General features: G+C 44.2%; 1 protein-coding gene across 1 annotated transcript; it reads right to left on the bottom strand.

Annotated features, from left to right (window-relative positions):
- Positions 1-15,953: 15,953 nt before the first annotated feature.
- LOC121572281 (E3 ubiquitin-protein ligase MYLIP-A) lies at positions 15,954-49,448 on the bottom strand. The gene is made up of 7 exons (XM_041884302.2): positions 49,176-49,448; positions 47,809-47,999; positions 31,075-31,260; positions 23,519-23,716; positions 22,970-23,134; positions 19,283-19,697; positions 15,954-17,962 (listed from the first exon to the last, which is right to left on the bottom strand). Exons 1-7 carry the CDS (start codon positions 49,260-49,262, stop codon positions 17,741-17,743), a joined length of 1,464 nt encoding a protein of 487 aa, XP_041740236.1. The 5' UTR covers positions 49,263-49,448; the 3' UTR covers positions 15,954-17,740.
- Positions 49,449-72,089: the final 22,641 nt, after the last annotated feature.

Below are 72,089 nucleotides of genomic sequence, written 5' to 3'. Positions count from 1 at the left end.
TCCAGGTTTGAACTTCATCTCAAACTCCTATCTCCTCTACATAAAACTGTGATAACCTCACAGCGATAGCTGCGATAACTGTGATAACCTCACAGCGATAGCTGCGATAACTGTGATAATCTCACAGCGATAACTGTCATAACCTAAAGCATATACAGTGCCGTGAAAAAGTATTTTCGCCCTTTCTGATTTTTTCTATTTTTGCATATTTTTGATACTGAATGTTATCAGATCTTCAACCAAAACCTAATGTTAGATAAAGGGAACCTGAGTTTACAAATAACGCAACAAAAAATGGAACCTAAAAAAATTAATAAATAAAAACTACACTACCGGTCAAAGTTTTAGAACACCTACTCATTCAAGGGTTTTTCATTATTTTTACTATTTTCTACATTGTAGAATAATAGTGAAGACATCAAAACTATGAAATAACACATGGAATTTGTGGAATTTCTTTCCTTCTTAATGCGTTTGAGCCAATCAGTTGAGTTGTGACAAGGTGTGGTATACAGAAGATAGCCGTATTTGGTAAAATACTAAATCCATATTATGGCAAGAACAGCTCAAATAAGCAAAGAGAAACGACAGGCCATCATTACTTTAAGACATGAAGGTCAGTCAATACGGAACATTTCAAGAACTTTGAAAGTTTCTTCAAGCGCAGTCGCAAAAAACATCAAGCGCTATGATGAAACTGGCTCTCATGAGGACCGTCACAGGAATGGAAGACCCAGAGTTACCTCTGCTGCAGAGGATAAGTTCATTAGAGTTACCAGCCTCAGAAATTGCAGCCCAAATAAATACTTCACAGAGTTCAAGTAAGACACATCTCAACATCAACTGTTCAGAGGAGACTGTGTGAATCAGGCCTTCATGGTCGAATTGCTGCAAAGAAACCACTACTAAGGGACACCAATAATAAGAAGAGACTTGCTTGGGCCAATAAACATGAGCAATAGACATTAGACTGGTGGAAATGTGTCCTTTGGTCTGGAGTCCAAATTGGAGATTTTTGGTTCCAACCGCTGTGTCTTTGTGAGATGCGGTGTGGGTGAACGGATGATCTCTGCATGTGTATTTCCCACTGTAAAGCATGGAGGAGGAGGTGTTATGGTGTGGGGGTGCTTTGCTGGTGACACTGTCTGTGATTTATTTAGAATTCAAGGCACACTTAACCAGCATGGCTACCACAGCATTCTGCAGCGATACGCCATCCCATCTGGTTTGGGCTTAGTGGGACTATCATTTGTTTTTCAACAGGACAATGACCCAACACACCTCCAGGCTGTGTAAGGGCTATTTTACCAAGAAGGAGAGTGATGGAGTGCTGCATCAGATGACCTGGCCTCCACAATCTCCTGACCTCAACCAAATTGAGATGGTTTGGGATGAGTCGGACCACAGAGTGAAGGAAAAGCAGCCAAAAAGTGTTCAGCATATGTGGGAACTCCATCAAGACTGTTGGAAAAGCATTCCAGGTGAAGCTGGTTGAGAGAATGCCAAGAGTGTGCAAAGCTGTCATCAAGGCAAAGGGTGGCTATTTGAAGAATCTCAAATCTCAAATATATTTTGATTTGTTTAACACTTTTTGGGTTACTACATTATTCAATATGTGTTATTTCATAGTTTTGATGTCTTCATTATTATTCTACAATGTCAAAATAGTAAAAATAAAGAAAAACCCTTGAATGAGTAGGTGTTCTAAAACTTTTGACCGGTAGTGTATTTTATTTATTGAATTAAGAAAGTTAAGCAACACCCACATATACATGGAAATGGCTAAAAAAAAGAAGTTTTGGAATGGCCTAGTCAAAGTCCAGACCTAATCCCATTTGAGATGTTGTAGCAGTTCAAAACCCACAAATGTCTCTGAGTTAAAGCAGTTCTGCATGGAAGAGTGGGCCAAAATTCCTCTACAGCGACGTGAGAGACTGATCAACAACTACAGGAAGCATTTGGTTGGAGTCATTGCAGCTAAAGGTGGCACAACCAGTTATTGAGTGTAAAGGGGGCAATTACTTTTTCACACAGGGGCATTGGGTGCTGCATAACTTTGTTTATGAAATAAATGAAATAACTATGTCATTGTTGTGTTATTTGTTTACTCAGGTTCCCTTTATCTAATATTAGGTTTTGGTTGAAGATCTGATAACATTCAGTATCACAAATATGCAAAAGTAGAGAAAATGAGAAAGGGGGAAAATACTTTTTCACAGCACTGTATATGCTCTAGGTTATCACAGTTATCACAGTTACAGTGGGGGAAAAAAAGTATTTAGTCAGCCACCAATTGTGCAGGTTCTCCCACTTAAAAAGATGAGAGAGGCCTGTAATTTTCATCATAGGTACACGTCAACTATGACAGTCAAAATGAGGCAAAAAATTCCAGAAAATCACATTGTAGGATTTTTTATGAATTTATTTGCAAATTATGGTGGAAAATAAGTATTTGGTCAATAACAAAAGTTTCTCAATACTTTGTTATATACCCTTTGTTGGCAATGACACAGGTCAAATGTTTCTGTAAGTCTTCACAAGGTTTTCACACACTGTTGCTGGTATTTTGGCCCATTCCTCCATGCAGATCTCCTCTAGAGCAGTGATGTTTTGGGGCTGTCGCTGGGCAACACGGACTTTCAACTCCCTCCAAAGATTTTCTATGGGGTTGAGATCTGGAGACTGGCTAGGCCACTCCAGGACCTTGAAATGCTTCTTACGAAGCCACTCCTTCGTTGCCCGGGCGGTGTGCTTGGGATCATTGTCATGCTGAAAGACCCAGCCACGTTTCATCTTCAATGCCCTTGCTGATGGAAGGAGGTTTTCACTCAAAATCTCACGATACATGGCCCCATTCATTCTTTCCTTTACACGGATCAGTCGTCCTGGTCCCTTTGCAGAAAAACAGCCCCAAAGCATGATGTTTCCACCCCCATGCTTCACAGTAGGTATGGTGTTCTTTGGATGCAACTCAGCATTCTTTGTCCTCCAAACACGACGAGTTTAGTTTTTACCAAAAAGTTATATTTTGGTTTCATCTGACCATATGACATTCTCCCAATCCTCTTCTGGATCATCCAAATGCACTCTAGCAAACTTCAGACGGGCCTGGACATGTACTGGCTTAAGCAGGGGGACACGTCTGGCACTGCAGGATTTGAGTCCCTGGCGGTGTAGTGTGTTACCGATGGTAGGCTTTGTTACTTTGGTCCCAGCTCTCTGCAGGTCATTCACTAGGTCCCCCCGTGTGGTTCTGGGATTTTTGCTCACCGTTCTTGTGATCATTTTGACCCCACGGGGTGAGATCTTGCGTGGAGCCCCAGATCGAGGGAGATTATCAGTGGTCTTGTATGTCTTCCATTTCCTAATAATTGCTCCCACAGTTGATTTCTTCAAACCAAGCTGCTTACCTATTGCAGATTCAGTCTTCCCAGCCTGGTGCAGGTCTACAATTTTGTTTCTGGTGTCCTTTGACAGCTCTTTGGTCTTGGCCATAGTGGAGTTTGGAGTGTGACTGTTTGAGGTTGTGGACAGGTGTCTTTTATACTGATAACAAGTTCAAACAGGTGCCATTAATACAGGTAACGAGTGGAGGACAGAGGAGCCTCTTAAAGAAGAGCCAGAAATCTTGCTTGTTTGTAGGTGACCAAATACTTATTTTCCACCATAATTTGCAAATAAATTCATTAAAAATCCTACAATGTGATTTTCTGGAATTTTTTTTCTCAATTTGTCTGTCATAGTTGAGGTGTACCTATGATGAAAATTACAGGCCTCTCTCATCTTTTTAAGTGGGAGAACTTGCACAATTGGTGGCTGACTAAATACTTTTTTTCCCCACTGTATAACAGTTATCACAGTTATTGATGTGAAGTTATCACAGTTGTCGCTTTGAGGTTATCACAGTTATCACAGTTATCTCTGTGGGGTTATCACAGTTATCGCAGTTATCACAGTTATCGCTGTGAGGTTATCACAGTTATCACAGTTATCACTGTGGTGTTATCACAGTTATCGCAGTTATCGCAGTTATCGATGTGAGGTTATCACAGTTATCACCACTATCGCAGTGAGGCTATCACAGTTATCACTGTTATAATGGTTATCGCTGTTATCAATGTGAGGTTATCACAGTTATCACAGTTATCGCTGTGAGGTTATCACTGTTATCACAGTTATCAATGTAAGGTTATGATAGTTATGTCAGTTATAGCTGTGAGGTTATCACTGTTATCACAGTTGCCGCTGTGAGGTTATCACAGTTATTAACATTTACATTTTAGTCATTTAGCAGACGCTCTTATCCAGAGCGACTTAGAGTTAGTGAACGCATACATGTTTTTTATATATATATATATATATTTTTTTTTCATACTGGCCCCCCGTGGGAAACGAACCCACATCCCTGCCGGCCAAACCCTCCCCTACCTTGGATGACGCTGGACCAATTGTGCGCCGCCCATGGGTCTCCCGGTCGTGGCCGGCTGCAACGGTTATTGCTGTGAGATTATGACTGTTATCACAGTTATCGCTGTGAGGTTATCACATTTATCACATGTATCGCTGTGAGGTTATCACAGTTATCACTGTGAGGTTATTACAGTTATCACATTTATCACTGTGATGTTATCGCAGTTATCACTGTGAGGTTATCACAGTTGTCACAGTTGTCACAGTTATCGCTGTGACGTTATCACAGTTGTCACAGTTATCACTGTGAGGCTATCACAGTTATCGCTGTGAGGTTATCACAGTTATCACAGTTATCGCTGTGGGGTTATCACAGTTATCACAGTTATCGCTGTGAGGTTATCGCCGTTATCACAGTTATCACTGTGGGGTTATGACAGGTATCACCATTATCGCTGTGAGGTTATCGCAGTTATCGATGTGAGGTTATCACAGTTATCACAGTATTGCTGTGAGTTTATCACAGTTATCACAATTATCGATGTGAGGTTATCACAGTTATCACAGTTATCGCTGTGAGGTTATCACAGTTATCACTGTGAGGTTATCACAGTTATCACAGTTATCTCTGTGAGGTTTCACAGTTTTTCACAGCACTGTATTCATGATGATAATAACCATCTCATCTTTCACCCCTTTTAAAGTATAACCCTGTTACTGTACCTTGTCAGGAGACACAGAGACACAGCAACACACTGCCCTGCAATATAGTCAGCAATATAAGCCATTCAGCCCATGTCTTATGCAAGACTAAATGAGAAGTGGGGCAGTCTTGTTACAGAATGTACACCATAAGAACCTGTGTCAGCATGTTGGAGTTGAAGACGAGGCTTGAGGTCTGTCTCTGTGTGTACTGTGTAATACAGGTTAGATTTTATGACACTGGAGAGATAGATAGATGCTGTATGTAGGTGAAAGTGCATGTGGTGGTTACCATCACTTCATGTATGGAGGGAGGGTGAACTCAATAAATCTCAACGTTACCCACTTTTTTATTTTATGATAGGGCTTACCCACCTATTACATTCGAGAAGTGTTTTTGCAATAGGGTTTACCCATCTAGTTACCTGTTTTTGTATTAGGGTTTACCCAAGGTTTCTTTACCACATCATTCCTGTGTATCACTCCAAGAAATATAAAATACATAGTCTGGTCTACTTTACAGAATGTACACAGTAAAAACCTGTCAGCATTTACGTCATTTAGCAGACGCTCTTATCCAGAGCGACTTACATTATTTATTTTTTCATACCTCCTGTGGGAATCGAACCCACAACCCTGGCGTTGCAAACACCATGCTCTATCAACTGAGCTACATCCCTGCCAGCCATTCCCTCCCCTACCCTGGACCAATTGCGTGCCGCCCCATGGGTCTCCCGGTCACGGCCGGCTACGACAGAGCCTGTATTCGAACCAGGATCTCTAGTGGCACAGCTAGCACTGCGATGCAGTGCCTTAGACCACTGCGCCACTCAGGAGACAATGCATGCTGGAGAAGATGACACTGGAAAGATTGATAGATATAATGTACGTGAAAGTGCACTCGGCCAGTGCAGGTTGTGTGTGTGTGTGTGTGTGTGTGACTACTGGGGAGTGGGTCAGTGACAGCACTGTATATGCTTTACAGGCCTCTAACCAATTGTACTATTATGTGTGTTTTTCCGCGTTATTTGTAATATATTTTGTACATAATATTTCTGCCATCGTCTCTTATAACCAAAAAGAGCTTCTGGATATCAGGACAGCGATCACTCACCTCGTATTGGACGAATAATTTTTCTTCAACGAGGTGGCCGCGAAGGATATCTTACAGACACCCGACAAGGCCCAAATCCCCGTCATTCGCATGAGGAAGAGACGGAGATATCGTGGACGTAGGTCGGGGTGCCTTGTAAGGTTCAGACGGCGAGCGAGTAAACTGGCGCTCCCATCAATCCTATTAGCCAATCATCAATCATTGGAAAATAAATTGGATGACCTGAGATTACGGTTATCCTACCAACGGGACATTAAAAACGGTAATATCTTATGTTTCACCGAGTCGTGGCTGAACGACGACATGGATAACATACAGCTAGCGGGCTATACGCTACATCGGCAGGATAGAACGGCTGACTCCGGTAAGACAATATTTGTAAACAACAGCTGGTGCACAAAATCAAATACTAAGGAAGTCTCGAGGTTTTGCTCGCCTGAGGTAGAGTATCTTATGATAAGCTGTAGACCACACTATTTACCAAGAGAGTTTTCATCTATATTTTTCATAGCTGTCTATTTACCCCCACAAACCAATGCTGGCATTAAGATTGCACTGAATGAGCTGTATAAGGCCATAAGTCAACAGGAAAACGCTCATCCAGAGGCAGCGCTCCTAGTGGCCGGGGACTTTAATGCAGGGAAATTTAAATCCGTTCTACCTAATTTCTACCAGCATGTTAAATGTGCAACCAGAGGAAAAAAACTCTAGACCACCTTTACGCCACACATAGAGACGCATACAAAGCTCTCCCTCGCCCTCCATTTGGCAAATCTGACCATAACTCTATCCTCCTGATTCCTGCTTATAAGCAAAAACTAAAGCAGGAAGCACCAGTGACTCGGTTAATAAAAAAGTGGTCAGATGACGCAGATGCTAAGCTACAGGACTGTTTTGCTAGCACAGACTGGAACATGTTCCGGGATTCTTCAGATCGCATTGAGGAGTACACCACATCAGTCACTGGCTTCATCAATAAGTGCATCGATGATGTCGTCCCCACAGTGACCGTATCGTACATACCCCCAACCAGAAGCCATGGATTACAGGAAACATCCGTACTGAGCTAAAGGGTAGAGCTGCCGTTTCAAGGAGCGGGACTCTAACCCGGACGCTTATAAGAAATCCCGCTATGCCCTCCGACGAACCATCAAACAGGCAAAGAGTCAATACAGGACTAAGATTGAATCGTACTACACCGGCTCTGACGCTCGTCGGATGTGGCAGGGCTTGAAAACTATTACAGACTACAAAGGGAAGCACAGCCGCGAGCTTCCCAGTGACACAAGCCTACCAGATGAGCTTAACCACTTCTATGCTCGCTTCGAGGCAAGCAACACTGAAGCATGCATGAGTGCACCAGCTGTTCCGGATGACTATGTGATCACGCTCTCCGTAGCCGATGTGAGTAAGACTTTTAAGCAGGTCAACATTCACAAGGCCGCAGGGCCAGACGGATTACCAGGACGTGTACTCCGAGCATGTGCTGACCAACTGGCAAGTGTCTTCACTGACATTTTCAACATGTCCTTGACTGAGGAACACCTACGTGAGAATGCTATTCATTGACTACAGCTCAGCATTCAACACCATAGTGCCCTCAAAGCTCATCACTAAGCTAAGGATCCTGGGACTAAACACCTCCCTCTGCAACTGGATCCTGGACTTCCTGACGGGCCGCCCCCCAGGTGGTAAGGGTAGGTAACAACACATCTGCCACATTGATCCTCAACACGGGGCCCCTCAGGGGTGCGTGCTCAGTCCCCTCCTGTACTCCCTGTACTCCCTGTTCACCCATGACTGCATGGCCAGGCACGACTCCAACACCATCATTAAGTTTGCCGACGTCACAACAGTGGTAGGCCTGATCACCGACAACGATGAGACAGCCTATAGGGAGGAGGTCAGAGACCTGGCCGTGTGGTGCCAGGATAACAACCTCTCCCTCAACGTGACCAAGACAAAGGAGATGATTGTGGACTACAGGAAAAAAAAGAGGACTGAGGACGCCCCCATTCTCATCGACGGGGCTGTAGTGGAACAGGTTGAGAGCTTCAAGTTCCTTGGTGTCCACATCACCAACGAACTATCATGGTCCAAACACACCAAGACAGTCGTGAAGAGGGCACGACAAAGCCTATTCCCCCTCAGGAGACTGAAAAGATTCGGCATGGGTCCTCAAAAAATTATACAGCTGCACCATCGAGAGCATCCTGACTGGTTGCATCACCGCCTGGTATGGCAACTGCTTGGCCTCCGACCGCAAGGCACTACAGAGGGTAGTGCGTACAGCCCAGTACATCACTGGGGCCAAGCTTCCTGCCATCCAGGACCTCTATACCAGGCGGTGTCAGAGGAAGGCCCTCAAAATTGTCAAAGACTCCAGCCACCCTAGTCATAGACTGTTCTCTTTGCTACCGCACGGCAAGCGGTACCGGAGTGCCAAGTCTAGGTCCAAAATACTTCTCAACAGCTTCTACCCCCAAGCCATAAGACTCCTGAACAGCTAATCATGGCTACCCGGACTATTTGCACTGCCCCCCACCCCATCTTTTTACGCTGCTGCTACTCTGTTAATTATTTATGCATAGTCACTTTAACTCTACCCACATGTACATATTACTTCAACTACCTCAACTAGCCGGTGCCCCCGCACATTGACTCTGCACCGGTACCCCACTGTATATATAGCCTCCCTACTGTTATTTTATTTTACTTCTGCTCTTTTTTTCTCAACACTTTTTTTGTTGTTGTTTTATTTTACTTTTTTATACAAAATAAATGCACTGTTGGTTAAGGGCTGTAAGTAAGCATTTCACTGTAATGTCTGCACCTGTTGTATTTGGCGCATGTGGCCAATTAAATTTGATTTGATTTGATTTGATTTAGGTTATCACAGTTATCACAGGTATAACAGTTATGACAGTTATCGCTGTGAGGCTATCACAGTTATCACAGTTATCGCTGTGAGGTTATCACAGTTATCACAGTTATTGCTGTGAGGTTATCACAGTTATCGCAGTTATCGCTGTGAGGTTATCACAGTTATTACAGTTTTCACTGTGAGGTTATCATAGTTATCACATGTATCGCTGTGGGGTTATCAAGTTATCACAGTTATCGCTGTGAGAATATCACAGTTATCGCTGTGAGGTTGTCACAGTTATCACTGTGAGGTAGCTTAGGTAGCTTAGTGGTTAAGAGCGTTGTGCCAGTAACCGAAAGGTCGCTGGTTCTAATCCCAGAGCCAACTAGGTGAAAAATCTGTCGATGTGCCCTTGAGCAAGGCACTTAACCCTAATTGCTCCTGTAAGTCGCTCTGGATAAGAGCGTCTGCTAAATAATGTAAATGTAAATGTAGCGCTGTGAGGTTATCGCAGTTATCACAGTTATCACTGTGAGGTTATCACAGTTGTCGCTGTGAGGTTATCACAGTTATCGCTGTGAGGTTATCATAGTTGTCACAGTTATCACAGTTATCGCTGTGAGGTTATCACAGCTATCACAGTTGTCACTGTGAGGTTATCACAGTTATCTCAGTTATCACTTATGACAGTTATCACCATTATTGCTGTGGGGTTATCACAGTTATCGCTGTGAGGTTATCACAGTTATCACAGTTATCGCTGTGAGGTTCTCACAGTTATCTCTGTGAGGTTTCACAGTTTTTCACAGCACTGTATTCATGATGATAATAACCATCTCATCTTTCACCCCTTTTAAAGTATAACCCTGTTACTGTACCTTGTCAGGAGACACAGAGACACAGCAACACACTGCCCTGCAATATAGTCAGCAATATAAGCCATTCAGCCCATGTCTTATGCAAGACTAAATGAGAAGTGGGGCAGTCTTGTTACAGAATGTACACCATAAGAACCTGTGTCAGCATGTTGGAGTTGAAGACGAGGCTTGAGGTCTGTCTCTGTGTGTACTGTGTAATACAGGTTAGATTTTATGACACTGGAGAGATAGATAGATGCTGTATGTAGGTGAAAGTGCATGTGGTGGTCACCATCACTTCATGTATGGAGGGAGGGTGAACTCAATAAATCTCAACGTTACCCACTTTTTTATTTTATGATAGGGCTTACACACCTATTACATTCGAGAAGTGTTTTTGCAATAGGGTTTACCCATCTAGTTACCTGTTTTTGTATTAGGGTTTACCCAAGGTTTCTTTACCACATCATTCCTGTGTATCACTCCAAGAAATAGAAAATACATAGTCTGGTCTACTTTACAGAATGGACACCGTAAAAACCTGTCAGCATGCTGGAGAAGATGACACTGGAAAGATTGATAGATATAATGTACGTGAAAGTGCACTCGGCCAGTGCAGGTTGTGTGTGTTTGTGTGTGTTTGTGTGTGTGTGTGACTACTGGGGAGTGGGTCAGTGACAGACATCTTTACTAAAGACAAGAGGTTGAGAACAGAGCAGAACGGAGCAGAGCAGAGTAGAACAGAGCAGAACAGAGCACAACAGAATAGAAGAGAACATGACAGAGCAGAATAAAACAGAACAGAGCAGAATAGAACAGAACAGAACAGAACAGAATTGAATAGAACAGAACAGAGTAAAACAGAACAGAGCAGAATAGAACAGAGCAGAACAGAATAGAATAGAACAGAGCAGAATAGAATAGAACAGAGCAGAACAGAACAGAATAGAATAGAACAGAGCAGAATAGAACAGAGCAGAATAGAATAGAACAGGGCAGAATAGAACTGAACAGAACAGCGCAGAACAGAACAGAGCACAACAGAATAGAACAGAACAGAGCAGAACAGAACAGAATAGAATAGAACAGAGCAGAATAGAATAGAACAGGGCAGAATAGAACTGAACAGAACAGCGCAGAACAGAACAGAACAGAGCACAACAGAATAGAACAGAACAGAGCAGAAGAAAAGAGAAGAGAACAGAACAGATGCTTGCTGAGTTCAGAACATTTTATACCTTTAGGTCTTTTATGTCTTTCCCTCCAAACTCCATTTCCCTGTTAGAGAACGACACAGAGGAAAGATGTTACTGTGTCAGTGACATGCAGTCATAGAGAGGGGGTCTATTTGAAATGGCTATCTGCAAACTAGGATTGAAAACAACATTAAAAGGGGAGGGAGGTAATCATTTATAAATGTATAGAATCTCTAAATACTGTGCAGAACGCTCCCGGCTCTATGCATTACTGCAACCGCAGAGACCAGGGTTCAATCCCTGTGTTCACCATTATATCCCTTTTACAGTTTCTTTTATCGCTTTGGTACTATTTTCACAAGTATGTGGTAGAATTTCACATCTCTTAGTACAAAACTCAAAACCGATCATCAAAAAGGCAGTTTTTCAAAACTTTAAGCACATTTACAATTGACTAAGTACAACACACAGTAAGTTTTTCACCAAACCTAATCAGTGTTTCATCTAGAAATACCTTTCATGTAAAGTGGTTGCCTTTCACAATGCAATACTCACAATACTTTTCATATGATTTGCTTCTCATTTGTTTAAATACATTTGACCATCACTTAATCCAACTGCGCTTAACCGTTTGGTAAACCTATAGATTTTACACTGGTTTGTCTACTATATATGGATTTTGAGAACTACAGAAATAGCATGTGTGTTTGTAAAGTATAAACATCTAAATCATATGTATGATACATGATAACCATACATAATGACTACTAGTTATTGCTAATTGATTTCACATAGTGGTAACCACAATTGGTCACCATATAAAAGGGGGTGTGTGAACACTTGCAATTTATTTCAACATGGAGCAGGATAGACAGCAAGGGAGAGGAAGAAATCAAAGAGCTTGTGGACAAGGGCCCCGTCAGAGAGGAGGGCATGAGCCCCGTCAGAGAGGAGGGCATGGGCCCCGTCAGAGAGGTGGGCATGGGCCCCGTCAGAGAGGTGGGCATGGGCCCCGTCAGAGAGGTGGGCATGGGCCCCGTCAGAGAGGAGGGCATGAGCCCCGTCAGAGAGGTGGGCATGGGCCCCGTCAGAGAGGAGGGCATGGGCCCCATCAAAGAGGTGGGCATGGGCCCCGTCAGAGAGGTGGGCATGGGCCCCGTCAGAGAGGTGGGCATGGGCCCCGTCAAAGAGGTGTGCATGGGCCCCGTCAAAGAGGTGGGCATGGGCCCCGTCAAAGAGGTGGGCATGGGCCCCGTCAAAGAGGTGGGCATGGGCCCCATCAAAGAGGTGGGCATGGGCCCCGTCAAAGAGGTGGGCATGGGAACGTCAAAGAGGTGTGCATGGGCCCCGTCAGAGAGGTGTGCATGGGCCCCGTCAAAGAGGTGTGCATGGGCCCTGTCAAAGAGGTGGGCATCAGAGAGAGGGAGGCAGACGGCAGGGAACTGTCGTGTCTAATGAAGTCCAGGCCATCGTCGTTGATCATGTGGTAGACAGAGGCCTTACCATGGCAGAGGCTGCCCAGATTAGTTCACCCCAATCTGAAAAGGTCAACTGTCAATTCGATCATGAGAACATTTTGTCAAGAAAACCGGTAAGTCTGCAGGATATGCACTATGCTTTACCATTACATTTACAGTAAATGACATATTGTAATGCATGTCAATTCACAAAACATGTTACAGCATTCTTACAGTATGATCTATTGACAGTATACTCTGTTCTACCCTCAGAATTGACAGAAGACCCCATGGTGGTGGCCCTGTGCTGACCGACCAGCAGGAGTGGGCAGTGGTGGAAATGGTAAGAGCCAGGAATGACATACGTCTGTCTGAAATAAAGCAGGCCATTGAGGAGAATGATGACACCTTTACCAATGTGGCATCCATCAGCCTACCTACAATCACCTGCCTTTTGAAGAGGCACCAGGTATCTATGAAACACATTTACCTGGAGCCTTTTGAAGAGGCACCAGGTATCTATGAAACACATTTACCTGGTGCCTTTTGAAGAGGCACCAGGTATCTATGAAACACATTTACCTGGTGCCTTCTGAGAGAAACAACGACTGGGTGAAACAACTGAGGGCCGAGTATGTTCAGGTACAGCACTATATCCTGTATTACTGTTACTATTTGATGCACAGCTACTTCACAATATCATATTGGAACTATACTGTAAAAAGAACTGACCAAAATATATTTTTTGTGGGTTGTGGTGCTGGATGCTGCTATGAACCATCACAACCATATCTTTGTTGATGAGGCGGGCTTCAACCTGGCCAAAATTCGTCTGACACGTCTCCTCCAGCTCCCCCGCTCTGGCGATCAACGTCGCCAGTCTACTAACCACTGGTCCTGGCAACCCATCATTACGCACACCTGGCAACCCTCATAACACACACCTGCGTCCCATCATGAGGCACACCTGGACTTCATCACTATCCAGATTACATCCCCTTCATCTAGCACTCTCTAGCATCACGCTTCGGGCAGTATTGTTTCTGTGTTAATGTCCAGACACTCTCTTGTATTGTATCGCTCTATGTTCGTTATTATTATTAAACTCAACACCTGCTTCCTGACTCCTAGCGTCAACGTTACTACATAATTATTATTAAGGTTTTGTTCAACTAAAACCCTGGGAGGACTTGAACTCACCAACCATCAAGGAGTTGCATGCAATTAAATGCATTAAATGGACACTGGGACCTCCAGCCTCTCTCTCTGCATTGGCCTATGAGTTAATAAACGACTGATGCCTAAGCCCTTCAAACCCATCTCTGCCTAGCCATGAGAGTGTCTAAAGAGAACTTTGAGACTATAAACTCAACAGAGATGAAAGTTGGAACACGCTGGAAGGATTATTTGACTACTGGACTCTCAATGGATCTCTAGTTTACTTCTCTCTCCCTCCTGTTTTCCCTCTTTCTCTGATAACCTCCCTCTCCCTCCTGTTTTCCCTCTCTCTCTGATAACCTCCCTCTCTCTCTCTCTCCTTTTCCCTCTTTCTCTGATAACCTCCCTCTCTCTCTCTCTCCTGTTTTCCCTCTTTCTCTGATAACCTCCCTCTCTCTCTCCCTCCTGATTTCCCTCTTTCTCTGATAACCTCCCTCTCTCTCTCTCTCCTTTTCCATCTTTCTCTGATAACCTCCCTCTCTCTCCTGTTTTCCCTCTCTCTCTGATAACCTCCCTCTCTCTCTCCCTCCTGTTTTCCCTCTCTCTCTGATAACCTCCCTCTCTCTCTCCCTCCTGTTTTCCCTCTCTCTCTGATAACCTCCCTCTCTCTCCTGTTTTCCCTCTTTCTATGATAACCTCCCTCTCTCTCTCTCTCCCTCCTGTTTTCCCTCTTTCTCTGATAACCTCCCTCTCTCTCCTGTTTTCCCTCTTTCTCTGATAACCTCCCTCTCTCTCTCCCTCCTGTTTTCCCTCTTTCTCTGATAACCTCCCTCTCTCTCCTGTTTTCCCTCTTTCTCTGATAACCTCCCTCTCTCTCTCCCTCCTGTTTTCCCTCTCTCTCTGATAAACTCCCTCTCTCTCTCTCCTGATCTCTCTGCGTTAACCGCTCCCTAATATGTCACGTGGTACATGTTGCCACTCATTATGTAACCCTACAGTACATTGTTTTACTGCCAGTTATGTAATGAGGAATTTATGCAATAATATAGCATTTCACTTAAATACATTTTAGATTAGGCTCTTGGACAAAATAAGTAATAATGTTTGTGTTTCTTTTATATTATTTTAAAGACAGATTATAGTCATACGCTACTATTAACACACTTTTGTCATACATTGTATTTTCATTGCCACACATAACACCCATAAGCTTGTTATAGTTTCCCATTCTTCTCTGACACCAGTAATACGTTTTGCCCATACTGTATGACCACAGGGCAGCAACAGATATGGCTGTTGAGGCGTTACAGAGCAGAACACACTAGATTAAGTGACCTAATATATTTCTATGTGCATCTGGGTTACTGGCTGCCTGTGGCTCCGCGGCTGGACAGCGGAAACTGAGCAACAAAAGGCAGCCTCCTAGGCTGCGTTTACACAGGCAGACCAATTCTGATTTATTTATTTATTTCACTCATTGGTCTTTTGACCAATCAAGATCAGCTCTGAAAAAAATATTCAAGAATCAATGGGTATTTATTCATCATTAATGGAAAGGACCAGTGAACAGCTGTAAATATTGCAAATTGTACCTTTTTTAAAAGTCAGTCACCCCCGATACACACGAGGCGAAATAAAGACACTATTTTCTGTGTGATTGAGCAGCAATCACCTCTGTCTTCCGGAACCTTCCCTGTGTTCCAGCTGTCACCAGTGTCCTTGGAGTCTCTAACAGTATTGATGCTGCCTGACAGTGTGTGTGTCAATACATATACGCATCAATACTCTGCAATGGTCTATGGGGTCACCTCTCCTCGATCTCCAAACTGTTTTATCCTAAAATTATCAATACTAAAAAAAGAGACAATGCACTAATGTCTGCAATTTTCTGACTGCAATGCATTCTGATAATGAAATGACATCAAACTTTTAATGACATGCAACACCATCATTCATTTACTGAGATCTGATTAAAAGCATAGCAGGCGTTACCTTTTAACCTTATGAGCTTAGTCATCTTCAGTCACGAAACACCCTGTAATTTAATCGAAAATCTTTGACCTTTCAGCTGTGAAATTCCCCGCTGGCAATTATGTGTGTGTGTGGGGTCAAGGTAACTTCAGATCAACACTGTCAAAGCCATAATAAAATGTATGAACCAAAAAAAAAAAAACACGAACTCAGTGAGAAAAGTAATGTTTAAAAAACAACTTTATTAATACTTTTCTTGTTCAAAGAAATAGAACATATAAAAGATCGAGAGTAAGTCATTTCTTTCTACATTTACAGAGCATAGTTTTTGCTTCAAAAAACACATCCTACTTGTACAACGTGAAGAAATCATAAATCCCCTGCAGTGACTATGTGCCAAATGGTTCCAGCAATAAAGAAAACATTCATCATCTTTCAAAACAAAGAAAGTCTGTGCAAAGAATGAATGCATACCAAAACACAATGTGTGTACGTCTCAAATGGCACCCTATTCAGTGCACTACTTTTGACCAGAGTCCTATGGGCCCTGATCAAAAGTAGTGCACTGTATAGGGAATAGGGTGCCATTTGGGACAAAACACGTGTTGCTACATTAAGGCAAAACCCTATAGATAATACACTTGGGAAGCTTCCTTGGTAAAGTGAGTGTAGATAGATTATTTTTCTGGTTTTTATGTTTTAATGTTTTTGCTCTTCCACCTAAAAAATAAATAAAAACAGCTTTTCAAAAAGCAGCTAGTATTGCACTGATAGACTAGTACCCTTTAATAATGAAATCATAAGGAACTCACTAGTTGACCACATAAAACAGAAATACTGAGGTTTTGAGGAAGCACACACACACTGCTCGTCAAAGAATACACAGTAGAGGCAGAAAACAGTAGCCTGGTCCCAGATCTGTTTGTATTGTATTGCTAACTCCTATGGTCTGGGTTAGTGATGCAACACAAACAGATCTGAGATCAGGCTAGAAAAACAGCCTTACCAATAAATAATCACAGATTTTCTTACTGAGTAAAAGAATACTAAGAACATATTTTGGGGACCTGCATTTCTGCGGGTTCTGTTCGTATGAGATAAAATAATGAATGGATAGAGCTCATGGAGTTCCGTTTGAGTCGGGTCTTTTTTCACTTTATACCATTGGGACTAACGGAGTGTCATTCAACCATTTCTCTTTCCCTGTCAGAGTGCTGGTTTGGTTCTAGAACCCATCTACACATGAATAGAATAATACTGGGCTTATCGTCAAGACTTACCCTCATCTGCATCCCAAATGGCACCCTATTCCCTATATAGTGCACTACTTTTGACCAGCTCTAAATCAGAATGCAGTGCTGTGCCAGGGTCGTGCTGCTTCCTACCCCCCAAAATAACTTCTCATTGGCATGGAAACCATGGACACCACATGGAAAAACAAACAAACAACTAAACAGGAAACAAAAAAAATAAATGCATTTCACTCCATTAGAACCATAAAATGAGATTTTCAAAGCTTAAAAGAAGAGACTTTAAAGAAATACAAATGAATCTTCAAAACTGAACGATCTACGTTGCCTACTATTCTCTTAGAACACAGAATTTCCTCATAATTGTACAAACGTTGCAGGTTATGGGCCCAATAGATAATTCACATTCTGTAGACCAATATGGAGAAGGAAAAAAAACACAATCAAAACTGTGAAAGAAATTCAAATGGCGCCGCTAATTATGATCAGATCAACTGATGCAATTAGATTAAAACTAAATAATACGCAATAAACCTAAATCTAAAATGGAGCGGTGGTATAAAAATAAAAAATAAATCCATCATTGGTTTAATAAAATTCATATGAGAAAATACCACCGTCAGGGAGTGGCAAGGTGACAACAACCCAACAGAACCACAAACAACGGTGTTGGGACTGGACTGCATCCCAAATAGTACCCTATTCCCCATGTAGTGCCAGGGTTCCATTTGGTACACAGCCAGGGAGTGGTGAAGTGGTTTATGTCTCTGTGTGGTAGATCTTGTTGGAGTCGTGGTGGTTGTTGGTGTTACAGTAGTCCTTGGTGTGGCAGGTGTGTCCTAGACCACCCATAGCTCTGTGGATGGGGCTGTTGTCGCCGTCGTGAGAGGTGGTGGTGATGGTGAGGTTCAGGAGACTGGTGCAGGTGGGGAGGTAGACATGCTGCACGTGTTCCACCTCCGACCGACACACCGGACACGACTGGGGAGAGGAGAAAGAGAGAATGTCCACATAAAACTCGCTGTCACTTCATTTGAGAGACCGGTACAATACATTCTGTAGACAGAAAGCACATTAAGGAGGTAGAGTTGAGCATGCAGACCCACAATGCAACAGAAAACACGAACCACCACCAGCCCTGGGCTGCAGAATGGACAAGGTAGCCAACCAATCATATTTCAGACATCCAGAACACAGACCAACAATACTAACCAGTCTGTCAAAGTGATGGCACAGGGATAGTGGAAACAGACTCCAATCTCATTTAGCCAGTCAATTGTATTGTAGCCGCGTAAAAGCCTGTTAGTTAACCAACATGGACCTCTAGATCAAATGACCCACGATGCACTGTTCAGACAGTGCTAGAAGATCGTTAGTGTGTCATAAGGGGGCGGCCATCTTGGAAAGTGAGTAAAATAAAATAAAAAATATCCTGTTCTCTCTCCTCTCAATGTGTTTGGGTCCAGCCACATGACACGTTTCCCTGTGGATTTAATGGAATACAAATTTGCTGGCCTGCTGCTGGCAGCTTTAATCCACACTAATTCACCATCTGAGATGGCAGTTCAAGCAAAGTTGGGCACCATTTAGGAGATTCGTGGGAGGGACAATCAGGTTAGCTGAACCCCTGCATGAGAAAAACACTGGATTGTTTTTTTTAAAAGCCTTAAAAAGTGATGAGAGAGTGAGTGAGGAGAAATGGAATCAGAGCGCTCTGCCCTCATGGTGTTACACAGCTAGAACCCCAGGGTGTGCTTGTTGTGTTACCAAGGACTACCACCACTAACAGAAACTGTGGCCAAGTTCCAATAGTCCTCAACAGCTTCCTTCCTTCCTTCCTTCCTTCCTTCCTTCCTTCCTTCCTTCCTCTCCTCCCTTCCTCCCTTCCTCCCTTCCTCCCTTCCTCCCTTCCTCCCTTCCTTCCTTCCTTCCTTCCTTCCTTCCTTCCTTCCTTCCTTCCCTTTAAGGGCACAAAGGACCGGATGGGTTTCAGTCCTACTGCTGTAGTTTATTAAGACCAAGAAAGATGAGAAAAGGAAGACATTTAAACCTAGTGAGACAGCAGAGTATTCTGGGGTTCGACGGCAGTGGTGGAATCCAAAATGTCTTGACAAATGGTCGACTTAACCAAAAACCATCAACATCAAAGTGCATAGATTAAAGTGTTTTCTGGAGTCATTTTCTATCATTGACTGGTCGTAGCTTCTCAATGTAACCAGGACCACCATGCAGGAGTTAACATGTGTGTTAAAATCATTTTCAACCAATCACAAGTAGTCACTTCTATCTGGGTCTCTTTACCTGTAGTTGGTTGGCGCATGTCTGGCAGCACACCATGTGTCCACAGGGGCAGAATGCTGCATCGATCTCCTCCACACAGCACAGCATACACAGCAGAGCTTCTCTGAGCTTCTCTAGTCTCTCCAGCAGCGCCCTGCTCTGCTGACAGCTCCCACAGTCCTCCCCCAGCCCGTCCTGCTGGCCACGCAGGGGACTGCGCCCCGACGGCGTCCTCTCGCCGCCCGCCCCCTCCACCACGATGCCGGCGTTGTAGAGCGCCCGGCGTGCGTAGTCGTAGACCTCCTTGGAGGTGCGTCGGATGTCGAAGATGTACTTCTTTCCCAGGTTGATGTTCTCGTTGAGGAAGAGCGAGGCCAGGTGACCCTTGAAGTCACGGCTGTACTGCATCATCACTGCGCTGGTCACAGTGTCACACCTGGAGGAGAAAGGGAGATGTTACTAACCAGGAGGTCATGAGCGTGAAGTCTCAATCTCATTCTGTGTTCATCTGTCAATTGAATGTTAGACACTATTTCTAAATCAATCGATTTCTCCATTGTCCACATCTTTTTTGGCACTGGACATATAAAAGGGGTTGTGACTAGATGGTATACAGCTACGGTATAAAAAAAAAAGTTGCATGTTTGAGTCTGGGAGAATTTTAGCATTCTGGCTAACCCTAACCCTTTTCCTAACATGCTATGTACTGTAAATTCTCCTAACCTGCTAGAAAAAGTCCAATCTGTCCATAGCTGTATACCATCTAGTCAAAACCCTATAAAGGGGGTTGATCATGTCCAACAGCTGTGTAGGACTCTAGATATCCTCTACACTGACACAGACACACTGTCACTGCAGTAGGTTTTACAGAACAGGCACACCTGCACAAGCTGAGGAATACGTGGCGAAACATTCTGCAAACAGAGTAACCCCACCCCACACACACAATAAAGGTCATCTTTGTACCTTTGTGACTATTGTAAGCCAATCTTTGCTATTGCACAATTCAAAACGGCTGACATCCATTTTTCCAGGAAGAAGCACTTTTACTTTCATTAATCTCAACACTAAGACTGTCTCTTCATGTCCTGTACTGCCTATGGCTTCATCAAGATCACTTCAGACCAAAGGCATGTCAAAGCATGCTGTGAATCAAGGCAATTAAACTGGCAAAACATCAGTATAGAGACAATTCAACGGCTCAGACACGAGACGTATGTGGCAGGGTCTACAGACAATCACGGACTACAAAAAGAAAACCAGCCACGTTGCCGACACCGACATCTCGCTTCCAGACAAGCTAAACACCTTCTTTGCCCGCTTTGAGGATAACACAGTGCCACTGACGAGGCCCACTACCAAGGACTGTGGCCTCTCCTTCTCCATGGCCGACATGATTAAGACATTTAAGCATGTTAACCCCCGCATGGCTGCCGGCCCAGACGGCATCCCTAGCCGCGTCCTCAGAGCATGCGCAGACCAGCTGGCTGGTGTGTTTACGGACATATTCAATCTCTCCCTATCCCAGTCTGCTGTCCCCACATGCTTCAAGATGGCCACCATTGTTCCTGTACCCAAGAAAGCAAAGGTAACTGAACTAAATGACTATCGCCCTGTAGCACTCACCTCTGTCATCATGAAGTGCTTAGAGAGGCTAGTCAAGGATCATATCACCTCTACCTTACCTGTCACCCTAGACCCACTTCAATTTGCTTACCGCCCCAATAGATCCACAGACGATGCAAACAGCATCACACTGCACACTGCCCTATCCCATCTGGACAAGAGGAATACCTATGTAAGAATGCTGTTAATTGACTATAGCTCAGCATTCAACATCATAGTACCCTCCAAGCTCATCATTAAGCTCGAGGCCCTGGGTCTGAACCCCGCCCTGTGCAACTGGGTCCTGGACTTCCTGACGGGCCGCCCCCAGGTGGTGAAGGTAGGAAACAATATCTCCACTTCGCTGATCCTCAACACTGGGGCTCCACAAGTGTGCGTGCTCAGCCCCCTCCTGTACTCCCTGTTCACCCATGACTGCAGGGCCAAGCACGCCTACAACTCAATCATCAAGTTTGCAGACGACACAACAGTAGTAGGCTTGATTACCAACAATGAAGAGACCGCCTACACTCTCACTCAATGTCAACAAAACAAAGGAGATGATCGTGGACTTCAGGAAACAGCAGAGGGTGCACCCCCCTATCCACATCTACGGGGCCGCAGTGGAGAAGGTGGAAAGCTTCAGGTTCCTTGGTGTACACATCACTGACAAACTGAAATGGTCCACCCACGCAGACAGTGTGGTGAAGAAGGCACAACAGAGCCTCTGCAACCTCAGGAGGCTGAAGAAATTCGGCTTGGCACCTAAAACCCTCAAACTTTTACAGATGTACAATTGAGAGCATCCTGTCGGGCTGTATCACCGCCTGGTACGGCAACTGCACCGCCCGCAGGGCTCTCCAGAGGGTGGTGCGGTATGCCGAACGCATTACCGGGGGCAAACTACCCGCCCTCCAAGACACATACAGCACCTGATGTCACAGGAAGGCCAAAATGATAATCAAGGACATCAACCACCCGAGCCACTGCCTGTTCACCCCGCTATCATCCAGAAGGCGAGGTCAGTACAGGCGCATCAAAGCTGGGACCAAGAGAATGAAAAACAGCTTCTATCTCAAGGCCATCAAACTGCTAAATAGCCATCACTAGCACATTAGAGGCTGCTGCTGCCTATTGAAATCACTGGCCACTTTAAGAAATGGAACACTAGTCACTTTAATAATGTTTACATATCTTGCACTACTCATCTCATGTGTATATACTGCATTCTATTCTATAATATTCTACTGTATCTTAGTCCATGCCGCTCTGTCATTGCTTGTCCATATATTTATATATTCTTAAATTCCATTCCTTACTAGTTTTGTGTGTATAGGGTATATGTTGTGAAATTGTTAGATATTACTTGTTAGATATTACTGCACTGTCGGAGCTAGAAGCACAAGCATTACGCTACACCCGCAATAACATCTGCTAAACACGTGTATGTGACAAATAACATTTGATTTGATCGGTAGATAGGGAGGCAGTTTGTTGACGACACTAAGGACCAAAGCACAGTCTCAGTGAACGTGTACAACTACAGGTCAGGATGCATATTCAGGGAGCAGCACCATGGTAAACATTGAGCAGAACGTTGACACTTCACAAACACCAATGTTTTAAGAGATGGAGAGAGAACCTGACCTATCTGGACTAAAATGGGGAAGTGTAACGGTTGGCTGCCCCCTAGGCAGTATAACGTCATGCCAGACTGGTTCTGGAGCCCTTCATGTATTCAGGGGGATGTAGAGTTGGGTGAGTCAGTGACCACAGACCACGTAGGGGATGAATGTGGAAACAAACATGTTGTCAATACATTAGCATGACAGTGCAGCCCACGGGTGGTTGGCAGTGTTTGTGTCTCTATACTATACTCAGAGGCTCTCCTTTTAACCCTACCAAATAGTTTGTAGAGAAGTCAGTCCCTTAGGTTTTCATCATGGAACATTTGATCAACAATGCCTTCGATCACTTGGTGATCAAATCTAACTCCACAGATCCTGTATGATCACTATATGCAGAGTGCACTGTATAATTGGATTGCATGTATTTGTGTTTTGGCTCCCCACAAGGTAACCCTCTCCTCTCCTGTCCACTCACCTGTAGAAGGCGTGTGTCTCAGTGATGGCCCGGTACAGTCCGCTTGCTGCCCGGTTGCTGATTAGCTTGAATAGCAGCACCACACTGTCGCTGGTATCCTTGGTCACTGTCAGGTACACACTCTTCCCTGATTGGGTGGCTATTTGGATTATGGGATAGCTGATCCTAGAATGGATCAAGAAAAGTTAAAGTTAGAAACTGTATTCTTTCAACCGAAATCCTGTAATAGTACACACTATTGCACAACAACAAAACAAATATATAATTAAAGTTTCATGATGACAATCTCAGAACAATCACAGATTTCCTGGAAGGTAAAGTTAGTGGGTCAAGTAGACTTTAGACTTTATAGATCTGGACAGTACGGTATTTATGGGCAGTAAAGGTATAGTATTTGGAGGAGGCAATCTGAACTATGTACAATAGATTGTGCACTATGCAACCCACATACCAAGCTCTCTGGTGACATTGTTTTGGTAGATATGTCAGTGTGCTGACTGCACAAGATATGGAGCAGTTGGTTAAGTATCGTGAAGACCCTTCATTTACCTGTTGACCAGGCTGAAGTCCTCTTTACAGACAGCGATGCCCTCCGGGCCTACCCCTATGGCCAGCCTCTGTCCCTCTGCGTCTCTGGCCCAGTGCCACTCCACGCCGTAGTGCTCCAGACTGGACACAAGCTGCAGGGCCTGGTACTCCACCGACCCTGGACTCTGACCCTCCAACGCCTTGTGCTTAGAGATGATCCTGTGGAGGGAGATGGCAGTGTTACTACTGGTTCACATGAGGAGCCTCATTGCTTCAAAGGGTTCACATGCAGAGCCTCATTGCTTCAAAGGGTTCACACAAAGAGCCACTGTGCTTCAAATAGCTCATAGTTTGTATATATTTTCTGGGAGGGCTGTGAGAAAACAGTAGAGAAACATCTTCACACAACTGAGAAACGTGACAGACTGCTGGTAATGACGTCATCAACTTCACTGCCCATGGCCATCTAGAAGACATGGAGGGTTCTAACAGCAGCCAGCCTGAGGTTTAAAGCACTGCTACATGAATCACTCAATGGCCACAGTCAGTATGTCAGCTGCACCACAAGGCAAGTACCAAGCTTCCAGATACTACAGATAGCAGACTGAAGCACCAATATTCCAGATACTACAGATAGCAGACTGAAGCACCAATGTTCCAGATACTACAGATAGCAGACTGAAGCACCAAGGTTCCAGATACTACAGATAGCAGACTGAAGCACCAAGGTTCCAGATACTGCAGATAGCAGACTGAAGCACCAAGGTTCCAGATACTACAGATAGTAGACTGAAGCACCAAGGTTCCAGATACTACAGATGGCAGACTGAAGCACCAAGGTTCCAGATACTACAGATAGCAGACTGAAGCACCAAGGTTCCAGATACTACAGATGGCAGACTGAAGCACCAAGGTTCCAGATACTACAGATAGCAGACTGAAGCACCAAGGTTCCAGATACTACAGATAGCAGACTGAAGCACCAAGGTTCCAGATACTGCAGATAGCAGACTGAAGCACCAAGGTTCCAGATACTACAGATAGTAGACTGAAGCACCAAGGTTCCAGATACTACAGATGGCAGACTGAAGCACCAAGGTTCCAGATACTACAGATAGCAGACTGAAGCACAAAGGTTCCAGATACTACAGATAGTAGACTGAAGCACCAAGGTTCCAGATACTACAGATAGCAGACTGAAGCACCAAGGTTCCAGATACTACAGATAGTAGACTGAAGCACCAAGGTTCCAGATACTACAGATAGTAGACTGAAGCACCAAGGTTCCAGATACTACAGATAGTAGACTGAAGCACCAAGGTTCCAGATACTACAGATAGTAGACTGAAGCACCAAGGTTCCAGATCCCACAGATAGCAGACTGAAGGGAAAATATCTTCATAAGAATTCCATCACATCTTTATGAATCTCATTACCCCGGGAGGGAGGGAACTCATATTTCCATAGTTCTACAGAGACCTCATGTGGGGGAGATTAAGATTATAGAGAGGGAGGGAGAGTCCTTCCTGAGCTGTCAGTCTGTCACCCAGAGAGCAGATGTTCTAATATAATCCCATAATCATCCCCTTATCTGATCAAAAATAATAAGGGAATCAATTACTATAATGTAATGTGAGCCTCTGTCCTGTCCTGCTAGTAATCCTCTCATCACTGTGTGTGCAGTGTGAATTCAAGTGTATGAACTGAGCTATTGTTGCCCTAGAATTACTCATGGAATGAAGCTAGACTTCCTCAGTTCATATGAACCTAGACTTCCTCAGTTCATATGAACATTACTCATACAACTATACAAGGGCACTGATGTACACCCCCAACTGTTTCAGTCAACGGAATGCATCACCAATACATTTCCTTTCACAGACAGCTTTGCTGTTCGGAAACTTTCACAACAGTGATTATATTTTCCTGCAGTAATTTCTTTAGTATGGTAAAATGATCTGTATGTATGCATGCATTTTATTATTGCTATTGGTGGTTTACAAACTTAATTTGAGCACAGCTGTACAGTGGGGGAAAAAAAGTATTTAGTCAGCCACCAATTGTGCAAGTTCTCCCACTTAAAAAGATGAGAGAGGCCTGTCATTTTCATCATAGGTACACGTCAACAATGACAGACAAATTGAGGAAAAAAAATCCAGAAAATCACATTGTAGGATTTTTAATGAATTTATTTGCAAATTATGGTGGAAAATAAGTATTTGGTCACCTACAAACAAGCAAGATTTATGTCTCTCACAGACCTGTAACTTCTTCTTTAAGAGGCTCCTCTGTCCTCCACTCGTTACCTATATTAATGGCACCTGTTTGAACTTGTTATCAGTATAAAAAGACACCTGTCCACAACCTCAAACAGTCACACTCCAAACTCCACTATGGCCAAGACCAAAGAGCTGTCAAAGGACACCAGAAACAAAATTGTAGACCTGCACCAGGCTGGGAAGACTGAATCTGCAATAGGTAAGCAGCTTGGTTTGAAGAAATCAACTGTGGGAGCAATTATTAGGAAATGGAAGACATACAAGACCACTGATAATCTCCCTCGATCTGGGGCTCCACGCAAGATCTCACCCCGTGGGGTCAAAATGATCACAAGAACGGTGAGCAAAAATCCCAGAACCACACGGGGGGACCTAGTGAATGACCTGCAGAGAGCTGGGACCAAAGTAACAAAGCCTACCATCAGTAACACACTACGCCGCCATGGACTTAAATCCTGCAGTGCCAGACGTGTCCCCCTGCTTAAGCCAGTACATGTCCAGGCCCGTCTGAAGTTTACTAGAGTGCATTTGGATGATCCAGAAGAGGATTGGGAGAATGTAATATGGTCAGATGAAACCAAAATAGAACTTTTTGGTAAAAACTCAACTCGTCGTGTTTGGAGGACAAAGAATGCTGAGTTGCATCCAAAGAACACCATACCTACTGTGAAGCATGGGGGTGGAAACATCATGCTTTGGGGCTGTTTTTCTGCAAAGGGACCAGGACGACTGATCCGTGTAAAGGAAAGAATGAATGGGGCCATGTATCGTGAGATTTTGAGTGAAAACCTCCTTCCATCAGCAAGGGCATTGAAGATGAAACGTGGCTGGGTCTTTCAGCATGACAATGATCCCAAACACACCGCCCGGGCAACGAAGGAGTGGCTTCGTAAGAAGCATTTCAAGGTCCTGGAGTGGCCTAGCCAGTCACCAGATCTCAACCCCATAGTAAATCTTTGGAGGGAGTTGAAAGTCCGTGTTGCCCAGCGACAGCCCCAAAACATCACTGCTCTAGAGGAGATCTGCATGGAGGAATGGGCCAAAATACCAGCAACAGTGTGTGAAAACCTTGTGAAGACTTACAGAAAACGTTTGACCTGTGTCATTGCCAACAAAGGGTATATAACAAAGTATTGAGAAACTTTTGTTATTGACCAAATACTTATTTTCCACCATAATTTGCAAATAAATTCATTAAAAATCATCGACGGGGCTGTAGTGGAACAGGTTGAGAGCTTCAAGTTCCTTGGTGTCCACATCACCAACGAACTATCATGGTCCAAACACACCAAGACAGTCGTGAAGAGGGCACGACAAAGCCTATTCCCCCTCAGGAGACTAAAAAGATTTGGCATGGGTCCTCAGATCCTCAAAAAATTCTACAGCTGCACCATCGAGAGCATCCTGACTGGTTGCATCACCGCCTGGTATGGCAACTGCTTGGCCTCTGACCGCAAGGCACTACAGAGGGTAGTGCGTACGGCCCAGTACATCACTGGGGCAAAGCTCCCTGCCATCCAGGACCTCTATACCAGGCGGTGTCAGAGGAAGGCCCTCAAAATTGTCAAAGACTCCAGCCACCCTAGTCATAGACTGTTCTCTCTGCTACCGCACGGCAAGCGGTACCGGAGTGCCAAGTCTAGGTCCAAAAGACTTCTCAACAGCTTCTACCCCCAAGCCATAAGACTCCTGAACAGCTAATCATGGCTACCCGGACTATTTGCACTGCCCCCCCACCCCATCCTTTTTACGCTGCTGCTACTCTGTTAAGTATTTATGCATAGTCACTTTAACTCTACCCACATGTACATATTACCTCAACTACCTCAACTAGCCGGTGCCCCCGCACATTGACTCTGCAACGGTACCCCCCTGTATATATAGCCTCCCTACTGTCACTTTATTTTACTGTATATATAGCCTCCCTACTGTCACTTTATTTTACTTCTGCTCTTTTTTTTCTCAACACTTTTTTTGTTGTTGTTTTACTCTTACTTTTTTTGTTTAAAATAAATGCACTGTTGGTTAAGGGCTGTAAGTAAGCATTTCACTGTAATGTCTGCACCTGTTGTATTCGGCGCATGTGACCAATAAAATTTGATTTGATTTGATTTGATACAATGTGATTTTCTGGATTTTCTTTTCTCATTTTGTCTGTCATAGTTGACGTGTACCTATGATGAAAATTACAGGCCTCTCTCATCTTTTTAAGTGGGAGAACTTGCACAATTGGTGGCTGACTAAATACTTTTTTTCCCCAACTGTAAATGGTATCACATAATTAAAACACAGTACAGACATTGGTTGAGTCTTCCTCCCAAGACATAAGCTTGATTAGGAAGAGCGAGAACGTCCAGAAGATTACCCATAGTCCAATAAAAGTATGCTATTGGCAATTACTCAAAATAACAGAACTGACTGAAATCACCAAATGGGCTATTATAATTGACAATACATTAACAAGAGAGCATCATGTCCATATTATCCTGATTAGAGCCAGTCCATTGGTATTTACATTTTCCCTCCAATTATGATGTCAGGAGGATCCTAGTTTGTGTGCGCTTGTCTTGCATGTGTATCCTAGAGTATGTGTAAACACAGCGATAGATCAGTCCTCTGACCTAGCATGAACAGTCCCTAGTTTAGCTTGGCCTGATCCCAAACTGCCGGGCTTCTCAAACTGTTGACTTAACCAGTCAACGAGCTGCTGGGCTACGCTCTAATCGCTGGCTTGGTTCTCCCAACCATGTTATTATTATTGTGGGGGGGAGAGAGACAGACAGACAGAGAGAGAGAGAGAGAGAGAGAGAGAGACAGAGACAGAGACAGAGACAGAGCGACAGAGAGAGAGACAGAGAGAGAGACAGAGACAGAGACAGAGAGACAGAGAGAGAGACAGAGAGAGAGACAGAGAGAGACAGAGAGAGACAGAGAGAGACAGAGACTGTTGTAGGCTTTATGGGTTGGTGGTGGAAAACAAAACTAATGGGGATGTTGATGGCGCTTCCAGGTTGGGTTTCACAGAAAATATTAATAAGTCAATGTTTAACACCTAGTTATAACCCTTGTTTTTCTGGCTGTATAAAAAAAAAATGTGTGAAGTCAGTTCAAATACATTACCACTTCAACTGTTGATTTGAATGATTTACAGTGGTTTCACAATGTGTTACCTGGCTACAACTCAATAACCCTGCTTACTTTGGTGAAATTCCCCCTTAGCTGTTCAGTTCCATGCCTGAACAGGTTTGGTCCATGACGGAGAAAAACAAGTGGCTACATGGTAGAAACATGACTGTAAGTCGCTTTGGATAAAAGCAAAATGGCATATTATTATTATTATTATTATCTAGGATGCGTCCCAAATGGCACCCTATTCCCTATCTAGTGCACTACTTTTGACCAGAGCCTATGGGGAAATAGGGTGTCATTTCAGACTGAACCCAAGTGTCCTTTCCATCTGCTGCTCATCTCATGTTGGGTGACATCATGTGGGACAAACTGTTGTCCGAATTGCAAACCAACCTTGGCTGCATGGTAGGAACGTGTTCTCTTCTTTACAGTGAACCTCGTGACCGTGTTTTCTTCTAGTTTCCTCTCAGTCTGCCTGTTGCGCATGGTGGCTGACATGTGGGCGTGAGTGTCGAACTTTGTTCCAATTGCAAAGCAAACAATTTCCGGGGACTTCCAAACTCTGCTGCTGTCTGCATTGCCAGTGTAACTGATATATCAGGTTCCCATGGCACGGCATGTGTCTTGTCAGCTGCACACGACAGACGTATTCATAGGTAGGCTAACGAGAGGGGAATGCTACGGCTTGGAGCAACTCATGGGTTAGGGTGCAAATTCTACAACTCTTTTACACCTAATTGTTTGTTTTGAGACTTCCCATATATTCTTGGGAATAGGAACGCAGGTGAGTCTAGGTAACGCGACAGAACTTCATTTTCATGTAAATTATGGTCATAAATTATGAAAGGTTGACCTGTTTTGGGATTAATTTTCAAACATTCCGAATTGGGCCAGGAAAGGGAATTTTCCTCTTTGAAGCACCTGACTGTTAGATGTCCAACTGCTGTTGGATGAATCATTAACAAAACATCTGGCACTTGGTTCAGCTAGATGTTGATACTTTCATACCATAAGCCTCTAATAACATATCTGTTCACTAAAGCCAGCCAGCAACCTTGTCAAGGGCAGCTTTGCTTTCAATATTTCAACCGTGTATTCATGTCCGTGTATTCAACTCCATCCAATTAGCACAATGGCTAGAGCTTAAATCCTGTTTTAACATGCCACAGGTGTGTGTGTGTGTGTGTTTGTGTGTGTGTATGTATGTGCACATTTTACTATACTTGTGAGTACCCAAAGTCCTAGAGAATAGTAAACTAACTAAAATAATTCGGAAGTGAGGCTATTTCAGGCTCAGGGGTACAATTAGGTTTAGGGGTTAGGTTTAGGGGTTAGGTTTAGGTTTAGGGGTTAGGTTTAGGTTTAGGGGTTAGGTTTAGTGGTTAGGAGTTAGGGTTAAGGGAAAATAGGATTTTGAATGGGAATCAATTGTTGGTCCCCAAAAAGTCCTCAAGCAGAGTAAGACATAGATGTGTGTGCCTGAGCCTTCATGTCTGTGTCCAGTAGAGACCCTTTGTCTAAAGTATCCCCCAGGTGTCCCCTGCCCTTACCCGTTCACTGTTGCCGGGCAGGAATCATTAACAAAACATCTGGCACTTGGTTCAGCTAGATGTTGATACTTTCATACCATAAGCCTCTAATAACATATCTGTTCACTAAAGCCAGCCAGCAACCTTGTCAAGGGCAGCTTTGCTTTCAATATTTCAACCGTGTATTCATGTCCGTGTATTCAACTCCATCCAATTAGCACAATGGCTAGAGCTTAAATCCTGTTTTAACATGCCACAGGTGTGTGTGTGTGTGTGTGTTTGTGTGTGTGTATGTATGTGTGTGCACATTTTACTATACTTGTGAGTACCCAAAGTCCTAGAGAATAGTAAACTAACTAAAATAATTCGGAAGTGAGGCTATTTCAGGCTCAGGGGTACAATTAGGTTTAGGGGTTAGGTTTAGGGGTTAGGTTTAGGGGTTAGGTTTAGGTTTAGGGGTTAGGTTTAGTGGTTAGGAGTTAGGGTTAAGGGAAAATAGGATTTTGAATGGGAATCAATTGTTGGTCCCCAAAAAGTCCTCAAGCAGAGTAAGACATAGATGTGTGTGCCTGAGCCTTCATGTCTGTGTCCAGTAGAGACCCTTTGTCTAAAGTATCCCCCAGGTGTCCCCTGCCCTTACCCGTTCACTGTTGCCGGGCAGGGTTCACTGCCACACAGCTCAGAGTACCAGTACTTGGCAGTGTTCTGGTTGTAGTCTCCGAACTCGGCCTGGGCCAGCAGGGCACTCAGCTCCTCAGCCTGCTCTGAACACATCCTCAGGTGGCCGCTGTGGAGGTCCTCCTTGACCTGCATGAAGAACACATGTCTGGTGGAGGGAAGAGAGAGGGAGCAAATGTTAGACATTACCTGCAATAGGTGATGATTGGAGATGGGAGTTACACAGGGCCTGGAACCAACAGATGATGATTGGGGAGGGGGGAGTTACACAGGGCCTGGAACCAAAAGGTGATGATTGGGGAGGGGGAGGTACACAGGGACTGGAACCAAACAGGTGATGATTGGGGAGGGGGAGTTACACAGGGCCAGAACCAAACAGGTGATGATTGGGGAGGGGGAGTTACACAGGGCCTGGAACCAAACAGGTGATGATTGGGGAGGGGGAGTTACACAGGGACTGGAACCAAAACAGGTGATTAATGGTAGATCAGAGATGGAGAGTGTTGTACACTGAATAGAGCAGGTGGAGGTTAGAGGTTGGGTTACACACAGAGCAGGTGGAGGTTATAGAGGTTGGGTTATACACAGAGCAGGTGGAGGTTATAGAGGTTGGGTTACACCCAGAGCAGGTGGAGGTTATAGAGGTTGGGTTACACACAGAGCAGGTGGAGGTTATAGAGGTTGGGTTACACACAGAGCAGGTGGAGGTTATAGAGGTTGGGTTATACACAGAGCAGGTGGAGGTTATAGAGGTTGGGTTATACACAGAGCAGGTGGAGGTTATAGAGGTTGGGTTATACACAGAGCAGGTGGAGGTTAGAGGTTGGGTTACACACAGAGCAGGTGGAGGTTATAGAGGTTGGGTTACACACAGAGCAGGTGGAGGTTATAGAGGTTGGGTTACACACAGAGCAGGTGGAGGTTATAGAGGTTGGGTTACACACAGAGCAGGTGGAGGTTATAGAGGTTGGGTTACACACAGAGCAGGTGGAGGTTATAGAGGTTGGGTTACACACAGAGCAGGTGGAGGTTATAGAGGTTGGGTTATACACAGAGCAGGTGGAGGTTATAGAGGTTGGGTTATACACAGAGCAGGTGGAGGTTATAGAGGTTGGGTTACACACAGAGCAGGTGGAGGTTATAGAGGTTGGGTTACACACAGAGCAGGTGTGTGTGTTGGGGTGGGGGGACAACAGGCCTAGAGGGCTTGAAAATTGATGATTGTTTCACTCACTGACACTGTATAGCTCACTTTCTCTCTCACACCAACACACGTTATGACTGACAGCTGACCTCCAGCTCACCAAAGCCATGCACCTCAAAGTAGTACTCTGTTTTGCTTTCTAGTTCACTCCTTTCACTGATGCCAGGGATAGAAAATAGGAACATGAGAGCAGTTAAGAAGTGAAGTTGTTCCCAGTCAGACGGTGGGTGATGTGGTCTGACTTTTAACCCAGTGACTCAATCAGTCAGCGACTTCTAATGGCTCCATAACTCTAATCAGGGTACAGTGTACAGTGTATATATACACACAAACACACACACACACACACACACACACACACACACACACACACACACACACACACACACACACACACACACACACACACACACACACACACACACACACACACACACACACACACACACACACACACACACACACACACACACACACACACACACACACACACACACACACACACACACACACACAAAGACATACACACACAGAGCTCTAGCTCTTATCACAGTGTAAGAGGAGTCAGCAAGCAGCCCTGTAGAGCTTCTGTACAGCTGTCTATTCACAGTAGAGTGCTATGGAGCGATAAGCAGCCAGAGTGCTACTGCTGTTGTGTTGTAACACAGTGGGTTCTGGGTACGATAGCATCGTTTAGCCTCTCTCTCTCTCTCTCTCATTATTATTTTTTTTTTTATGTCCCGTTAAATACCAAAACACAAGGCCACACAACGACACGGCTAAATCAATGTAATGACGACGCAACGCTGTAATCTTGTTTTTAGTGAGGTAAGGGACCTCCCCTGTTGTTGCTGAACACTTGTTATTGTGCCGAGTTCAACGTGGAGGGGTAGTAGGCTACGGGAAAGAATCAGACAAAGAATAAGGAATGTTTTGTATGTCTGTGTGCAGAACACTGGGCCAGTACAAATCAGAGGCACGGAGGCTTTTACATTCTTTTCACCGAAAGCTCAGAACAACTTCTTTTTTATTATTAGTTCCTGAGATGTCGTGAATAAGTTAAAGTTCAGGACGACCTTATCTTGGCTATGATGTGATGATGACACTTATTTTTCAAGTCACTGTCCAGTGAGGCTGTTAACACAAAACTGAGATAGCAATAATATTATTCTGACCTGGACTGTGAAAGTGTATGGTCAGTTAAACAATAACTAGTAATATGAGACACTGAAGCAGCGAAATCGACTCATTCTCTCCCATCAAAAAGGAGGCTGAAGTTTCAGACCTGCAACTGGAACTGAAAACCAGCACAAACCGGTCAGGCAACCTCTCCCCCTCTCCTCTCCTCTCTCCCTCCTCCTCCTCTCTCCCTCCTCCTCTCTCCCTCTCCCTCCTTCCCTCCCCTCCTCAGACCGGATCCAGTCAACTGGATCAAACGAGACCAGACTCCCTTGTTTTCCTCACACATAATATAACCTCATAACATAGCGTAACTTGGTATACCACTACCAAGCACATCTGTACAAATGAATAACACACAACTATGCAACATCCCTAACACAAAGCTATGGAACATAGAACTCCCACTGTGTAAGAACGTGTGACAGTGAGATTTACTGTCAACTCTCTGCTTGGTCTCTTCCTGCCAACCCTGCGCTGATGACTGAATGCGTTCATGCCAGTCCAGTGTTCGCACATAAGTAGCACAGATTGCTAGCTAGCTATGCTAACTATCTTGCTGGCTAGATAGAGCCTAACTAGCCAGCTAACGTTAACTAAGTGAGGATGTGATGAGGACAGGGCTGCTTGCTTGGTGAAGTGTATTTTTAATTATTTACGTATTCAAATACGCTGTCGCTGGCAAGCTACTCACCGTCAAACCACCATGCCAACTCACGTCGTGACTTACGGGCTGAATGATGTTCAATGAGCAGCTCGTAGAGCGCCCTCTTCAGGCAACCATTGAAAATGTATAAAAATTAGCAGACGTATTTGTTCATTCTATGTACAGTATATAATAATGGCACTTTATCTGTGGAATAAAGACTGATACAAATATTTCTGTGAAAGGCTAATATCACCGATAAATATCGGTCAACCGATTTACCGGTCGGGCTCTAAACAGCACACAGCCGTCTGTTTCCCTTTTGTGCTAGGCCCAGCAGCAGGACTCATGTGACCAGTAGGCTGCTACCTGGCTGGTTGGAAACAAAGGGCTCTGACTACCTGGGGGTTACTATCGGTCACGGCCCTGCCTGGAACTAGTGCTGCCAGCTCAGCCTTACGTGACTAATCTTGGAAACACACAGCTGCTCAAATTGAAAAGGAACACTTCTCCTGTAGCTCTTCCCCATGCAGTCCCCCTCTTTTATACTCCCCACCTCTCTAATACTGGGTTTCATCTGGGCTCAGAACATGGGGTAAACGACCATGTTTGGCTGTTTACAGTCTCTGGAACAACCCTCGTACTAAGAAGTTCAATACTAGGTAGGTATTGTTGTTAAGGACAATGTATACATGGGGTAATGTACAGGAAACAGTCACACAAATCTAGTCTAGCATGTACAGCAAGTCAAATAGCGTTTGAACGCTTTCCTTCCTCCTCTCTGGTTGGATTTCTCATCTGTCCCTGCTTTACCGCATAACAGTGTAGCCTGTACAAAGTGCACAGTAACATTGCATCCCAGTTTTCTACCATGCAGCCCCTCGTGTGCACTTGTCTACTTCCCTTCATGGATTTAGAAGGAGTAAGAAATATGGGAGAAAACTCCCCCCATGGTTTTTCTTGTCTCTTCCTAGTTGTTGAAGCACACATGGATTTCTCATATATCCTTGTTTGACCTCACAACTGTCTGTGGGTCTGCTGACTCAAGGCTGCCCAGCCGATCTCTGTCGACCCTGGGGGAAGAGAGGGGGGGGACAGAGGAGGGGTTGGTAGCAGGCGTTTCCTGAGCCTGGCTCCTGGACGTGTGTGAGCTCAACTCTCAGGGGAGCCTAGAGTCTGCACCCGTCAGGCCCTATAGCACACCCCACTGGGAGAGCAGGGACAGGGAGGGAGGCTCTGGAAGCAGCACCCCGTTATGGAGGTAGACATCCAGGGCAGCAGGGCAGAGGTCTCCCCTCATCCACCATGCTTTGATGTGAACTGTAGAGGGCGGTGATGAGGAGGGGGTGTAAGCTGGTCTGACTGTCCTCTGTGCAGGATCGTGACAGGTACAGGCTCAAGGCTCTAACATTAACTCCAGAGGTGCCCAGACTGACAACAGTCTGCTGGGCCAGTTTAAATAGAACAACTGGGATGAACACAGCCTCTTAAGGCTTTCATTACTGTCATCTTGATGAAGGGGAAAGAGAAAGGGGTACCGGAACACCTGCTCTCAGACCAGTGGACAGCACGGTACATTTACTGTTCACACACACACACACACGCGCACGCACGCACGCGCGCAATGGATGACAGTGGGGGCTCCAACACAACTCATCTGTTCTCCTGCTGGAATGTTAAACACTTGATTGCATAGCTGCAATAATTCAATTAAAGTGCACCGTAGAATTGGGGGGCGATATGGTTCATTGCTCCCTATGTGTGACAGCAGACGGAAGATGGAGAGGGGGAGAAGGAGGAAGAAGGTAGAGGGTTTAGTGCACTTGAGCTATGAGTTTATTAGTGACATATTTTAACTGTGTTTTATAGAGCTTATTTTGTACATAATGTTTCTGCTACCGTCTCTTATGACTGAAAAGAGCTACTGGACATCAGAACAGCGATTTCTCACCTTGAACTGGACTAATAAAAAAACTGTAGTGAGTCGGACGAGAGGGATTTGCTCCAGACACCTGACAGGGACCTCATCCCCATCATTCGCAGTAGAAAGGAAAAGGAGATATCGCGGAAGGAGATCGGGGTGCTTGGTAAGGAGCCGGTGACGAGTGGCTCATCTGCCTTTGCCATCGATACTATTGGCCAATTTACAATCGCTTGCTAAGAAAGTGGACGAACTACAAGCACGAATATCCTACCAACGGGACATTAAAAACTGTAATATCTTATGTTTCACAGAGTCGTGGCTGAACGAAGACATGAATAACATACAGCTGGTGGGTTATACACTATATCAGCAGGATAGAACAGCAGCCTCTGGTAAGACAAGGGGTGGCGGTCTATGTATATTTGTAAACAACAGCTGGTGCACGATATCTAAGGAAGTCTCAAGGTTTTGTTTGCCTGAGGTAGAGTAGCTCATGATAAGCTGTAGACCACACTATCTACCAAGAGTTTTCATCTATATTCTTCGTAGCTGTCTATTTACCACCACAAACCGATGCTGGCACTAAGACCGCACTCAATGAACTGTATACGGCCATAAGCAAACAGGAAAACGCTCATCCAGAGGAGGCACTCCTAGTGGCCGGGGACTTTAATGCAGGGAAACTTAAATCCGTTTTACCTCATTTCTACCAGCATGTTAAATGTGCAACCAGAGGGGGAAAAAAAAAACTCTAGACCACCTTTACTCCACACACAGAGACACATACAAAGCTCTCCCTCGCCCTCCATTTGGCAAATCTGACCATAATTCCATCCTCCTGATTCCTGCTTACAAGCAAAAACTAAAACAGGAAGCACCAGTGACTCGGTTAATAAAGAAGTGGTCAGATGAAGCAGATGCTAAGCTACAGGACTGTTTTGCTAGCACAGACTGGAATATGTTCCGGGATTCTTCCGATGGCATTGAGGAGTACACAACATCAGTCACTGGCTGTACATACATACACCAACCAGAAGCCATGGATTACAGGCAACATCTGCACTGAGCTAAAGGGTAGAGCTGCCGCTTTCAAGGAGCGGGACACTAACCCGGACGCTTGTAAGAAATCCCGCTATGCCCTCCGATGAACCATCAAACAGGCAAAGAGTCAATAAAGGACTAAGATTGAATCGTACTACACCGGCTCCGACGCTCGTCGGATGTGGCAGGGCTTGAAAACGATTACAGACTACAAAGGGAAACACAGCCGCGAGCTGCCCAGTGTCACGAGCCTACCAGACGAGCTAAATTACTTCTATGCTCGCTTCGAGGCAAGTAACACTGAAACATGCATGAGAGCATCAGCTGTTCCGGATGACTGTGTGATCACGCTCTCCGTAGCCGATGTGAGTAAAAGGTCAACATTCACAAGGCCAGACGGATTACCAGGACGTGTACTCCGAGCATACGCTGACCAACTGGCAAGTGTCTTCACTGACATTTTCAACCTCTCCCTGTCTGAGTCTGTAATACCAACATGTTTCCAGCAGACCACCACAGTGTTCTTGGGCACAGGGACTAAGGTAACCTGCCTAAATGACTACAGACCCGTAGCAGTCACGTCTGTAGCCATGAAGTGCTTTGAAAGGCTGGTCATGGCTCACATCAACACCATTATCCCAGAAACCCTAGACCCACTCCAATTTGCATACCGCCCCCAACAGATCCCTTTCACACCTGGACAAAAGGAACACCTATGTGAGAATGCTGTTCATTGACTACAGCTCAGCGTTCAACACCATAGTGCCCTCAAAGCTCATCACTAAGCTAAGGAGCCTGGGGCTTAACACCTCCCTCTGCAACTGGATCCTGGACTTTCTTAAAACTGCATTGTTGCTTAAGGGCTTGTAAGTAAGCTAAATAAGGCATATTATTATTATTATTATTATTATTATAAGTAAGCATTTCACTATAATGTCTACACCTTTTGTATTCGGTGCATGTGACAAATACAATTTTATTCAATTTGATTTGAGATGTTGTCAAAGTTCTAAAAGATTTCAGCAAATAGGCTATATAGTGCATTTCACATGCACTCCTCTCTTCACGTCTGTACTTTTTCTTACTTAAGCTAAAATAAGAGTAAACACAAGTTCTCAAAAATAGCCAAAAACAAATTAGCCAATAGGACAATTTGGTGAAACTCTTTCCCCTTTGTGTTTCTAACCATCCAGGCCTGTAAAACAATTGTTTCAACTGGACTTCCTCTCAGTAGCAACAGAGAACACATCAGAACATCAAAGAGCTCTCAGTTTCCAGAAGAACAAAAAGTGAAATGAAACCAGAAACCTCTGCCTAGGGACTGCACCGCATCAGCCAATAAGAAGTGTCTGTTTCAGAGCTCACAGGGCCAGGCTCTAAACAATGTGGTTTGTTGGAGTAACAAATAACACAGCTCAGAGCTGTGGTGCTAGAGGTCACTCCCAGTCAACGAACTCTAGTAACCCCATTCCATGGACCAGTTTTACTCACTGTCTCTCAATGAAAACGTCACAATTTACACTGCAACACAAGGCTGTTAATCAGCTAGTTTAAGCAATGGAAAGGAGGGACAAAACACTAAATAAGATAAATATTTTTCCCACGCCAAGTGAATTCCTGAAACCAACGAGTTGCATTTTGAGGCAAACAAGTAAGTTGTTTTTGTAAGCTAAACGTCCTCTGGTTAAGGGAAAATAACAGATTGTACAATGGAGTGTTCCGTAATAACGGATTGCAGAAGGGCATACATATATATTTTTTAAATGTCTGAGGCACCTTGGGCAAAGGTCACACACAGCGCAGAGGCAGCCACAGACATCCTTCCTGGCCGGGAACTAATGCTATGGGTTCAAACCAGATATATGAGGGACTGCTACTTCGAGTTCAGAGACCTTAAGGCAGGTTCAAAAAAAGTTTGGGAAAAGGACAGGGACTGACTGTGGAAACCATCTCGTATCCTAAACTAAACCAACTGGCTGTAATGCTAACACCAATGGCCTTCAATTCAGTGAAAAACATCCATCAGCCTTGTTGTTGTGAAAATATCTAGAAGGTTCTGCTCCTGCAGACGTGTAAAGACAGAGACACTCTTGGCAAAGACATCTGGAGTTGGCAGGTCTCAATAATACGAACTGCTCTCCTTGGAGGATTAGGGTGAGGATATCAAAGCACAAAAACATTTGTGACTTCTGCATTTGCACCCAAATTAAACTGACAAACAGTCTCAAACTTTCCTCTCTCAATAGGCTAACTAAATTCACAGGCAATTACTATGGGCGGTAGATATACTGAACCAAAATAAAAGCAACAATTTCAAAAATGTTACTGAGTTACATTTCATATAAGGAAATCAGTCAATTGAAATCAATTCAATAGGCCCTAATCTATGGATTTCACATGACTGGGAATAAAGATATGCATCTGTTGGACACAGATCAGAAAACCAGTCAGTATCTGGTGTGACCACCATTTGCCTCATGCAGCGCAAACACATCTCCTTCGCATAAAGTTGATCAGGCTGTTGATTGTGGCCTGTGGAAGGTTGTCCCACTCCTCGTCAATGGCTGTGTGAAGTTGCTGGATATTGGCGGGAACTGGAACACGCTGTCGTACACGTTGATCCAGAGCATCCCCAACATGCTCAATGGGTGACATTGTCTTGTGAGTATGCAGGCCATGGAAGAACTGGACAATGTTCAGCTTCCAGGAATTGTGTACAGATCCTTGCGACATGGGGCCGTGCATTATCATGCTGAAACATGAGGCGGCGGCGGATGAATGGCACGACAATGTGCATTCAAATTGCCGTCAATAAAATGCAATTGTGTTCATTGTCCGTAGCTTATGCCTGCCCATACCATAACCCAGCCGCCACCATGGGGCAACGTTGACATCAGCAAACCGCTCGCCCACACGACGCCATACACGGGGTCTGCGGTTGTGAGGCCAGTTGGACGTACTGCCAAATTCTCAAAAAACGACATTGGAGGAGGCTCTGGTGGACATTCCTGCAGTCAGCATGCCAATTGCACGCTCCCTCAAAACTTGAGACAACTGTGGCATTGTGTTGTGTGACTAAACTGAACATTTTAGAGTGGCCTTATGTCCCCAGCACAAGGTGCACCTGATCATGCTGTTTAAATCAGCTTCTTGATATGCCACACCTGTCAAGTGGATGGATTATCTTGGCAAAGGAGAAATGCTCACTAACAGGAATGTAAACACATTTGTGCGAAATAAGCTTTTTGTTCATGAAACATGGGACCAACACTTTACATGTTGCGTTTATATTTGTGTTCAGTATAGATATAGTAACAAATCAAATCAACTAGACTCTGATTGAAGGACAATTAACTGAGTCCGAGAAGCAATGCCACGCAACCCCAAGAACGCATTAATGTTGCTGCCATTCAAAAACCAGCCAGAATGTCCTTCCATTTTTAACCCAGTATTTACAGAATTTACCAGTCAAAAGGGACTACCCCTAGCAATTTGACTGGTAAATTCTCATTATTTTCTCATTCATGGCAGATGGTCTATGTTAATGGCTGTGCTGTGCTCTCTGTGGATTGCTAACCCCCCGACCAACCGTTGGCCTGATCTGAATGCTAAACAACAAAGAGTGGAAAACATGTAAACCAGCACGGCACAGACAGCACTACCTCTAGGCTAGTGAGGGGTAATGACGCAGACAGTACACATTCATTGAGGGGGGTCATGTTCTAACCATAGAATTAAAACTAGAACAGTGCTGACATTCTAGTCATTCTATTTCTATGGGGCCCCAACTCAATCCCTGCTTTGCTCTCACCCAATCAGACATGACAACTCCAAACCAACGGATGGATTTATCAGGAAGTTTCATAAAGAGGGTGATGTTTGTTGTTTGAGCAAACAGCTTTTAAACAAATATTAAATCTACTACTTCACTGAGAGTTCAGAACTGCAGATGTAGCTCTATGAAACTGCACAGATCTGGTCAGTGCGCACACACACACACACACACACACACCCCTCAAGACTGCCTAAACTCCAACCATGGTCAGAGACAGTGTCAGTCTGGGTGTGAACATTAGATTCCCATCCCCAAAACTAGACGGGGGATGGGAGTAGAGAAAACATCTCTCCCACTGCCAGGCAGTCGGATGCATTAGGCAGACAGACAGACCGGGTGTTTAAAAAGCTACCCAGGCGGAGCGGCGTAGAGAGATGCTGGGATCTCAAAGCTACAGGATTAGGATGGGGGTTTATTTGATGTTCGGAGGACAGAGGAACCGCAGAAATCAGACCCAATTGAGCCTGTGCTACAGACCAGAGGCCTGTGTGTGTATTTATGGAAAGCTTTACAAACGTGGGAGTGTTTGTGTGTGTGTGTGTGTGTGAAATGCATTGGAGATCATTTTAAAGACGTCCTCCAGCGATTTTTTGAACTTTGACTATTGAAAAGTGATATCCAAATACAGTACAGTACACACACTAAAGGGTAAAAAATAACTGTCGCGCAAAATACTGTTTATTAGACAACTGCAAACCTCAAGGAGTTGGTCTGATGGGAATCCGTGATGTCATCCCTTGCTTGAGGACCAATCGAGGAGCAATAAGAGAACAAAAGAGGAAAGGACCCCCACCTGTGCTATGTCATAACATACATGGACCATCTATTGAGATGTGCCTTTGTTGTAGTTCAAAAACTCAAGCAATCTAAGCTGGGGCTGTATGTACGTTTTAAAGTTGGTTTCGTGTTAAATGGTTTAAGCGCTAGAGCGGGCGAAATAAATATTATTATAATAACATGAGTATGTGCTAGAGTGTAGAGTGTAGAGTGTAGAGTGTAGAGTGTAGAGTGTAGAGTGTAGAGTTTAGAGTGTAGAGTGTAGAGTTTAGAGTGCTAGAGTGTAGAGTGTAGCCTAAAATAACATTGTGGGACTGCGGTTGGGTTTGGGACCGGTTCTTGCGGTAGCAGGTGGGAGTCGGACAGAAAGCCAGCAGGTGTGCGCGGGAGCAGGATGAAAAGCTGCAGGTGCGAGCTGGATTAATAAATCAGTCCCGCACAGACCTCTACTAGAGTGGTCTTGCGTTTAGCAAGCACACACACACAACAACAACAACAAAGGCCCAATTCTACAACAATGGGATAGCAGCAGGATCTGGTGATGATTCTGTAAATGGTAAGCGCTGAAGCTTATTTAAGCAGCTTCTTTTTTATTCTGTGAGTGCAGAGTCGACCACATGCTACGTAACAGGGTGAGAGAAAGAGGCCCACACTCAGCTGTGTAGCATGTATGTGCATACGGGAGTATGTGCGTGCGTACGTACTACCGTTCTGAGCGCCACGTGTGTGTGTGTGTGTGTACCCAGTAAAGACAATTCACACTCTCTCCAGCACTTGTTACTACCCACAGGCTTGTGTGTGTGTGTAAGTGTGTGTGTGTAGCTGTTAGGGTAAGCATGAGCATGCCTATAACTCTGGAAAATCCCCCTGGGCCTCTGGGTCAGGTCACCATTCAGTACTGTCACTTGCCTTGCCAAGAACACTCAGTTCCATTGGTGGATATTAGTTTCTGAGCATGTTCCATTGGTATAGATTTGTTTCTGTGAGGCGTCCTTCACCAGTATACTATTCGCTGGGGTCTCTCTCTCAGGCACCAACTGACTGTGCAACACTTGTAGCTGTCAGACCAAGCTGATGGATAAGGAAGAGACTAGAGCACATGCAGAGCACAGATGGAGGAACATGAGTTGGACACACAGTCGCACATTCCACATCCACTTACTTAGACGTTCTGCTCTCACTGTGAGAGTGTACTGCTAGGGTTGGGTTCTATCCAGATGTTCATACTGTCATACCGTTTCTGTACCATACCATACGGCATTACCGGAAGTGCACACAAGGGGCGCTATTTCTAACAAATAAAATAAAACGTTGACAAACAAATTACTTATAAGCAGTGGCGTAGCACGAACCCCCGCAAGGGTGACGGGCGGAGAGAGGCAGCAGTAGTCTAACTGGGTGACGGGCAGAGGGAGGCAGCAGTAGTCTAACTAGGTGACGGGCGGAGGGAGGCAGCAGTAGTCTAACTAGGTGACGGGCGGAGGGAGGCAGCAGTAGTCTAACTGGGTGACGGGCAGAGGGAGGCAGCAGTAGTCTAACTGGGTGACGGGCGGAGGGAGGCAGCAGTAGTCTAACTAGGTGACGGGCGGAGGGAGGCAGCAGTAGTCTAACTAGGTGACAGGCAGAGGGAGGCAGCAGTAGTCTAACTGGGTGACGGGCAGAGGGAGGCAGCAGTAGTCTAACTAGGTGACAGGCAGAGGGAGGCAGCAGTAGTCTAACTGGGTGACGGGCAGAGGGAGGCAGCAGTAGTCTAACTGGGTGACGGGCGGAGGGAGGCAGCAGTAGTCTAACTGGGTGACGGGCGGAGGGAGGCAGCAGTAGTCTAACTAGGTGACAGGCAGAGGGAGGCAGCAGTAGTCTAACTGGGTGACGGGCAGAGGGAGGCAGCAGTAGTCTAACTAGGTGACGGGCGGAGGGAGGCAGCAGTAGTCTAACTGGGTGACGGGCGGAGGGAGGCAGCAGTAGTCTAACTGGGTGACGGGCGGAGGGAGGCAGCAGTAGTCTAACTGGGTGACGGGCAGAGGGAGGCAGCAGTAGTCTAACTGGGTGACGGGCGGAGGGAGGCAGCAGTAGTCTACCTGGGTGACGGGCGGAGGGAGGCAACAGTAGTCTACCTGGGTGACGGGCAGAGGGAGGCAGCAGTAGTCTAACTGGGTGACGGGCGGAGGGAGGCAGCAGTAGTCTAACTAGGTGACGGGCGGAGGGAGGCAGCAGTAGTCTAACTGGGTGACGGGCAGAGGGAGGCAGCAGTAGTCTAACTGTGTGACGGGCAGAGGGAGGCAGCAGTAGTCTAACTAGGTGACGGGCAGAGGGAGGCAGCAGTAGTCTAACTAGGTGACGGGCGGAGGGAGGCAGCAGTAGTCTAACTGGGTGAATCCCCCTCACAGTGCCTTGCAAAAGTATTCATCCCCCTTGAATTTTTCCTATTTTGTTGCATTACAACCTGTAATTTAAATGGATTTTTATTTGGATTTCATGTAACGGACATACACAAAATAGTCCAAATTGGTGAAGTGAAATAAAAAAAAATATATAACGGAAAAGTGGTGCGTGCAAATGTATTCACCCCCTTTCCTATGAAGCCCCTAAATAAGATCTGGTGCAACCAATTACCTTCAGAAGTCACATAATTAGTTAAATAAAGTCCACCTGTGTGCAATCTAAGTGTTACAATCTGTCACATGATCTCAGTATATATACACACACCTGTTCTGAAAGGCCCCAGAGTCTGCAACACCACTAAGCAAGCGGCACCATGAAGACCAAGGAGCTCTCCAAACAGGTCAGGGACAAAGTTGTGGAGAAGTACAGATCAGGGTTGGGTTATAAAAAAATATCCGAAACTTTGAACATCCCCGGAGCACCATTAAATCCATTATTAAAAAATTGAAAGAATATGGCACCACAACAAACCTGCCAAGAGAGGGCCGCCCACCAAAACTCACGGACCAGGCAAGGAGGGCATTAATCAGAGAGGCAACAAAGAGACCAAAGATAACCCTGAAGGAGCTGCAAAGCGTCACAGCAGAGATTGGAGTATCTGTCCATAGGACCACTAAGTCGTACACTCCACAGAGCTGGGCTTTACGGAAGAGTGGGCAGAAAAAAGCCATTGCTTAAAGAAAAAATAAGCAAACACGTTTGGTGTTCGCCAAAAGGCATGTGGGAGACTCCCCAAACATATGGAAGAAGGTACTCTGGTCAGATGAGACTAAAATTGAGCTTTTTGGCCATCAAGGAAAACGCTATGTCTGGCGCAAACCCAACACCTCTCATCACCCCGAGAACACCATCCCCACAGTGAAGCATGGTGGTTGCAGCATCATGCTGTGGGGATGTTTTTCATTGGCAGGGACTGGGAAACTGGTCAGAATTGAAGGAATGATGGATGGAGCTAAATACAGGGAAATTATTGAGGGAAACCTTTTTCAGTCTTCCAGAGATTTGAGACTGGGATGGAGGTTCACCTTCCAGCAGGACAATGACCTGTTGGATGGGTTCCGCTGGTGTACAGCAATCTTTAAGTCATACCACAGATTCTCAATTGGATTGAGGTCTGGGCTTTGACTAGGCCATTCCAAGACATTTAAATGTTTCCCCTTAAACCACTCAAGTGTTGCTTTAGATTGCTGGTATGACTTAAAGATTACTGTACACCAGTGGAACCCATCCAACTTGAAGGAGCTGGAGCAGTTTTGCCTTGAAGAATGGGCAAAAATCCTAGTGGCTAGATGTGCCAAGCTTATAGAGACATACCCAAGAGACATGCAGCTGTAATTGCTGCAAAAGGTGGCTCTACAAAGTATTGACTTTGGGGGGGTGAATAGTTATGCACGCTCAAGTTCTGTTTTTTTGTGTCTTATTTCTTGTTTGTTTCACAAGAAAAAATATTTTGCATCTTCAAAGTGGTAGGCATGTTGTGTAAATCAAATGATACTAGCCCGCCCAACTACCTCATCCCTATATTGTTATTTATTTTGCTCATTTGTACCCCAGTATCTCTATTTGCACATCATCTCTTGCACATCTATCATTCCAGTGTTAATACTAATTGTAATTATTTTGCACTATAGCCTATTTTATTGCCTTACCTCCATAACTTGCTAAATTTGCACACACTGTATATATTATATGTATTTCTGTTGTATTTTTTACTTTGTTTTGCTTTACCCCATATGTAACTCTGTTGTTGCTTTTATCGCACTGCTTTGCTTTATCTTGGCCAGGTCGCAGTTGTAAATGAGAACTTGTTCTCAACTGGTTTACCTGGTTAAATAAAGGTGAAAAAAAATAAAAAATAAAAAAATACAAACCCCCAAAAAATCCATTTTAATTCCAGGTTGTAAGGCAAGAAAATAGGAAAAAAGCCAAGGGGGTGAATACTTTCGCAAGCCACTGTACCTTTTCCTTACCCTCATCTACCGCTTTCCTCCCCCCAACTTGACAGGCACACTGTCCAATTTTAAACACACACACACCCACACACACACAGTCCATCCTGAACGACAGACACACACCAAAAGGGAGCCAGACTGTTTAGTCTGTCGGCTCGCCAAGTCAGGAGTAGGGGGGGAGAGAGCGGTAGTGTGTGCTTGGAGTCCAGACAGAGGAGGGAGGCTGCTGGCCATGAGGGATAGATCTCTTTTTAATGAACAGTTACTGGCCAACCATGCACACACAGAGACACAGAGAGAGGAGCTAAGAAGCTCAGGGGCTCTGCTCACCACACACTTCTCTCCTCTAACAGTATGTTATCTGATGCCTCCCCTGGCAGACAGACTGACTGTGGTTAGAATCAGCTTTTCATGATACAGTATCTGTCCCACAGCTGTGGAAAGACAGACATATGATGATACTAACGTGAATACTGCATGCAAAGCTGTTTTTCTGCGACGGGCAGGCGGTAGGGAGGGAGGGTTAACACTGAGATCAGAGCGCCCTATTAATAACATCAAAAGAGAAGCTGAGTTGAGATTATCTGTGTGTCCCAAATGGCACGCTATTCCATGTATAGTGCACTGCTTTTGATAAGGGCCCATAGGTCGCTGGTCAAAAGTAGTGCACTATATAGGGAATAGGGTGCCATTTGGGATGCAATCCGGATCAAGCTTGTCAGGACTATTGAGACTTCTCCATAGAGGACCTCTAAAGGGCTAGGGGAGGAGGAGGAGGAGAGAAACCGGAAAGAGGCTCCACAGGTCCTGTTATCTATCAGCCTGAAGTCAGCGTGTCAGGCCATTCACTAGAGAAGAAGTTTCAACACGTTTAAAAAAAAAGATGGGATAATTTCTTCTCTGGTTTATTTGTGGAAAAGAAGAAGAACGATTTAAAAAATGAGGCTGCCAAAACACGGAGCTATGTGAGCATATTAAATGAGAAAACAGCCTTTTATAGTTCTTTAACTCATCCATATTTTCTGAGTCTGTAGTAAAAATGTTTTAGCATTTAAACAAATTCACAACTGTGAGACATGCCTTTGAGACTTTGTAAAAAGCCAATCGAAAAGACAAAAGAAACAAAACAAAAAAAGGGAAACGCACACAAGAACTAAAGTTTCAACAAGGACGCTTCTCCTTGAATGAGAAAGTCAACGAAAGACAAAAGAAACCGACAGCAAAAAGCAACCAAAACAACAACAAATGTTGCAGGCAGGATCAGGCAGGCAGAGGGACACTGGGACAGCAGCAACAGAGCCTCTACAGAGATCACATTTCCTGGCTTAGCTCCACAATGACCTGTAGTAACCCTGTGTGCTGCGGGGTTACTGTAGGTCGCTCCACTGTAGAGCCTAATCAGGAAGTCACAACTAACTTCACAGGATACAGTACAGTGCTGAATAATCTGGTTGTTTCGCTTTCCCCTGCTGCTCCTCCTACAGTACATGACTGGAGTCAGAGGGGATGTGAACAGTTGATGGTTGAGTTACAGAGATTATGTTGTAATGTGAATATTTAATGAGTAACGTGCCCTAGATTTTTTGTTGTTGCTTTCTTTTCCCCGTCTAACAAGACGATGCAAGGATCGTAGCGAATGACTATTGTAATAACACGGTAAATATGTATGCGTGTGTGTTATACAGAATATCTGTACCTCGTCTGTTCCTGGAGTATGAGATGTGGTTCCACAAAGAACTTGACTCGAAGTCGGAGTCGGCAGGGAGTCAGATTGTCCATCTGCTGACAGATTCTGTTCCTCAGGTTCAGCCACAGGTTCTCTCCTTTACTGCCCGAGAACTGCAGGCCAAAGTAGTCCACCTCTATGATTCCCAACTTCCTACACACCTTTGGAATAGAAGAAGAATTACGTTTTTTAGGCTACATGGAGAGATCCCATGAATAGTCATTCTATCAAAGTAAAACCTCAACTGATGTACAGTTGGTGAAGGCCTAGACCTAGACGTTTAGAGCATCTTCAATAAAACATGAGACCGAGTTGACCATGTTTTTTTATTACTATTTTTTGCCTTTGCCATTGACTCTGTGGTTTGTACACGTCAATATGCAGTGGGAGCGGTTGATGGAAAATACATTGGGATCTTTTTCCCGCGGTAATAAAGCTCAACAGCGGCAAGAAAGGAATGGAGTTACATAACATCAAGGGTAGCCTACGTCCAGAGGGGACCGACGGTGAGAACTATTATGACTCCAGTCAAAAGATATGTCAACGCGCTGTGCATAAGAGATAGGGCCTTAGACTGTATAGAACTCAGTAGAAGACAACGCGATTAGAGCCTCTGTTAAATTCACATTGGTTCCTTTTATTTCCTGGATTGATGACTACATCATTGACACCAGCAGTTTTGTACACGCGTTAGAGTATTTAACTCTTTCAAAACGGATTTTTCAGCAATTTGGAACTATTGGATATTCAATGTTGATCTAGTAAACAATGGGAACCCCCATTGAAGCTACCCAATAACATTGCCAATTTGCCAAGTATGCACGGGGAAACCAAATGAACTGAAGTAACCTTGGCTTGACAAAGCCTTTCCTCGTGACTATACTACCAGTAAACAATTCCCCCATAAAGCACCTTAATAGTACCTATTTAGGTAATCACCAACATAATCATGAGTTTGGGGGGCTATTTCACGGAAAACGTAACCAACTTCTTTTCGACCAAAGCAACATTGTTGCACGATAGAGGAAGCGCATTTGTATTGCTGTGTGTGACAATGTAGGGTAGGCTATAGTGACAGACAATGCCATTTAGAGAACTGACGCTGTCGACAGAAAATCTAGTAATAACGTTAAACATTGAACTTCGCCTGTACATCAACATTTTGATTTATCATCTCCGCAAACGAACACACACGCTCATGTGTTGGGTTTCAATCTAAACATTTCACTGCAAATTGCACTTGCAGGACAACATTGACTGGAATTCTACACAACTGTAGATATACATTAACAACAACCTGAAAAGGGTGGAATTAAATGAGTATCCACTATCCATACCTTATTCAGACAGTCTTCACCATTCGCCTTCGCATCAACTTCCACTTCCATAACCACCGAATCCGTACGGGTAACATGGCAAAGCATTTTGGCAGTCTAATATTTTAGCTTTGGTCGATACCTCTCTTTAAAAATAAAAATAAATAAACAACCTCGTTATCCCTCCTTTTGAGACCCTACATTAAGTTTTCGTTCACTTTCTAAGCCCTCTCACTTCGTCTAACAAACACTACCTTCCAGCTGTAGGCAATATCAATTGCTATGCCAACGCACTGCTTAATCGGAAGCAGCCAATGACAGGGCGTTTAGCATATTCTCAGCCACTAGCCTGCCAACTGCGAGCCCCGTCATATCGAAACGAGACCGTCTAGTGGCTACAACGCATGACGAGGACAAACAAGGCGCCCCCTTCTGGGGTGTGCTGCTAGTTGAACCTTCCATAAGTCTACGGGACCTTCACCTGCTTGGGAAGAGTTGACTATCCATGGACATATCTGAGTAGAGTTGCTCTGAGTAAGTTGAGAGCTGCATAATAATTAATAATGCATTGAAATACTGATAAAAAATAGCAACAGTGGAGGACTATGTGACCCAAACCATTTATTTCTGTGCTTGCTTTCAAAAGCATCTGAATTGTTAATGCTAAAAGCTCCCATTGTTTTTACCCAAATACGCCCTGTGAGCAAAGTCTATTCCTGTAAGTTGTCTATGGCTAGTTAGGCCTACCTGTCTCTATGTTGTTGACATTCAGCAGCCTACTGTGTAGCCTAACAACCATTGTGAGCATGCACAGAATGAGACCTGGAGAAATCATTTGACAGCTGTTTGTGAACATGTGTGTTTTTTCTGAGGTTTCTGAGGTTCCGAGTTATATCCTCCATCACCTTTCTGCAACCGCTCTTAGTTACTTCTTGTGTGATCTTCACTAGTTAGATCTGATTAAAAGGTGAGCATTTCTTCTCTGTGTCTGTAAACCTCCTATCATGACAGACAGGCACTATAATATGGAAATTCATCATCCTGTTATTGTATGGTTATAATGAACTGCACTCATTCCCACAGAGAAACACGCACCCTATACCACAAGTCCTATGTTCACACATTGATGTGCTTGACATCAGTAAAAATGCAGCAGTATATTGGAGCTCTTGGGTGTGCATGTGTGTGGATGATTGTAGGGGGTGACTGTCAACGACCTTCCTCCATACTGACATAAAAATACAATTGAAGTCCGTCAAAGCTGCATGGCAGTCGGATGCAAATTAAGTACTTAAAATGGCCTGTTTTATTTTTCTATTTGAATTTTTCACAGAGAGGGACAGTTGAGAGGGACAGTTGAGAGGGACAGTTGAGAGGGACATTTGAGAGGGACATTTGAGAGGGACATTTGCCTCAAAATGTCCCCCACCAAGTATTGCTTTGAAAATAACTGACTGTCTGTGACAATGACTGTATAAATTGGTCTGTGACCCTGATGTTCTGCTGACTTTCAGATTGGATAGCAGGAGAGATGTAATGTGGATTGAGACAGGCCAAACCTGTGAGTGAGTGAGTGAGAGAGAGAGAGAGAGAGAGAGAGAGATAGTGTGAGAGAGAGAGAGAGAGAGAGAGATAGTGTGAGAGAGAGAGACTATGTACAGACTCATTGAGCATAACCTTGCTATTGAGAAAGGCCGCTGTAGGCAGACTTGGCTCTCAAGAGAAGACAGGCTATGTGCACACTTCCCACAAAATGAGGTGGAAACTGAGCTGCACTTCCTAACCTCCTGCCAAATGTATGACCATATTAGAGACACATATTTCCCTCAGATTACAGCGATCCACAAAGAATTCGAAAACAAACCCAATTTTGATAAACTCCTATATCTACTGGGTGAAAAACCACAGTGTGCCATCACAGCCGCAAGATTTGTGACCTGTTGCCACAAGGAAAGGTCAACCAGTGAAGAACAAACATCATTGTAAATACAACCCATATTTATTTTCCCATTTGTACTTTAACTATTTGCACATTGTTACAACACTGTATATATATATATAATATGACATTTGAAAAGTCTTTATTCTTTTGGAACTTCTGAGTGTAATGTTTACTGTTAATATTTATTGATTATTTCACTTTTGTTTACTATCTACTTCACTTGCTTTGGCAATGTTAACATACGTTTCCCATGCCAATAAAGCCCTTAAATTGAACATTGAAATTGAAATTGAATTTAGAGAGAGTGTTCTCAGCGCATTAGTGTGGTGTTCAACTCAGCCAGCTGTTTGGCCTCCTGCACCCTTCCAAAGGACATCAGGTAGCTGGGCTGCCGGGCAGAAACTACCAGTGTTCTGATGCAGCTAGTCTAGTGTTGAAACTACCAGTGTTCTGATGCAGCTAGTCTAGTGTTGAAACTACCAGTGTTCTGATGCAGCTAGTCCAGTGTGGAAACTACCAGTGTTCTGATGCAGCTAGTCTAGTGTTGAAACTACCAGTGTTCTGATGCAGCTAGTCTAATGTTTAAACTACCAGTGTTCTGATGCAGCTAGTCTAATGTTTAAACTACCAGTGTTCTGATGCAGCTAGTCTAGTGTTGAAACTACCAGTGTTCTGATGCAGCTAGTCTAGTGTTTAAACTACCAGTGTTCTGATGCAGCTAGTCTAGTGTTGAAACTACCAGTGTTCTGATGCAGCTAGTCTAATGTTTAAACTACCAGTGTTCTGATGCAGCTAGTCTAGTGTTGAAACTACCAGTGTTCTGATGCAGCTAGTCTAATGTTTAAACTACAAGTGTTCTGATGCAGCTAGTCTAATGTTTAAACTACCAGTGTTCTGATGCAGCTAGTCTAGTGTTGAAACTACCAGTGTTCTGATGCAGCTAGTCTAATGTTTAAACTACCAGTGTTCTGATGCAGCTAGTCTAATGTTTAAACTACCAGTGTTCTGATGCAGCTAGTCTAATGTTTAAACTACCAGTGTTCTGATGCAGCTAGTCTAGTGTTGAAACTACCAGTGTTCTGATGCAGCTAGTCTAATGTTTAAACTACCAGTGTTCTGATGCAGCTAGTCTAATGTTTAAACTACCAGTGTTCTGATGCAGCTAGTCTAGTGTTGAAACTACCAGTGTTCTGATGCAGCTAGTCTAATGTTTAAACTACCAGTGTTCTGATGCAGCTAGTCTAATGTTTAAACTACCAGTGTTCTGATGCAGCTAGTCTAGTGTTGAAACTACCAGTGTTCTGATGCAGCTAGTCTAATGTTTAAACTACCAGTGTTCTGATGCAGCTAGTCTAATGTTGAAACTACCAGTGTTCTGATGCAGCTAGTCTAATGTTTAAACTACCAGTGTTCTGATGCAGCTAGTCTAATGTTTAAACTACCAGTGTTCTGATGCAGCTAGTCTAGTGTTGAAACTACCAGTGTTCTGATGCAGCTAGTCTAATGTTTAAACTACCAGTGTTCTGATGCAGCTAGTCTAGTGTTGAAACTACCAGTGTTCTGATGCAGCTAGTCTAATGTTTAAACTACCAGTGTTCTGATGCAGCTAGTCTAGTGTTGAAACTACCAGTGTTCTGATGCAGCTAGTCTAATGTTTAAACTACCAGTGTTCTGATGCAGCTAGTCTAATGTTTAAACTACCAGTGTTCTGATGCAGCTAGTCTAGTGTTGAAACTACCAGTGTTCTGATGCAGCTAGTCTAATGTTTAAACTACCAGTGTTCTGATGCAGCTAGTCTAATGTTGAAACTACCAGTGTTCTGATGCAGCTAGTCTAATGTTTAAACTACCAGTGTTCTAATGCAGCTAGTCTAATGTTTAAACTACCAGTGTTCTGATGCAGCTAGTCTAATGTTGAAACTACCAGTGTTCTGATGCAGCTAGTCTAATGTTTAAACTACCAGTGTTCTAATGCAGCTAGTCTAATGTTTAAACTACCAGTGTTCTGATGCAGCTAGTCTAGTGCTGAAACTACCAGTGTTCCTGATACAGAACTTTTGACTGGTACTGTGTATATATGTACATGTACCACCGTCATTTTGAACACCAGCGCTGTGTAAATAAATCCAGCACTCATTTGCACCTCTACCTGCCTGCCTCCTGCTGAATCTTTGTCCTTATGACTGCTAGAAGATCGCTATTTTATAATCATATCCCAAAACTCGAATTGTATTCTCTTTTGATTTGAAATGTAAGAAGCAGAGAGGTTCATTTTTCATTTGTTGGGCAGCATGTGTCCCAAATGGCACCCTATTCCCTATTAAGTGCACTACTTTTGACCAGGGCTTATAGGGCTCATGTCAAAAGTAGTGGACGATATATGGAATAGGGTGCCATTTGGAACTCAGGTTTGGTCTCATTCAGATGAGTGGCTATCCAACATCACCACATGGTAGAAGAGAAGAGAGGGGATTTGATTTGGAAGTGAACTGCAGATTAGTCTCCCAGGGACTAGTTCCTGTCCACAGACAGACCCTCACACTAAGACACCAGTGGACACACACACACACGCACACATGCACACACACCACACATACACATGCATGCACGTACGTATACACACACACACACACACACACACACACACACACACACACACACACACACACACACACACACACACACACACACACACACACACACACACACACACACACACACACACACACACACACACACACACAGCCATACACACAGCCACACACAGTCACACACACACACACACCTGAAGCCTCAACACAGTTTACTCTCCTGTTCTCCCATGACCAGGATGTTTGCCAGTGAGACATATTGCGATGTCATGACTGCAGAATTACTACCAAGTCTACCGTGACTGCAGTCTGGCCTTCCAATTATGTGTTCAGATTACCCATTGGAGTTGTGTCTTGAATTTATATACACTACTCACATTGTTTAAATCTGCTATCAGTTTTTGCTGCTTTAACTCTCAGGAGGAGCTCTCTGTACACCTGGCCCCAGGAGGTATCCTCTCTGTGCACCTGGCCCCAAGAGGAATCCTCTCTGTGCACCTGGTCGCAGGAGGAGCTCTCTGTGCACCTGGCTGCAACATCAGTGTAAAACAAGATTGGTTCAGATTGTGATGAGGTATTTATACCAGTAATGCAGAAGCCGCATGCCTACAGCAATACATCAAAGATAAACTAGCTAGTATTAACCGGCACGCCATAGAAACAGCCTCTCATTGCATCTACAGTATGTGACGTTCCATTAAAGCAGAGCGATAAGAAAACCATGACTTGTGATTATCTCTTCTAATGTACTTTTATGATCTCTTCTAAGTTGAGTTGTTCAGAATGTCCAATATCTTTGGTGCAGGGCTTTAGGAGGAATGCTTTTATTCTGCCATGTGGGAGGGTGTGAATCGGCCCTGATGTATTTCACTGTAAGCAGGGGGGACAGTAAATTTTTGCAGCAATGCCACTGTAACTCCCCAGGGGGGTGTGCGTGCATGCGTGCGTTTCCATATGGAAACCACATGTTTGACCCTGTTCCATTTATTCCATTCCAGCCATTACAGTGAGCCCGTCCTCCTATAGCTCCTCCCACCAGCCTCCACTGACACAGATGGGTCTCATGTTGTTTCATGATGAGTTCCTTTAATGTCAAAACATCTCTGACTGATTAGATCCTCCCACCAGCCTCCACTGGTCTGTGTAGTAAACACCTCAGAGAAGCACGAAGAAGCCCCATCCGATATCCATAGCCGCAGGAATTAGGGCTGCTGAGGGTGTTGCATCACCCCATGAAAAAACGAACAAAAAAAATAAAAATATATATATGGAGAAAAAAAAGTTTTTATAAAAGTAGCGCACTGGGCCTTTAATTGTCCTGTATAAGCGGACTGATAGAATCGTCTGCAGCGCCAGAGCGGGCAAAAACTGTTGACAAAACATTCTCCCCCCTCAAACTACTTCCCGCGGCTATGCCGATATGAACCCTTATCAATCAGGTACTGGATATCAAAACATGTCTGTGCTTTCTTTACAGCTGCTCACTTGCATGTTATCAGACGGCTCTCTAGGTTCAGCAGTACCGATACGGACCCATATAACACTGTACCATCTGCTGCTGTGGTGTTTAATATTTATAGGGAAATGGAAATTATTAACAGTATAATCAATAATACCAATTAGGATTCATATTGAATCATATGTTAGAAAATGGAGCCTCTTGGACGCTAGACAAAAGCCGTATTTGCATTTGTATTTATTAAGGATCCCCATTAGCTCTTCCTGGGGTCCAGCAACATTAAGGCAGTTATATACAATTACAAATATTATGTGACATTACATTTCATAACACTTTACCCAATACATTTAGTGTGATCCCTCAGGCCACTACTCCACTATCACATATTTACAATACAACAGCCATGTGTACAGTGAGGGAAAAAGGTATTTGATCCCCTGCTGATTTTGTACGTTTGCCCACTGACAAAGACATGATCAGTCTATAATTTTAATGGTAGGTTTATTTGAACAGTGAGAGACAGAATAACAACAAAGAAATCCAGATAAACGCATGTCAAAAATGTTATAAATTGATTTGCATTTTAATGAGGGAAATAAGTATTTGACCACTCTGCAAAACATGACTTAGTACTTGGTGGCAAAACCCTTGTTGGCAATCACAGAGGTCAGACGTTTCTTGTAGTTGGCCACCAGCTTTGCACACATCTCAGGAGGGATTTTGTCCCACTCTTCTTTGCAGATCTTCTCCAAGTCATTAAGGTTTCGAGGATGATGTTTGGTAACTCGAACCTTCAGCTCCCTCCACAGATTTTCTATGGGATTAAGGTCTGGAGACTGGCTAGGCCACTCCAGGACCTTAATGTGCTTCTTCTTGAGCCACTCCTTTGTTGCCTTGGCCGTGTGTTTTGGGTCATTGTCATGCTGGAATACCCATCCACAACCCATTTTCAATGCCCTGGCTGAGGGAAGGAGGTTCTCACCCAAGATTTGACGGTACATGGCCCCGTCCATCGTCCCTTTGATGCAGTGAAGTTGTCCTGTACCCTTAGCAGAAATACACCCCCAAAGCATAATGTTTCCACCTCCATGTTTGACAGTGGGGATGGTGTTCTTGGGGTCATAGGCAGCATTCCTCCTCCTCCAAACACGGCGAGTTGAGTTGATGGCAAAGAGCTCGATTTTGGTCTCATCTGACCACAACACTTTCACCCAGTTCTCCTCTGAATCATTCAGATGTTCATTGGCAAACTTCAGACGGGCCTGTATATGTGCTTTCTTGAGCAGGGGGACCTTGCGGGCGCTGCAGGATTTCAGTCCTTCACGGCGTAGTGTGTTACCAATTGTTTTCTTGGTAAAACGGATAAAAATAAACCTTATGGAGCAGCGGGAACTTTGAAGAGACACACACACAGGCACAGACACAGACACACATACACATGATAAGACACGCAATCTACACACACGTACAGTGAGGGGAAAAAGTATTTGATCCCCTGCTGATTTTGTACGTTTGCCCAGTGACAAAGACATGATCAGTCTATAATTTTAATGGTAGGTTTATTTGAACAGTGAGAGACAGAATAACAACAAAGAAATCCAGATAAACGTATGTCTTCACTATTATTCTACAATGTAGAAAATAGTAAAAAGAAAAGAAAAACCCTGGAATGAGTAGGAGTGTCCAAACCGTTGACTGGTACTGTCTGTTTTTCCATCAGCAGACTACGATCGATAATTTCAAAAGCCGCACTGAAGTCTAACAAAACAGCTCCCACAATATTTTTCTCAGCCAATCATCAGTCATTTGTGTAAGTGCTGTGCTTGTTGAATGTCCTTCCCTATAAGCGTGCTGAAAGTCTGTTGTCAATTTTTTTACAGTAAAATAGCATTGTATCTGGTCAAACACAATTTTTTCAAAAAGTTTACTAAGGGTACTATTTTTAAGTAGCGGAATTACTTTTGCTTCCCTCCAGGCCTGAGGGCACACACATTCTTGCAGGCTTAAATTAAAGATGTGGCAAATAGGAGTGGCAATATCGTCCGCTTTTATCCTCATTAATTTTCCATCCAAGTTGTCAGACCCCGGTGGCTTGTCATTGTTGATAGACAACAATAATTGTTTCACTTTTTCCACACTCACTTTACAGAATAAAAAATGACAATGCTTGTCTTTCATAATTTTATCAGTTATACTTGGATGTGTATTGTCAGCGTTTCTTGCTGGCATGTCATGCCTAAATTTGCTAATCTTGCCAATTAAAAAATCATTAAAGTAATTGGCAATATCAGTGGGTTTTGTGATGAATGAGCCATCTGATTCAATGAGTGATGGAGCTGAGTTTGCCTTTTTGCCCAACATTTCATTTAAGGTGTTCCATAGCTTTTTACTATCATTCTTTATGTAATTGATCTATGTTTCATGGTATTTTAGTTGAAAATACACTGTAAAGACATACTGGTTCATCTTGTTTACTTTTTGGGGCAGGAGGGACTTTTGTTGCCCTTGAACTAGCTTGACCTATAAACCTAAACCATTATTCATCGTTTTTAGTGTGGGGTTGGTACTCTATGATGACATCATCCCATGTGACATAGTGCCCTTCAAGGCACTAGAACATTAAAGCAGCATCAGGGTTCTATCTGTGATATCACCCACATTTTCATACAAGATGTGTCACCGATGCAGTGATTATGTCATAAAGCAGTGGTTCCCAACCTTTTTTCCTTGGAGCCCCCCCGTCCCCCCTTCTTTGACATAGAATCGGCTTAAAGGTCAACAAGCTCGTCTTCACAGCCGAGGTATTCCACATCCTCGAGACTGCAAATGTAAGGGTCAATCACCCATGCTTCCTTTGATAAGTATTCGTCAACATCGGCAAAACAGGATTTAATTTCCTCCTGAAGCATGTTCATGGGCCGGGTAAACTCAGTGTGTAAAGACGCAGGCACAGTGCCACCAGACTGTTTCATCTGCAGTGGAAATTGTTGTAGCTCCCCTTTTGACATTTTTCCAACTCTGTACTCCAGTTTCCGCACAAAAGTGCAGAGAGCGTCTTTGCACTGAATGACGTTTGATTCAGGACCCTGCATCCGCTTGTTTGTCTCATGTAGAGAGTGAATGTATCCGCTAGGTATGCCGTTTTTATCCAAAACCCATCAGTCAGCTGTTCGCACAGTGGTCGATTGTGATCTTACATGAATTCCTTAATTTTTTCCTGCAGTTCCATAAAATGCACAAGCACTTGTGTGTAACAGCAGTGTTTGATGTGCTTCATCCTAACACAGCTGGGCAAACAGTCTCTTGTTAGTAGGGCGAGCCTTAATGAAGTTTACAAGTTTAACAACAGTTGCCAGGGTGTTACTAAGGTCTTCCGAAAGTTTTACACTGGCCAATGCTTGGCGATGTAGCACGCAGTGGAAAATTGCACACCCCGGGGCTTTTTCCTTCAATCGGCTGTTAAATCCCTTGTTTTTGCCCATCAACTCTGCAGCCCCATCAGTGCAGCATGCAGCAATATTCTCGTAGGGCAGATTGTTGGACGAGAGATATGAGTCCATAGCTATAAAAATATATTGGCCTGTTGTTGTTGTGGCTAGATTGGTAGACATAAGAATGTCTTGTTTCAAGTCATCACCGTCAATATATTGCACATAAACGATGAGCACGGATTCGTCTGACACTGTTGTTGTTTCATCCAACTGAATGGCAAAGGGAACATTCCTAAGCTTCTCGTGCAGCTGGTTTTGACAATCTCCAGCCATTTGATCAATTCTGTCTTTGACAGTGTTGTCAGAGAGTGGGACGGTTCTCACTTTATCCACCACCTGTGGGCCACACAGCCTCTCTACAATTTTCAGGCAGGCGGGTTTGATTAGCTGCTCTCCAATATTGTGCGGCTTTTTAGCCTTGGCAATTAATAGCGAACACTCAAATGACGCCTCCGTGGCTCTGTGTAAATCACTGCCTGCTCTTTCAAATGCTTTTCTGATTTCTGTGGATCTTTTTGATAGTGCCAACTGCTTCTGCCTCTCAAAAAAATCCTGACCTTCACCAATAGTCTCCTGGTGTTTTGTTTCCTGGTGTCGTTGCATTTTGCTTGGCTTCATGCTATCATTAGCTAGCTTCATTCTGGCCGAGTCCTGTCCTGTCCTTCAATAAAACTGAAGTTAAGATAACTCTCGAGATATAGCCTTAATTTCTTTTTTGATGATGAGTCATCAGCACTTTTACGTTTCTTACACATGTTGTTTTATTCATAAAATAGTGATGCTCTGACAGCAGGCAGCTTCATCAGGGAGCTCTTTCTTCTTGTGGTGACTATGATGAAGAAACACCGGAGGTTCAGCTGCGTCTGCCTTGGGAAAAAGCAGAAACCCCATACCAGACATGCCATATGAAAGATGGACAGTCGACAAAGGACTCAAACTGACTTGTGACAGCCACCGAGATGTCTAAGTCAGATCTAGAGGCGGAATGTATACTGTCTAAAGAGAAAGAAGACAAAACTACATGTGAAAGCCAATCGCCTGGGCTGAGAATACAGGACGTGTGGTCATCTGGGCTGAGAATACAGGATGTGTGGTCATCTGGGCTGAGAATAAAGGACGTGTGGTCGTCTGGGCTGAGAATACAGGACGTGTGGTCGTCTGGGCTGAGAATACAGGAGGTGTGGTCATCTGGGCTGAGAATACAGGACGTGTGGTCGTCTGGGCTGAGAATACAGGAGGTGTGGTCATCTGGGCTGAGAATACAGGAGGTGTGGTCGTCTGGGCTGAGAATACAGGAGGTGTGGTCGTCTGGGCTGAGAATACAGGAGGTGTGGTCATCTGGGCTGCGAATACAGGATGTGTGTGTCTGTCTAATGACAGACAAGCAGATAAACCAATAGGATTGATGGATGTCCCCTTATCTCCACAGAAGCGGGAGGTGAAGGTGGTACAGGCCCCTCCCCATGCCCGGGGTCCATTCTCTCAACTATCTGAGTGGTGGAGCACTGTACTCCCAATCCCAGTTGGCTCTGGCCCAGTGGGAGAGAGACATGACGCTGAGTTTGGAGCTGGTGGGCATGGGAGGGGAGAGCGGGGACGCGACTCACGGGGCAGAGTAGAGCCTGTCTGAGGGCAACACACAAGTGGCCTTGGGGGTGTGGCTCCAAGGGGTGACACACTGATAGATCATCACCACCCAGCAAGGTTAGCGTTTTATGATGGCTGATACTAGAAATGATCAGATCTGGGTTCAAATAGTATTTATTACTTTTAGCACTTCTTTGGCGGCGCTTGATTGAGTTTGCCTGAGCTTTCCCATCCTTATGACTGGGCTCTCTTTGTATCACAAAGCCATGCTAGAACATGTAGCCCATTGGAGACTGTATCTAACAGGTCAAATGTCTTTCTGTGAAAGGGACGATTCTGAGAATGTGTTTTCTCTTTTCCAGCTCCCTCTCAGGAGCCCTACCTGAGCCACGACTTGATCAGAGGGAGAGGAGGAGCTCACTACTATAATGCTTGTAACAAATAAAGTATTTTTGCGTATATTTTTGCATGTGGAGTTGTTGTTTATATTATAATAATAATAATAATAATAATAATAATATAATTATAATTATTATTATTGTTTATGAGGAAACATGATTTTATTTTTGTGTTGCAGCCAAGTCTAACATACTTCCTGTCCATCACATAGCAGCCGGGTATATGAGATAGCCAAGACTTTGTAATATCCCTATTCCCACCACTGAGTCTCCTGTTACAGATATGTCGTTGAAGACAGATTGAGCTTTAAGAATGCATCTGTGAGTAACAATCAATCATTTTGAAACACTGGGTGGAGTTCGAATTGTGATACTCCAAATATTATTCATGAACACTTTTCCTCACAATAACAACACAATGAATCCAACGTAATCTATCTTACTATTAGAAGGCAGAATATACAGTACATTCATTTATGTATTGCGTTTGCATATCGATTCATTTTGCCTTGTGTCTCACTGACTCAGAAGATCAGGTGCAAATTAGTAACTCATCCTCTTTAATCTCTATAATCTTCCTTCCCACTCTGTCATCCTCTGTCTGAGGTAATGTGACAGCACACACACACACACACACACACACACGCACAACCACACACTCACTGCTACTGATCGACAGGCTATCACCATCACTCATCAGTCAGCGCAGCCTGTGTCTCTGGCCTCTATTGTCTCTGTTGGCAAAAGCAATTTGTGAAGGTTGCCCCTGGAGACAGGTCTGATTGTTCACCGAAAGCTGGACTCCAGGAGAGAGGAAGTGATTGTTCACTAAAAGCTGGAATCTAGGAGACATGTCTGAATGTTCACTAAAAGCTGGAATCCAGGAGAGAGGATGTGATTGTTCACTAAAAGCTGGAATCCAGGAGAGAGGAAGTGTTTTATTGCCAGATAAAATTTGGGGGGAGGCATCCAGTTGCTGCAGTAGGCAATGGTATATCTACTTCACAGGAATGTGGACACTCACAGGGTCAATGTGATATCGGGATCATATGTCATGTCCCATCCCTAACACTAACCCTAACCCTATCCCTCACCCCAACCCTCCAGACAGAACTGACAGGGAGAGAGAGAAATATAGAGAATCATAAATCAACCACATGGGGGGGATGAACTATCTCATCAAGACTGAGCCTTGATATTTACCCTGCATAAATATGGCGGCGCCCATGTGCTTACCACAAATGCCTCGTTTGCTAAGTATGCCATATTGTACTGTGCTCTCAGTTACTATTTTTTTTTAAATCGGCATTAGCGCAGTGTACATGATCCCAATTCTAGCTCCAAGACGGCGGCTATATATATCTTTTTAAAAGTAGATTGTGCTGATTTACTGGCACATTGAACCATGTCATGCGCCGTAGTTGAAAAACTCAGTGGATAGTGCTTAAACAATTATGTCATATCTGAATTCTGCCATCTTTATACACCTTCTCCATTACTAATGATAATCTCATCAGGCAGATGATGCTACTGAACCACAGCAGATTATTCAACCACAAAATTAGACAGGGGTTAACACTATTAGCCTGGAATCCAAACTGATAAGCTCTGAATGGTGAAACAGAACAAATGGTGAAACAGACTGTCAGTTTGGAATGTTTAATGCTACTGCTATTGGTCAGTGGAATCCAGGCTGTAATGTTACTGCTATTGGTCGGTGGAATCCAGGCTGCTAACACTACTGCTATTGGTCGGTGGAAACCAGGCTGTAATGCTACTGCTATTGGTCAGTGGTTCAGTCCAATAGCCAATTAGAAATTAATTTGGTGACACTTTCTATGAGGCTTGTTTTGGAACGCACAGACATATGTTTTATTAGTTCATTTATAATGCCTTATGATACACATAGTGTAAAGTGCATTATAACAGTTGCTATAGCTGTCATAAGAACGCAAGTGTTAATTAAGAAAATAGAAATTCGACATATGAGCTTGTCTGATCACCACGCCTACTACTGCCAATTTCAAAGTTTCAGAATCTCCTAAATGAGCCACATTACTACAAAATTCTACATTCTGTGATTTACATTTAAGTCATTTAGCAGACGCTCTTATCCAGAGCGACTTGCAAATTGGGATCAATTTGAAATTGAACTAAATTACTTCCTAATGATAAATCAAAATTCAGTCGATGACCCCCAGTTTCTATAGGATACCACCAAAGGTTTTATTTAAAATAATGCAACTGCATTTGTATCAGGGTTGAATAAATCACAATTAAAGAAGATATCAGTATTGGAAATGTTGTTAACTGTGTGAGAGCATTCTCAACAAACACTCTTTTTCAGATCAGGTAGCTATTACTCTTTCTAAAGTCAAGACAAAACTTAATTTATTGATAAGACAGAGAGCAGAATTTGCCATCCATCGAGTTAGACTCAACCATCAAATCAAATAAAATAAATGTGTATTTGCCACATGCACCGAATACAACAGGTGTAGACATTAGAGTGAAATGCTTACTTCCAAGCCCTTAATCGACAATGCAGTTTTAAGAAAAATAAGTGTTAAGTAAAAAATAAATAATACAAATAATTAAAGAGCAGCAGTAAAATAAAATAACAGTAGGGAGGCTATATACAGGGGGTATGTGCGGGGGCACCGGTTAGTCGAGGTAATTGAGGTAATATGTACATGTGGGTAGAGTTAAAGTGGCTATGCATAGATAATAAATAGAGTAGCAGCAGCGTAAAAGAGGGGGTGGGTGGGGATGGGGGGGCAGTGCAAATAGTCCGGGTAGCCATGATTAGCTGTTCAGGAGTCTTATGGCTTGGGGGTAGAAACCGTTAAGAAGTATTTTGGACCTAGACTTGGCGCTTGCCGTGCGGTAGCAGAGAGAACAGTCTATGAATAGGGTGGCTGGAGTCTTTGACCATTTTTAGGGCCTTCCTTTGACACCGCCTGGTATAGAGGTCCTGGATGACAGGAAGCTTGGCCCCAGTGATGTACTGGGCCGTACGCACTACCCTCTGTAGTGCCTTGCGGTCGGAGGCTGTCTCATCATTGTCGGTGATCAGGCCTACCACTGTTGTGTCGTCGGCAAACTTAATGATGGTGTTGGAGTCGTGCCTGGCCATGCAGTCATGGGTGAACAGGGAGTACAGGAGGAGACTGCGCACTCACCCCTGAGGGGCCCCCGTGTTGAGGATCAGCGTGGCAGATGTGTTGTTGCCTACCCTCACCACCTGGGGGCGGCCCGTCAGGAAGTCCAGGATCCAGTTGCAGAGGGAGGTGTTTAGTCCCAGGGTCCTGAGCTCAGTGACCATTACTTCCATGGTAATCATCCCAGTTGTTTACTGTATGCAGTAATTATCAATTAGTTGGATACACTGAGTGTACAAAACATTAAGAACACCTGCTTTTTCCATGACATAGACTGACCAGGTGAATCCAGGTGAAAGCTATGATCCCTTATTGATGTAACTTGTTAAATCCACTTCAATCAGTGTAGATGAAGGGGAGGAGACAGGTAAAAGAAGGATTTTTAAGCCTTGAGACAATTGAGACATGGATTGTGTATGTGTGCCATTCAGTGGGTGAATGGGCAAGGCAAAGGATTTCAGTGCTGGGTTTTTCATGCTCAACAGTTTCCTGTGTGTATCAAGAATAGTCCACCACCCAAAGGACATCCAGCCAACTTGACACAACTGTGGGAAGCATTGGAGTCAACATGGGCCAGCATCCCTGTGGAACGCTTTCGACACCTTGTAGAGTCCATGCCCCAATGAATTGTGGCTGTTCTGAGGGAATGGGATGGGAGGTTGGGGGAATGGGATGGGACACACACACACACACACACACACACACACACACACACACACACACACACACACACAGCTGTGCTTTCATGACATTTCAGGACTTTTTGGAGTGTAAAATGTTTCCACCATTAGAGATCCTATTTTCCCTAACCCTAAACCTAACCCTAACCCCAAAAACCTAACCCTAAACCTAACCCCAAAACCCTAAACCTAACCCTTAAGCTTAAAATAGCATTTGAAGAAATTCAGGACCTGAAAAAAGTCCTGACTTTTCAAAAAAGTTATTGTTTTCGTAACTTGTCAGGACATTAAGGTGAAATGTGAGGACATTGGGGTCCTGATAATGTGGGAAAAGAAGTGCACATGTCACAAACATACACAAACACACGTGTCACACACACACACGTGACACACACACACACACGTGACACACACACACACGTGACACACACACACATGTGAGAGAGAGAGAGTGTCCAGTGAACATCTTTCACCCTTCGTCTTCCAAGTCACGCCACTGACTCCCGCACTCAAGTGAGGGCACTCTTGGTAATTTATGATGTGAGGGTGTCCTCCCTCAGTTAAATATTAACAGGTTCAATGGAGAGATGGGCTTTAAATTCAATAAATGACAAACTCTCCCTTCTCCGGAGGACAAATGTGACCTTGTGTGATTATTTTATTATCTTATACTGAATAGGCTTCAAGGTTGATTAAAATGGCTGGAGGCAAAGTTGTCTTGAAGTAAAGTAAAAAATGTAAATAAATAAAAAGTAACACAATAAAATAACAATAATGAGGCTATATACAGGGGGTACCGGTACCGAGTCAATGTGCGGGGGTACAGGTTAGTTGAGGTAATTTGTACATGTAGGTAGGGGTAAAGTGACTGTGCATAGATAATAAACAGCGAGTAGCAGCAGTGTAAAAACACTTGCCGTGCGGTAGCAGAGAGAACAGTCTATGACTTGGGTGACTGGAGTCTTTTACCATTTTTTGGGCCTTCCCACCCATCTATGCATTAGCACTCTGATATTTCAGGGAATGTACTTTGCACTGTAGAGCAGCTATCTATATGAAGTTATTCTAACTTATATTCAAGGACTTTATATAGATGATTTATGTAGACTTTACATAGATGCTAATGACAGAGAGTTTATGTGCTGACTGACGACAGCCTAATATTCATGAAGTTTAACACCCTGACATATTGACGAGACTGACACCTCATATTTCTCTCTGAACACTGAGAGCAGAATACTAGCGGTCCAAAGCAGCCATGAGAAAAACCCTGGAGGGGAAGGCTCAACACCGACACACACAGACACACACACACAACTAGTACACACACTGTGCTAATTGTTCAGGCTCTGGTCTTGTCTCATCTTGATTACTGTCCGGTAAATATGGACTAGACTAGAGGATATGGTTAAGTGCAGCAAAGAAAGACCTAGCAAAAGCTGCAGCTGTCTCAAAACAGCACGCCTTGCCCTTAACTGCACGTACAGAAATATCATCAACAACATGCATGACAGTCTTTCCTGATTGAGGGTTGACCTGAGATTAACTGCTTCTCTTCTAGTTTTTATTAGAAATGTTACTGTGATGAAAATTCCAGATTGTCTGCATAATCAAATAACATTCAGCTCAGACACCCATACATACCCCACAAGACATGCCACCAGGGGTCTCTTCACAGTCCCCAAGTCCAAAACAAATTCACGGCAACTCCCTTCCATCTCCCATTACTTAAGCAAACAGCAAACGCTGCATCGTGAGGGAGACGAGGACGCTGGCATCGTGAGGGAGTGGATGATGCTGGCATTGTGAGGGAGGGGAGGACGCTGGCATCATGAGGGAGAGTAGGATGCTGGCATTGTGAGGAAGAGGAGGACACTGGCATCGTGAGGGAGTGGAGGACGCTGGCATCGTGAGGGAGAGGAGGACACTGGCATCGTGAGGGAGAGGAGGACGCTGACATCGTGAGGGAGAGGAGGATGCTGGCATCGCGAGGGAGGGGGTGGGAGAGAGACAGAGAGAGAGAGGGGGTGGGAGAGAGAGAGGGTGTGGGAGAGAGGGGGGAGTGGGAGAGAGAGAGGAAATGTGGGATAGAGAGACAGAGAGAGAGAGAGTGTGGGAGAGAGAGAGAGAGAGAGAGAGAGATGGGGTGGGTGGGAGAGAGAGAGGGGGTGGGAGAGAGAGACAGAGGGGGGGGGTGGGAGAGAGAGGGGGAGTGTGGGATAGAAAAGAGAGAGAGAGAGGGGGGTGGGAGAGAGAGAGAGAGGGGGTGGGAGAAAGAGGGGGGTGGGATAGAGAGACAGAAAGAGAGGGGTAGGAGAGAGAGGGGGAGTGTGGGATAGAAAAGAGAGAGAGAGAGGGGGTGGGAGAGAGAGAGAGAGAGGGGGTGGGAGAAAGAGGGGGTGGGATAGAGAGACAGAAAGAGAGGGGTAGGAGAGAGAGGGGGAGTGTGAGATAGAGAGACAGAGGGGGTGGGAGAGAGAGGGGGAGTGTGGGAGAGAAACAGAGCGAGAGAGGGGGAGTGTGGGATAGAGAGACAGAGAGAGAGAGAGGGTTGGCGAGAGAGGGGGAGTGTGGGAGAGAGACAGAACGAGAGAGGGGGAGTGTGGGAGAGACAGAGAGAGAGGGGGTGGGAGAGAGAGGGGGAGTGTTGGAGAGAGGTAGAGAGATGGGTGGGAGATAGAGGGGAAGTGTTGGAGAGAGATAGAGAGATGGGTGGGAGAGAGAGGGGCAGTGTTGGAGAGAGATAGAGAGATGGGTGGGAGATAGAGGGGAAGTGTTGGAGAGAGATAGCGAGATGGGTGGGAGAGAGAGGGGCAGTGTTGGAGAGAGATAAAGAGGGGGTGGGAGAGAGATGGGGAGTGTTGGAGAGAGGTAGAGAGATGGGTGGGAGAGAGAGGGGCAGTGTTGGAGAGAGGTAGAGAGATGGGTGGGAGAGAGAGGGGGAGTGTTGGAGGACAAAGGGAGTGTGATAAATGACTCCAGGGGCAGTGCAGCTGATGCCGTGGCAGGCTGGAAGTAGCAGTCAGGGATAGAGGCTGCTGCACGTGGAGAGAGAAGAGTGTGCGAATGTGTGTGTGTGTGTGCCTGCGTGCGCATGTGTGTGTGCCCATGTGTAGAACACCAGGGTGACGTCATGCTACACAACACAAGGCTGCAGCTCCATAATGATTACACATCATGTTCCCCTGCTGCCACACGTTGTTCCTCTTTAAACATGCTGAGCTTAGAACAGGAAAAAAGACCTCTGATGTATGGGCAGAAAGTGGAATGGTTTAATTCAGTAAAACACACAATTTTCTATTCCATGTATTCATATCCATTCCATCTATTATATTGTATTTATTTTTCACCATTTTATGACTGTGTCTTATTTTCCTGAAAGAGAGATTGAAAGGGCATTCGGTGTAAAACACTTTGTGTCACGTTGTCATTAAAAGGGCTAAAAATGCAATTGGATTGATTAATTGATTGATTAATCGATTGATTAATTGTACGAACAACGTCTTCACCAGAAAAGGAATAATAAGTAAAATGTCTCATCTGTACCTCTAGTTCTGTCTGAATGGGTACTGGGTATTTATAGGCCTGTCTGAATGGGTAGTGGGTATTTATAGTCCTGTCTGAATGGGTACTAGGTATTTATAGTCTGAATGGGTACTGGGTATTTTATAGTCCTGTCTGAATGAATACTGGGTATTTATAGTCCTGTCTGAATGGGTACTGGGTATGTATAGTCCTGTCTGAATGGTTACTGGGTATTTATAGTCCTGTCTGAATGGGTATTGAGTATTTATTTATAGTCTAAATGGGTCTGGGTATTTATAGTCCTGTCTGAAGTGGTTCTGGGTACTTATAGTCCAGTCTGAATGGGTTCTGGGTATTTATAGTCCTGTCTGAAGGGGTTCTGGGTACTTATAGTCTGGTCTGAATGGGTTCTGGGTATTTATATTACTGTCTGAATGGGTACTGGGTATTTACTGTAATCTAGTCCTGTCTGAATTTGTACTGAGTATTTATCCTCTAGTCTAGTCCTGTCTGAATGAGTACTTGATATTTATTCTCTAATCTTGTCTTGTCTGAATGGGTGCTGGGTATTTCCTCTAGTCTAGTCCTGTCTGAATGGGTCCTGGGTATTTATCGTCTAGTCCTGTCTGAATGGGTACTGGGTATTTATCGTCTAGTCCTGTCTGAATTGGTACTGGGTATTAATCCTCTAGTCTAGTCCTGTCTGAATGGGTACTGGGTATTAATCCTATAGTCTAGTCCTGTCTGAATGGGAACTGGGTATTCATCGTCTAGTCTAGTCCTGTCAGAATGGGTACTGGGTATTTATCCTCTAGTCTTGTCTGAATGGGTACTGGGTATTTATCCTTTAGTCTAGTTCTGTCTGAATGCGTTTTGGGTATTTATAGTCCTGTCTGAATGGGTACTGGGTATTTATTGTCCTGTCTGAATGGGTACTGGGTATTTATTGTCCTGTCTGAATGGGTACTGGGTATTTATTGTCCTGTCTGAATGGGTACTGGGTATTTATTGTCCTGTCTGAATGGGTACTGGGTATTTATTGTCCTGTCTGAATGGGTACTGGGTATTTATTGTCCTGTCTGAATGGGTACTGGGTATTTACTTTACCTCTCCACCGCCTCATACCTGCAAATGCCTGCCATTATGGTGAGTCTGTACTGGTATGTTGGACTGTATCATGTCTTCCATTATGGTGAGTCTGTACTGGTATGTTGGACTGTATCATGTCTTCCATTATGGTGAGTCTGTACTGGTATGTTGGACTGTATCATGTCTTCCATTATGGTGAGTCTGTACTGGTACGTTGGACTGTATCATGTCTTCCATTATGGTGAGTCTGTACTGGTATGTTGGACTGTATCATGTCTTCCATTATGGTGAATCTGTACTGGTATGTTGGACTGTATCATGTCTTCCATTATGGTGAGTCTGTACTGGTATGTTGGACTGTATCATAATATAATATAATATGCCATTTAGCAGACGCTTTTATCCAAAGCGACTTACAGTCATGCGTGCATACATTTTTGTGTATGGGTGGTCCCGGGGATCGAACCCACTACCTTAGCGTTACAAGCGCCGTGCTCTACCAGCTGAGCTACAGAGGACCACCATCATGTCTTCCATTATGGTGAGTCTGTACTGGTATGTTGGACTGTATCATGTCTTACCAGTGGAGGCTGCTGAGTGGAGGACGGCTCATAATAATGGCTGGAACGGAGCAGGTGGAATGGCATCAAACACCTGGAAACCATGTGTTTGATGTATTTGATACCATTCCACTAATTCCACTCCAGCCATTACCACGAACCTGTCCTCCCCAATTAAGGTGCGACCAACCTCCTGTGTGTCTTACAGGCGTGTTGGTCTAGACTCTAGCACATCATACAGCATGGACACAAAATATGTTTAATAGTATATCTCAACATTAATCATGTTTCAACATTTTGACATGTACAGCTCTGGAAAAAAATAAAGAGACCACTGCAAATGTTTCTTAAATCAGCATCTCTACATGTATGACAGCCATTCCAGTGTCTGTTGAATTCCAACACAGGCACACCTCATTCTACTGAATTAGGTACTGATTAGGTGATCACCTGAACCAAATCTTATTTAACGAGAAAAAGTATAAAAACCACTGCTGTGGTCATCACTATCCTCTTGCAATAGGACCAGCTGGATGGCAAAAACAGTGATAATAGTACCTCAAAAGTAATATTAATCAAAAAACAACTATTGACCATGCCAAAAGAGTTGAAAATGAAAGTTTTGAGTGAGGAAAATAAGGGTTCAATTCTGGCTTTACTGGCAGAGGGATACAGTGAGCATCAGGTTGCTTCCATCCTTAAAATGTCAAAGACGGCAGTTCATAAGAACAAGGTCAAGCAGCATACATTGGGGACAACAAAGCTACAGACCGGCAGAGGGTGAAAATGACTCTCTACTGACCGAGATGACCGCAAACTCATTCGAATGTCACTCAACATCCGTAGGTTGGCATCAAGTGACCTACAAAAATAATGGCAAACGGCAGCTGGGGTGAAGTGCACGACGAGGACGGTTCGAAACAGGCTCCTAGGGGCAGGGCTGAAGTCGTGCAAAGCTAGAAAAAAGCCCTTCCTCAATGAGAAGCAAAGAAGAGACAGGCTGAGGTTTGCAAAAGACCATAAGGATTGGACCGTAGAGGACTGGAGTAAGGTCATCTTCTCTGATGAGTCCAATTTTCAGCTTTGCCCAACACCTGGTCATCTAATGGTTAGACGGAGACCTGGAGAGGCCTACAAGCCACAGTGTCTCGCACCCACTGTGAAATTTGGTGGAGGATCGGTGATGATCTGGGGGTGCTTCAGCAAGGCTGGAATCGGGCGGATTTGTCTTTGTGAAGGACGCATGAATCAAGCTACGTACAAGGTTGTCCTGGAACAAAACTTGCTTCCTTTTGCTCTGACATTGTTCCCCAACTCTGAGGATTGGTTTTTCCAGCAGGACAATACGCCATGCCACACAGCCAGGTCAATCAAGGTGTGGATGGAGGACCACCAGATCAAGACCCTGTCATGTCCAGCCCAATCTCCAGATCTGAACCCCATTGAAAACTTCTGGAATGTGATCAAGAGGAAGATGGATGGTCACAAGCCATCAAACAAAGCCGAGATGGTTGAAATTTTGCGCCAGGAGTGGCATAAAGTCACCCAACATCAATGTGAAAGACTGGTGGAGAGCATGCCAAGACGCATGAAAGCTGTGATTTAAAATCAGGGTTATTCCACCAGATAATGATTTCTGAACTCTTCCTAAGTTAAAACTTTAGTGTTGTGTTGTTTAAAAATGAACATGAACTTATTTTTTTTGCATTTTTCGAGGTCTGACAACACTGCATCTTTTTTGTTATTTTGACCAGTTGTCATTTTCTGCAAATAAATGCTCTAAATGACAATATTTTTATTTGGAATTTGGGAGAAATGTTGTCAGTAGTTTATTGAATAAAACAAAAATGTTATTTTTACCCAAACACATACCTATAAATAGTAAAACCAGAGAAACTGATAATTTTGCAGTGGTCTCTTACTTTTTTCCAGAGCTGTATATACAGTTGAAGTCGGAAGTTCCTGACATTTAATCCTAGTAAAAATCCCCTGTCTTAGGTCAGTTAGGATCACCACTTTATTTTAAGAATGTGAAATGTCAGAATAATAGTAGAGAGAATTATTTCTTTCAGCTTTTATTTCTTTCATCACATTCCCAGTGGGTCAGAAGTTTACATACACTCAATTAATATTTGGTAGCATTGCCTTTAAATTGTTTAACTTGGGTCAAACGTTTCGGGTAGCCTTCCACAAGCTTCCCACAATAAGTTGGGTGAGTTTTGGCCCATTCCTCCTGACAGAGCTGGTGTAACTGAGTCAGGTTTGTAGGCCTCCTTGCTCGCACATGCTTTTTCAGTTCTGCCCACACATTTTCTATAGGATTGAGGTCAGTGCTTTGTGATGGACACTCCAATACCTTGACTTTGTTGTCCTTAAGCCATTTTTTCACAACTTTGGAAGTATGCTTGGGGTCATTATCCATTTGGAAGACCCATTTGCGACCAAGCTTTAAC

Source organism: Coregonus clupeaformis, unplaced genomic scaffold (genome assembly GCF_020615455.1).
Source record: "Coregonus clupeaformis isolate EN_2021a unplaced genomic scaffold, ASM2061545v1 scaf0594, whole genome shotgun sequence".
In the NCBI taxonomy this organism is placed as follows: domain Eukaryota; kingdom Metazoa; phylum Chordata; class Actinopteri; order Salmoniformes; family Salmonidae; genus Coregonus; species Coregonus clupeaformis.
This window is presented reverse-complemented; position numbering and strand designations above follow the sequence as displayed.

Bases quoted from the DNA above. Each gene is read 5' to 3' on its own strand.
- LOC121572281 (XM_041884302.2), bottom strand. From the start codon at position 49,262: ATGCTTTGCCATGTTACCCGTACGGATTCGGTGGTTATGGAAGTGGAA. The intron at 48,000-49,175 runs GTATGGATAGTG...TCTATTCCAAAG, and splicing joins GTGAAGACTGTCTGAATAAG to GTGTGTAGGAAGTTGGGAAT. The intron at 31,261-47,808 runs GTACAGATATTC...TCCCTCCACCAG, and splicing joins ATACTCCAGGAACAGACGAG to ACATGTGTTCTTCATGCAGG.